Here is a 72,089-nt window from a genome sequence, read left to right as displayed (position 1 = left end):
CTATTGATCTGTCACTTTCTACCACAAGCAGTTTCTGTTCACACAAACTAGATCTCTCTCAAACTGCATCTCATAACATGCCTAGTATATTCACTTGTGCTTCACAAAGTAGTTAGATTCCTCACTTGTACTGATCTGTGGATTCGTACAAATCTGGAACCAGCTTCTTATCTATGAGTGAATGTCTTCGCACGATGAGGTCAATGTCTTCTAAACTGATTTATCTTCAAAATCTTCTGAGAATGCATATGACCTCTTCCCTTTCCCTCGCACCTTAATGTTGTCACAGGTACATGTCCGTGGGAGAACCCTTTGGTTCTCATAGTCTGCATTCATTTGCAGAATTCTTACAGCATCACATAAATTCTCCTGAAGCCAGTTCCTGTTGGTCCAGCAAGAGAAAACCTTTGAAGCCTTTGAACGTCTTGAAGCCTTTCAAGTTAAAGTTTATGGCTTCAGAGAAAGAAGCAAGGAAGGGGGCAGACAATGTCGTGGCGGAACATCCAAAGATCTGCCTGATGAACTCGCAGAAATGTATAAGACAGATCCTGAAGAGAATTATGGTCAGTGCAAGACCCGAATCCAATGGATTCGACGCTATTGGGCAGAACAATGGTTCAAATACTGCTTCACAACCCAAGAGTATGCTGAGAAAAGTGCCATCAAAAGACCGTGGGGAGACATCTTATACAAGAATCTTGTACCCAGGTCCAGAGATGAAGCTATTGCCCAAAGCTTCTATCCATGCATGGTTCGTGGGCCACAGCCTGATGATGCACATCCGTCGTCACTACTTTGGTGTCGTGACGACAATCTGTTCAAGCGCAACTTCCAGTTTGCCCAAAACTCAGCGAAGCAGAACAAGAAGAAATTTGGCTTAGACTTCAACCCTGGTCCCTTAGCACCAAGGGCAGATGGCACACGAGAAGCAGAGCCCAATGTCATCGGTCCATATGCCAACCTTGAAGGCCTCATCACCTACATCTTGGTTCAAGGAACTGCAGTGAATGAGCCTGCAGCTGACACTGAGTCTGATGAAGCGCCTGCAGTGCCTGCAGTGCCGAAGCCAAAGCAGTTGAAGAAGCCAAAAGCTTCAAAGCCAGCCCCTTCACCAAAAATCTCAAAGGCGAAGTCATTGGCGACTGCACCTCCTGAAGACAGTGTGGAGTCTGAAGACTTATCATGCGTCTCAAGGCACAAGAAAGCCAAGATGCCTTTGTCTCACACTGGCAAAGAGCTCACAGCTACTGCCATCCTGCGCAGTGAAGCCATTGATATGTCCAGTGATGAGGATCTTGGAGATGACGCTCTTGAGCAACTCATTAAGAGCAAAGAAGAAGCAGAAATCTTCAACAATCTGCCTCTCTTTGATGTCGCCATCATCCACAACTTCATTGACGAGTGGTTTGCCACACCAAACATCAGCTTTGAAGATCTACAGCTGCCCGTTGGCCTCAGCATCGCCTTCCAAGGCGCTATTGCTTCAGAACTTGCTATTGCCCAGCGCATTGTTGAACTGAAGCAGAAAATTGATCATGAAAAGGCTCAGTTCAAGAAGCATATGGCCAAGCTCAGCATGCAAGAAGTGAAGAGCTTCAAGATCATGTTGCATGAGCTAAAGGAAAACTTTCTGAAGAAGCATGCAGAAGCTCAGGGTTCACGTGAGCGGATGAAGACTCTGGCTGACAGATGTGTGCAAGCCTACAATGAGGCTGAGAAGCGCAAGGCACTTGGGCGTCCTGGCATCGACCCCAAGATGGCCACAAAGAAAAAGAAGAAGACTGTTCCAGCTGAACCAGAGGCACCAAGGCAGGAAGCAGTTCCGCTTGTCTTCCCAACTGCAACGACTGGCTCGAAGCCAAAGAACCGGTCAACAGCTTCACAGCTCAAGAAGACAAGAACTGCTGAGGCTGAAGCCAGGAAGAGGAAAAGCTCTGAAGCCTCTCCTACTGCCCCCAGCAAGAAAAAGAGAAAGACCAAGAAAGCTCGGGCTACTCCCACAGAGCCCTTGATAGTTGAACCCATTTCTATGGTTCACCCTGACGCAGAACGTCAACTGACGGTTCATGAGCCTGCTTCCACAGAGGCTCCTGAAGCTGAAGACATTCCAGCAGCTGATCCCATCACTGCTGAAGACATTGGTCATCATGACAATGTAGAAGATGATACAGCCCTTCCTTAATTAGAACACAATGAACTCATTAGCATTGGTCGTCCACTGACGCCAATTGCACAGGATGCTTCATGGGCAGATCGCCCTCAAGAGGAAGAAGACTATGAGGCCCAGCCCACTCCAACCCCACAGGTGTCGTCTGCGTTCCGCAGGCTTCGCAAAGGTCCAAGGCCTCAAGTCTCTGCTGAAGACATTCCGGCTGCATCAGCCGCAGAAGAAGTACCACAAGATCCCACTCCCCTGCTCCACCAAGAAGCAGTTCTCCAGGAGAACGTGCTTGTGACAGACCCTCCTGCTAGTCAAGCGGAGGATGAAAATCTTGAGGCTGCCACAACCAACAACGAAGCTAATGTGGAGCCCTCCCCAGCAAAAGCTTCTGAAGACAGCGAAGCCACTGAACCCACCACTTCTGTTCCTGAGTCTACTGCCGGTCCCCAATTCAACTATCATGTTGAGCATAGGCCTCAGGTCCAGAAGCCAATCCCCAGACTGCCAAGGTTTCCAGGTCCTACATCAGCACCTGGCTCCTTCAACATCAATGGCTTCAGGGCAGATAATACTTTCTTCAATAGCTCCAAGAACCCCTATTCAAGGGAAAGGATTTCATCAGATAGGTTCTGGAGCTATCCTCAGCGCAGCTACTACTCTTGCATACTGTACAACCAAGGTCGCATTTTCCCGCACAAGCGCCTTGATGTTGAAGCTATTGCTCGTCTGCCCTGTCTAGAGGAAGCATTGGATTGCTTCAAACAAGTGGGTCTGCTGCAGTTTGTCACTGATGAAGAGCATTGGAACGAAGAGCTTCTGCTACAATTCTATGCCACACTCCACATCAAAGGATACAACAGAGATCCGAAGACTTGGGTCCTGGAGTGGATGACCGGCAACGTTCATCACGAAGCCAATGCATTTGATATCATTGAGCTCACTGGCCTGCCCACTCCAGGCGAATTCTTCGAGCAAGGCTGTCGACTACACACTGAAGCTATTGAGAGCATATTTCAGAGGCCTGAATCGAATATGAGTCAGATGCTCTCCATGATGAAGCCATTGCCCCACTATGCTCCTTATCCCACAGAGTTCTTCGTTGAAGACCTTGAGTACCTGCCCAGGACCATCTATCACATCATCCGGCGGACTCTCTGGCCCATTAAAGGACACTCTCCAAATGCCAAGATCGAGGGTGCAATGAAGACTCTGATATTCTGTATCCTTCATGGCAAATGCTTCAACGCACAGGATTTCTTCATACGCCAACTAGCTGCATCAGGCTCAGATTTGTTTGGTTTAAAGTTCTATGCTCCTTGGGTAATGAGGCTGATCAAACTTCACTCTGCCATCTCGTATCAGCCCTCAGCCCGCAACCATCGGATCTTCTTGCCTGATGTGGATACCTCTGCTGAAGCCATCTATCATGAACCTGCCAAGCAACCTCTGAGTCTTCAGAATGCAGAACACCAGAGCTTCACTCAAAACGTTGACGGTGTTGAAGCCATCTCCAGGGTGTATCCTTTGGCTGGCACTACACGTGCACCACATCCTGCTTCAACTGAAGCCACTGACAGTGCCACTGCTTCAAGACCCAAGAAGCACACTCGTGTTCTCAACGACCGAGAGCTTCTTGTGGCCCTTCATCAAAAGCAGGATAGGCATCATGACTGGTTGAAGAGACAGATGAAAAGCCTCTTGGTTCTCTTCCTCTGCTGCCACAGTCACTGCCAGAATCATTGAGGAAGAAGACAATGCTACTTCACCACCATCTGCTTCAGCACCTCCAAGCTCTTCTGCTCCGCCAAACAACATCAATAACCCTGCTACTTCACCTACTCCTCATGGGAACGAGTAGAGGCTCTATGTCTTCGAACCTTTTTGGTCATTACTGACAAAAGGGGGAGAAGCATATGAGATTGATAGTCTTCAAGCGGGTTCATATGGGCGGATGCCTTATATTTTGCTTCGTGCTTACAACTCTCATTTTTGCTACATTCGATTCTTATGAGTTGTAACACTTAAACCAGATGGTCGTCTCCTACTTGTTTGCCACCCTGTTTTGCGAAGATAAATTCCGCATGTGCGACGATAAATTCCGCACTTATCTCATTCTGCAGACGTCCATTTTCCATTATGCATGTCATTATCTTCATATACTTTCACATGCATAGTGGATTGTCATCATAAGCTGAAGAGGATATCCACAAGTACAACCTGCCATGTGCATTTGCATTCCAAAAGCAAATTAACTTATATGCACATCTTCAGGGGGAGCCCTTGCAACTTATGAAGACAATTCCTTATCCTTTACAATTTCACAGATTATATTCCCCGTTGAAAACTTCAACTAGTTTGTCATCAATCACCAAAAAGGGGGAGATTGTAAGTGCATCTAGTGCCACCCCTAGTTGGTTTTGGAGCATTGACGACAAACCTAGTTGAGGGACTAATGTGTTTGTGAGAATTGCAGGATAACACAGGAAGAAGTCCCTCATTGATTCGGTTTTACTATCAGAGATGACCCCTAAAAATGTATGAAGACATTGAAGTCAAAGGTGGTATATGAAGATATTCACATTGAAGACTATGACAAGACAAGACACGATATGAAGCCTATGGAGCTCGAAGACTTAGATCTTTCGGAGTTCTTTTTTTCTTTTGTGTTGAGTCATAGGAACCACCATACTGTTAAGTGGGGTCTAGGAGAACCAGTCAGAATGACTGAAGTGATGCCTAAACCAAACCAAAAACCTATGTCTTCGAGTGAAGACAATGAGAGCGAATCTTGTCCAGAGCCGGACAAGTCAGCTTTGCTTGTAGCCCAAGTAAAGTTGCCATGTGAGTTTGAAATCTGACCGTTAGGACACGTGTCAGTTCCTTAGTGACCCAGGGTCATTTCGGACAAATCAGGTCGGGTTGCCAAGTGGCTATAAATAGCCCACCCCCTACAACCATAAACGGTTGGCTGCTCAGATTGAGAGTACAGCTTTTGTCGTTTGAGAGCAACCCACCTCGAAGCCTTTGAGAGAGAATTCCTTGCGAGGATAAAGCCCTAACCACCAGAGCCAGAGAGAATTGGGCATCACTTAAGTCTTCTTGTCTGTGTGATCTGAAGACTTATTACACTTGAGGACTGTGCATCCTCCAGACGGTTAGGCGTCGCGTTCAGAGCATCCAAGAGACATTGTGGATTGCCAGTGAACAAAGTCTGTGAAGGTTTGGGAGTCTACCTTGAAGACTTACCAGAGTGATTGGGCGAGGACTATGTGATCTCAGCTCAAGGAGAATACGGTGAGGACTTGGTGTCCTGAGCTGCGTGTTCAGGACTGGGTGTCCGGGACTGTGTGTCCTAAAGTTTAAATACCTAGCCGCTCCAACCAGACGTACAGTTGTCACAGCAACTGGAACTGGTCCAACACATCATTGTCTTCAACGAGTCACTGGTTTCATCTTCACTTCTTTTTCTTACTGATTACTCATTGTGAAGTCATTGCATGTCTGTTCTATCTTTTGTCTTCACAACGTGAGTGTATGATCTGTTTGGCTTCATAACATCTTCCTACCTGATCCTTATTACACTGCAGCTATTTGTCACTGTGCTTTCACTCTGTTGATACTTGACCATGGCTTGCCTAGTGTAGTCTACCTTCCGCTGCATAGTAATATGCATATCTCTACTGTTTGTCTTCATAACTTCCACGTTTTGAAGACTTTCATAAAAATCGCCTATTCACCCCCCCTCTAGTCGATATAACGCACTTTCACAAGGTATGCAAGCTCCAACGCTCGATCTATGGGCTGGTGCAAGCATCTCGAAGTTGGAACATTTGTTTTGATGAGATGATCAAAGCCTTTGGGTTTACACAGATTTATGGAGAAGCCCGTGTTTACAAGAAAGTGAGTGGGAGCTCTGTAGCATTTCATGTATTATATGTGGATGACATACTATTGATGGGAAATGATATAGAACTCTTGGAAAGCATAAAGGCCTACTTGAATAAGTGTTTTTCAATGAAGGACCTTGGAGAAGCTGCTTACATATTAGGCATCAAGATCTATAGAGATAGATCGAGACGCCTCATTGGTCTTTCACAAAGCACGTACCTTGACAAGATATTGAAGAAGTTCAATATGGATCACTCCAAGAAGGGGTTCTTGCCTGTATTGCAAGGTGTGAGATTGAGCACGGCTCAATGCCCGACCACGGCAGAAGATAGAGAAAAGATGAGTGTCGTCCCCTATGCCTCGGCCATAGGGTCTATTATGTATGCCATGTTGTGTACTAGACCTGATGTAAACCTTGCCGTAAGTTTGGTAGGAAGGTACCAAAGTAATCCCGACATGGAACACTAGACAGCAGTCAAGAATATCCTGAAGTACATGAAAAGGACTAAGGATATGTTTCTCGTTTATGGAGGTGACGAAGAGCTCGTCGTAAAGGGTTACATCGATGCTAGTTTCGACACAGATCTAGATGACTCCAAGTCACAAATCGGATATGTGTATATTTTGAATGGTGGGGCAGTCAGCTGGTGTAGTTGCAAGCAAAGCGTCGTGGCGGGATCTACATGTGAAGCGGAGTACATGGCAGCCTCGGAGGCAGCACATGAAGCAATCTGGATGAAGGAGTTCATTACCGACCTAGGAGTTATTCCCAATGTGTCGGGCCCGATGACTCTCTTCCGTGACAACACTGGAGCTATTGCCCTTGCCAAGGAGCCCAAGTTTCACAAGAAGACCAAGCATATCAAGCGTCGCTTCAACTCCATTCATGAAAATGCTCAAGATGGAGACATAGAGATTTGTAAAGTGCATACGGACCTGAATGTCGCAGATCCGTTGACTAAACCTCTTCCACGTGCAAAACATGATCAACACCAGAACTCTATGGGTGTTCGATTCATCACAATGTAACTAGGTTATTGACTCTAGTGCAAGTGGGAGATTGTTGGAAATATGCCCTAGAGGCAATAATAAAATGGTTATTATTATATTTCCTTGTTCATGATAATTGTCTATTGTTCATGCTATAATTGTGTTATCCGGAAATCGTAATACATGTGTGAATACATAGACCACAACATGTCCCTAGTGAGCCTCTAGTTGACTAGCTCATTGATCAATAGATGGTTACGGTTTCCTAACCATGGACATTGGATGTCATTGATAACGGGATCACATTATTAGGAGAGTGATGTGATGGACAAGACCCAATCATAAGCATAGCACAAGATCGTGTAGTTCGTCTGCTAAAGCTTTTCTAATGGCAAGTATCTTTTTCCTTAGACCATGAGATTGTGCAACTCCCAAATACCGTAGGAGTACTTTGGGTGTGCCAAACGTCACAACGTAACTGGGTGACTATAAAGGTACACCGCGGGTATCCCTGAAAGTATCTGTTGGGTTGGCACGAATCGAGACTGAGATTTGTCACTCCGTATGACGGAGAGGTATCTCTGGGCCCACTCGGTAGGACATCATCATAATGAGCTCAGTGTGATCAAGGAGTTGATCACAGGATGATGTGTTACTAAACGAGTAAAGAGACTTGCCGTAACGAGATTGAACAAGGTATCGGTATACCGACGATCGAATCTCGGGCAAGTGCTATACCGGTAGATAAAGGGAATCGTATACGGGATTGATTGAATCCTTGAGATCGTGGTTCATCTGATGAGATCATCGTGGAGCATGTGGGAGCCAACATGGGTATCCAGATCCCGCTATTGGCTATTGGCCGGAGAGATATCTCAGTCATGTCTGCATGCCTCCCGAACCCGTAGGGTCTGCACACTTAAGGTTCGATGACGCTAGGGTTATAGGGAATATATGTACGTGGTTACCGAATGTTGTTCGGAGTCCCAGATGAGATCCCGGACGTCACGAGGAGTTCCAGAATGGTCCGGAGGTAAAGATTTATATGTGGGAAGTCCAGTTTCAGTCACCGGAAAGGTTTCGGGGTTTATCGGTATTGTACCGGGACCACGGAAGGGGTTCCAGGGGTCCACCGGGAGGGTCCACCTGCCCCAAAGGACCTAATGGGTTGTAGTTGGGTAGGAACCAGCCCCTTAGTGGGCTGGTGCGCCCCCTAAGGGCCCAAAGGCGCCTAGGGTTGGAAAACCCTAGGGGGCCGCTGCCCCCCCCCCCCGGGCGGGCGCCCCCCTAGTTGGAAACCCTAAGGGGGCCGCTGCCCCCTGAGGGGCCGCCGCAGCAGGGGCCACCGCCCCCTCTAGATGGATCTAGGGGGTCGGCCCCCTCTCCCCTTCCCCCTATAAATAGTGGGGGTGGGAGGGCAACCGCACCCCTTCTCCTGGCGCAGCCCTACCCCTCTCCCTCCTCATCTCTCGCAGTGCTTGGTGAAGCCTTGCTGGAGTGCCACGCTCCTCCACCACCACCACGCCGTCGTGTTGCCGCTGGACGGAGTCTTCCCCAACCTCTCCCTCTCTCCTTGCTGGATCAAGGCGCGGGAGACGTCACCGGGCTGAACGTGTGTTGAACGCGGAGGCACCGTTGTTCGGTGCTTAGATCAGAATCGGCCGCGATCTGAATCGCTTCGTGTACGACTCCACCGACCGCGTTCTTGCAACGCTTCCGCATCGCGATCTTCAAAGGTATGAAGATGCACTCCCCTCTCGTTGCTAGTAAACTCCATAGATTGATCTTGGTGATGCGTAGAATTTTTTTAATTTCTGCAACGATCCCCAACACCAAATACTTGGGGCAGTTCTGCTTCCAGTGACTAGTCGCTTTGCAGTAGAAGCACTTAGTCTCAGGCTTAGGTCTAGACTTGGGCTTCTTCACTTGAGCAGCAACTTGCTTGCCGTTCTTCTTGAAGTTCCCCTTCTTCCCTTTGTCCTTTTCTTGAAACTAGTGGTGTTGTCAACCATCAACACTTGATGCTTTTCTCAATTTCTACCTTCGTCGATTTCAGCATCACGAAGAGCTTGGGAATCATTTCTGTTATCCCTTGCATATTATAGTTCATCACGAAGTTCCAGTAACTTGGTGATAGTGACTAGAGAACTCTGTCAATCACTATCTTATCTGGAAGATTAACTCCCACTTGATTCAAGTGATTGTAGTACTCGGACATTCTGAGCATATGCTCACTAGCTGAGCTATTCTCCTCCATCTTGTAGGCAAAGTGCTGTCAGAGGTATCCTACCTCTCGACACGGGCATGAGTATGAAATACCAATTTCAACTCTTGGAACATCTCATATGCTCCGTGGCGTTCAAAACGTCTTTGAAGCCCCGATTCTAAGCCGTAAAGCATGGTGCACTAAACTATCAAGTAGTCATCATATCGAGCTCGCCAAACGTTCACAACGTCTGCATCCGCTCCTGCAATCGGTCTGTCACCTAGCGGTGCATCAAGGACATAATTATTCTATGCAGCAATGAGGATAATCCTCAGATCATGGATCCAATCTGCATCATTGCTACTAACATCTTTCAACTTAGTTTTTCTCTATGAACATATCAAAAATAAACGGGGAGCTACATCGCGAGCAATTGATCTACAACATAGATATGCAAATACTATCAGGACTAAGTTCATGATAAATTAAAGTTTAATTAATCATATTACTTCAGAACTCCCACTTAGATAGACATCCCTCTAGTCATCTAAATGATCACGTGATCCAAATCAACTAAACCATGTCCGATCATCACGTGAGATGGAGTAGTTTTCAATGGTGAACATCACTATGTTGATCATATCTACTATATGATTCATGCTCGACCTTTCAGTATCAGTGTTCCGAGGCCATATATGTATATGCTAGGCTCGTCAGGTTTAACCCGAGTATTCTGCGTGTGCAAAATTGGCTTGCACCCGTTGTACAAGAACATTGAGCTTATCACACCCGATCATCACGTGGTGTCTCGGCATGACGAACTTTGGCAACGGTGCATACTCAGGGAGAACATTTGTACCTTGATTTTTTTAGTGAGAGATCATCTTATAATGCTACCGCCGAACTAAGCAAAATAAGATGTATAAAAGATAATAATCACATGCAATCAAAAATATGTGACATGATATGGCCATCATCATCTTGTGCCTCTGATCTCCATCTCCAAAGTAATGTCATGATCTCCATTGTTACTGGCATGACACCATGATCTCCATCATCTTGATCTTTTATCAACGTGTCGTCACATGGTCGTCTCACCAGCTATTGCTTTTGCAACTATTGCTATCGCATAGCAATAAAGTAAAGCAATTACATGGCACTTGCATCTTATGCAATAAAGAGACAACCATAAGGCTCCTGCCAGTTGCCGATAACTTTAACGAAACATGATCATCTCATACAATAAAATATAGCATCATGCCTTGACCATATCACATCACAACATGCCCTGCAAAAACAAGTTAGACGTCCTCTACTTTGTTGTTGCAAGTTTTACGTGGCTGCTACGGGCTGAGCAAGAACCGTTCTTACCTACACATCAAAACCACAATGATAGTTCGTCAAGTTAGTGATGTTTTAACCTTCAACAATGACCGGACGTAGTCACACTCGGTTCAACTAAAGTTGGAGAAACTGACACCCGCCAGCCACCTGTGTGCAAAGCACGTCGGTAGAACCAGTCTCGCGTAAGCGTACGTGTAATGTCGGTCCGGGCTGCTTCATCCAACAATACCGCCGAACCAAAGTATGACATGCTGGTAAGCAGTATGACTTATATCGCCCACAACTCACTTGTGTTCTACTAGTGCATATAACATCAACGCATAAACCTGGCTCGGATGCCACTGTTTGTAAACGCAGTAATTTCAAAAATTTCCTACGCACACGCAAGATCATGGTGATGCATAGCAACGAGAGGGGAGAGTGTCGTCTACATACCCTCGTAGACCATAAGCGGAAGCGTTATAACAACGCGGTTGATGTAGTCGTACGTCTTCACGATCAACCGATCCTCGGTACTGAACGTACGGCACCTCCGCGTTCAGCACACGTTCAGCTAGGTGACGTCCCGAGAACTCACTATCCAGTAGAGCTTCGGGAAGAGCTTCATCAGCACGACCGCGTGGTGATAGTGTTGATGAAGCTATCACGCAAGGCTTCGCCTAAGCACCGCTACGATATGACCAAGGTGGATTATGGTGGAGGGAGGCACCGCACACGGCTAAAAGATCAATGATCAATTGTTGTGTGTCTATGGGGTGCCCCTGGCCACGTATATAAAGGAGGGAGGAGGAGGCCGGTCCTAGAGGGGGGCGCCAAGTGTGGGGAGTCCTACTAGGACTCCCAAGTCCTAGTAGGATTCCCCTTTTCCTTTCCGGAAAGAGAGAGGGAGTAGGAAAGGGCAAAGGGGGGCGCCGCCCCCTTTCCCCTAGTCCAATTCAGACCCATGGGGGTGCGCACCTCCTTCCCTTTGGCCTGCCTCCTCTATTCCCGTATGGCCCAATACTTCTCCCGGCGAATTCTCGTAACTCTTCGGTACTCCGAAAAATACCCAAATCACTCGGAACCTTTCCGATGTCCAAATATAACCTTCCAATATATCGATCTTTACATCTCGACCATTTTGAGACTCCTCGTTATGTCCCCGATCTTATCCAGGACTCCGAACAAACTTCGGTCATCAAATCACATAACTCATAATACAAATCGTCACAGAATGTTAAGCGTGCAGACCCTATGGGTTCGAGAACTATGTAGACATGACCGAGACTCATCTCCAGTCAATAACCAATAGCGGAACCTGTATGCTCATATTAGTTCCTACATATTCTACGAAGATCTTTATCGGTCAAACCGCATAATGGTATACGTTGATCCCTTCGTCATCGGTATGTTACTTGCCCGAGATCCGATCGTCGGTATCTCAATACCTAGTTCAATCTCGTTACCAGCAAGTCTCTTTACTCGTTCCGTAATGCATCATCCCGCAACTAACTCATTAGTCACATTGCTTGCAAGGCTTATAGTGATGTGCATTACCGAGAGGGCCCAGAGATACCTCTCCGACAATCGGAGTGACAAATCCTAATCTTGATCTATGTCAACTCAACAAGTACCATCAGAGACACATGTAGAGCACCTTTATAATCACCCAGTTACATTGTGACGTTTGGTAGCACACAAAGTGTTCCTCCGATATTCGGGAGTTGCATAATCTCATAGTCAGAGGAACATGTATAAGTCATGAAGAAAGCAGTAGCAACAAACTAAACGATCATCGTGCTAAGCTAACAGAATGGGTCAAGTCGATCACATCATTCTCTAATGATGTGATCCCGTTAATCAAATGACAACTCATGTCTATGGCTAGGAAACTTAACCATCTTTGATTCAGCGAGCTAGTCAAGTAGAGGTATACTAGTGACACTCTGTTTGTCTATGTATTCACACATGTACTAAGTTTTCGGTTAATACAATTCTAGCATGAATAATAAACATTTATCATGATATAAGGAAATAAATAATAACTTTATTATTGCCTCTAGGGCATATTTCCTTCATAAAGCATACACGATTGATAATATAATAGCATGAAATAATTAAAAATTATAGATATGTTCGAGACATATCAACACGTCGTCACGAGCGTATGGTCCCACATGTAAGAAGCCACATCACTCACATATGGACCCGCTTGCCAGCATCCACGTCAACACTACATTGGGCCCACATGTCAGAGTTATTGACCGGTCAAACGACAACATCATAACTGTTGGCGACGTTCACCGTCATAGAAAAAATGATGGTCGATCCCACATGTAAGCAACCCCGTTAGCATATTATGGACCCATATGTCAATAGTGTTGACTTGTCAACCAACACCCAACTTATTACTAGCAGGCACCGTCAGTGATAAAACCTATGTCGGACCCACTTGGAAGCTGCCCCATCAGTAACTGTTGGCCCCATTTGTCAGAATCTTTGACCAGTCAAACCCACGGAACGATTACTCATGACAAATTATCGTCACCGAAACCGATCTTAGGTGACAGATTGGCCTGTCGTAGGTGACAATATTGGCGTCACCAAAAATGGTCGTCAGTGACAAAATGCAATCTTGCATGAAGGAAAAATTGGTATGGTCAAGAATTTATTTTCTGTGGCGGCACTTCAGTGACGGTGGGGGTGATGAACGGAAAATGTCACCAATCCATATTTGGTGACGAAAAAAGATTTTACTTGACACAAGTGAAACGTCGTAGAATAGCGCTCGTTTTGTAGTGTGAGAAAATTTCAGCGACTCGACTTCCTGTTTCCTATTTAGGTAATCATAAGTAAGTCCCTCGTGCTCAATTGAGAGGATCTCATGACGCTTGAACACTTCACCCATTTGCGATTCAAGAGCAGCATACTCTTCAGACTCCATCTCCTCGACCAATAACTCTTCGAACTTCCTGAGGGTTTTCTCAAAAATTTCAAGGCAGTATTGTTGCTCTTTGGCAATTTTCTCAAGATTGTTGGACTCACTGAAGATGTGCATACTTTAGAAGGAAGAACTTGAAGCATGGATGAACAAGTTACTAAAATTTTTGAGAGTCAAATAATGATCCTAACAAAGTTCACTGGAAGCCGAAACCTAATCCAGTTGAAAGTGTCAAGTTGATGATAAGTAGCGAAGAAGCTCCAAAGGATCACGATAGGAGGCATATACCTGAGCAATCTTACCCTGTTGACCATTGCAGATTTCCATGAAGATGTTGACGATTGAAGCATCCACTACACGAGGTATCAAATGATGAGGCGTATAAATGTTTCGTTGATCGAGATGCACTTAAGGTACGTGAATTAGATGCCAAATAAAATAAGTTGTATGGTAAGCTATTGGCTAGGCAAAAAGGATATATTTGAACCCTTTTATTGAAACAGAGATTGGATTGAATAAGTTCAATGCTTTATGAGATCTAGGTGCTAGTGTTTCTACTATCACTAGGACTGTTTATGGCAATCTCAATCTTGGTCATTTTGTTAATAGCGAAATTAAATTGAACATGACCAGCTCTACCTTTACACAAACAGTAGAGATTAAAGATGGTGTAGTCATTCAAATTGATGATCGCCATGTTATAATTGATCTTGTTATCATTGATATGCCAGAAGATCCCATTGCACCTATTATATTAGGCGGACCATTTCTAATAACTATAAAAGCTACCATCAATGTATTTGAAAAAAAATGTGAGATTTGACCTTTCGATGAAGGACCTTTTGTTAGAAACTTTCCCAAGAAAAAAATAGATGGAGATGTATGCAGGAGATGGTATCATCATAAAGGCTAGAATCTACGGGCTTGGCATTATCATGTCGAAGGAGAAGTAATCATCACTAAGGTCAAGCTTATCGACCGAAAATGAAGCGCTTATGGGAGGCAACCCATATAAATAAGGTAGATGAAGAGTAAGTTTGTTTTGTTTTAGCTATTTCAATAAATAGTGTTGAAGTTTTTGTTTGAAGGAAAAGAACAGAAAAAGAGTCGCTACCGAGCACCGATCGACAAACTCTAAAAACATGTATAATTTATATCTGAGCGCATACAATGCAAAAAAAGGACCAACGACTACCCTTCACATTTGTCCGCTCACTTCTCATTTAAAACACCACCACTGCGACATTTTACTCACTGTCATGTCTTTCGGTAGGGGAGATCGTAGCCATCCTACAACCATTGCTCCAACCTAACATCTACTCCCCCTGACCCTTGCCTTCTACTTACTGCCATCGCCATTGCCTATCAACGCCAGGGGTGTCACATGGAGCAAGAAAACTACATTTAAGGCTTAGACATTCGATCAACATGGAAACCAAACCAATTATGAGCATTATCTTCAAAGACATCTATACCAGCGATGGCAAACTAAACTAAACTAGCGGGATGGCCACCACTAGCTACTGTTGGGGAACGTAGCAGAAATTCAAAAAATTTCCCTACGAATCACCAAGATCTATCTATGGAGAGACCAGCAACGAGTAGAAAGAGAGTGCATCTACATACCCTTGTAGATCGCTAAGCGGAAGCGTTCAAGTGAACGGGGTTGATGGAGTCGTACTCGTCGTGATTCAAATCACCGATGATCTAGTGCCGAACGGACAGCACCTCCGTGTTCAACACACGTACAGCCCGGTGACGTCTCCCACACCTTGATCCAGCAAGGAGAGAGGGAGAGGTTGAGGAAGACTCCATCCAACAGCAGCACAACGGCGTGGTGGTGGTGGAGGAGCGTGGCAATCCCGCAGGGCTTCGCCAAGCACCTACGGGAGAGGAGGAGGTGTCACGGGAGGGAGGGAGGCGCCAAGGGCTCAGGTGTGGATGCCCTCCCTCCCCTCCACTATATATAGGGGCAGGGGAGAGGGGGGAGGCGCAGCCTTGCCCCCTCCTCCAAGGAAGGGGTGCGGCTAAGGAGGGGGGAGGAGTCCATCCTCCCCAAGGCACCTCGGAGGTGCCTTCCCCCTTTAGGACTCTCCCCTTTTTCCTTTATCTTGGCGCATGGGCCTCTAGGGGCTGGTGCCCTTGGCCCATGTAGGCCAAGGCGCACCCCCTACAGCCCATGTGGCCCCCCGGGGCAGGTGGCCCCACCCGGTGGGCCCCCGGGACCCTTCCGGTGGTCCCGGTACAATACCGATGACCCCGAAACTTGTCCCGATGGCCGAAACAGGACTTCCTATATATAAATCTTTACCTCTGGACCATTCCGGAACTCCTCGTGACGTCCGGGATCTCATCCGGGACTCTGAACAACATTCGGTAACCACATACAAGCTTCCTTTATAACCCTAGCGTCATCGAACATTAAGTGTGTAGACCCTACGGGTTCGGGAGACATGTAGTCATGACCGAGATGTTCTCCGGTCAATAACCAACAGCGGGATCTGGATACCCATGTTGGCTCCCACATGTTCCACGATGATCTCATCGGATGAACCACGATGTCAAGGACTCAATCGATCCCGTATACAATTCCCTTTGTCTAACGGTATGGTACTTGCCCGAGATTCGATCGTCGGTATACCGATACCTTGTTCAATCTCGTTACCGGCAAGTCTCTTTACTCGTTCCGTAACACATCATCCCGTGATCAACCCCTTGGTCACATTGTGCACATTATGATGATGTCCTACCGAGTGGGCCCAGAGATACCTCTCCGTTTACACGGAGTGACAAAATCCCAATCTCGATTCGTGCCAACCCAATAGACACTTTCAGAGATAACCGTAGTGTACCTTTATAGCCACCCAGTTACGTTGTGACGTTTGGCACACCCAAAGCATTCCTACGGTATCCGGGAGTTGCACAATCTCATGGTCTAAGGAAATGATACTTGACATTAGAAAAGCTTTAGCATACGAACTACATGATCTTGTGCTAGGCTTAGGATTGGGTCTTGTCCATCACATCATTCTCCTAATGATGTGATCCCGTTATCAACGACATCCAATGTCCATGGTCAGGAAACCGTAACCATCTATTGATTAACGAGCTAGTCAACTAGAGGCTTACTAGGGACATGGTGTTGTCTATGTATCCACACATGTATCTGAGTTTCCTATCAATACAATTCTAGCATGGATAATAAACGATTATCATGAACAAGGAAATATAATAATAATCAATTTATTATTGCCTCTAGGGCATATTTCCAACAGTCTCCCACTTGCACTAGAGTCAATAATCTAGTTCACATCGATATGTGATTAACACTCAAGGTCACATCCCCATGTGACTAACACCCAAAGAGTTTACTAGAGTCAATAATCCAGTTCACATTTACCATGTGATTAACACTCGATGAGTTCTGGGTTTGATCATGTTATGCTTGTGAGAGAGGTTATAGTCAACGGGTCTGAACCTTTCAGATCCGTGTGTGCTTTACAAATCTCTATGTCATCTCCTAGATGCAGCTACCACGTTCTATTTGGAGCTATTCCAAATAACTGTTCTACTTGGAGCTATTCTAAATTGTTGCTCCATTATACGTATCCGGTATCTCTACTCAGAGCTATCCGGATAGGTGTTAAGCTTGCATCGACGTAACCCTTTACGACGAACTCTTTTACCACCTCCATAATTGAGAAAATTCCTTAGTCCACTAGTTACTAAGGATAACTTTGACCGCTGTCCTGTGATCCATTCTTGGATCATTCTTGTACCCCTTGACTGACTCATGGTAAAGCACACTTCAGGTGCGGTACACAGCATAGCATACTGTAGAGCCTATGTCTTAAGCATAGGGGACGACCTTCGTTCCTTTCTCTCTATTCTGCCATGGTCGAGCTTTAAGTCTTAACTTCATACCTTACAACTCAGGCAAGAACTCCTTCTTTGACTGATCCATCTTGAACACCTTCAAGATCACGTCAAGGCATGTGCTCATTTGAAAGTACTATTAAGCGTTTTGATCTATCCTTATAGATCTTGATGCTCAATGTTCAAGTAGCTTAATCCAGGTTTTCCATTGAAAACACTTTCCAAATAACCCTATATGCTTTCCAGAAATTCTACATCATTTCTGATCATTAATATGTCAACAACATATACTCATCAGAAATTCTATAGTGCTCCCACTCACTTCTTTGGAAATACAAGTTTCTCATAAACTTTGTATACACCCAAAATCTTTGATCATCATCAAAGCATACATTCCAACTCCGAGATGTTCACTCCAGTCCTCAGAAGGATTGCTGGAGCTTAGCATATTTCAGGATGGACAAAACCTTCCGGTTGTATCACATACAACCTTTCCTCAAAAATCGTCGAGGAAACAATGTTTTGACATCCTATCTGCAAGATTTCATAAATAATGCAGTAATTGCTAATATAATTTCAACAGACTCTTAGCATCGCTACGAGTGAGAAAGTCTCATCGTAGTCAACTCCTTGAACTTGTCGAAAACATCTTAACGACAAGTCGAGCTTTCTCAATGGTGACACTTACCATCATTGTCTGTCTTCCTTTCAAAATCCATATGTACCTAACAGCCTTACGACCATCAAGTAGTTCTTCCAAAGTCTACACTTTGTTTTCATACATGGATCCTCTCTCGGGTTTTATGGCCTTGAGCCATTTATCGGAATCCGGGCCCACCATCGCTTCTCCATAGCTCGTAGGTTCATTGTTGTCTAGCAACATGACTTCCAAGACAGGATTACGTACCACTCTGAAGTAGTACACATCCTTGTCATCCCACGAGGTTTGGTAGTGACTTGATCCGAAACTTCATGATCACTATCATAAGCTTCCACTTCAATTGGTGTAGGTGCCACAGGAACAACTTCCTGTGCCCTGCTACACACTTGTTGAAGTGACGGTTCAATAACCTCATCAAGTCTCCACCATCCTCCCACTCAACTTTTCGAGAGAAACCTTTCCTCGAAAAAGGACCCGATTCAAGAAACAATCCCTATTGCTTTCGGATCTGAAACAGGAGGTATACCCAACTGTTTTGGGTGTCCTATGAAGATGCATTTTATCCGCTTTGGGTTTGAGCTTATCAGCCTGAAACCTTTCCATATAAGCATCGCAGCCCCAAACTTCTAAGAAATGACAGCTTAGGTTTCTCTAAACCATAGTTCATACGGTGTCGTCTCATCGGAATTACGTGGTGCCCTATTTAAAGTGAATGTGGTTGTCTCTAATGCCTAACCCATGAACGATAGTGGTAATTCGATAAGAGACATCATGGTATGCACCATATCCAATAGGGTGCAACTATGACGTTTGGACACACCATCACACTATGGTGTTCCAGGCTGTATCAGTTGTGAAACAATTTCCACAATGTCTTAATTCTGTGCCAAACTCGTGATTCAGATATTCATCTCTATGATCATATCATAGATCTTTTATCCTCTTGTCACAATGATCTTCTACTTCACTCTGAAATTACTTGAACCATTCAATAATTCAGACTTGTGTTTCATCAAGTAAATATTCTCAACATCTACTCGAATCATCTGTGAAGTAAGATCATAACGATATTCACTGCATGCCTCAGCACTCATTGGATAGGACACATCAAAAATGTGTTACTTCCAACAAGTTGCTATCTTGTTCCATCTTACTGAAACCGAGGCTTTTCAGTCATCTTGCCCATGTGGTATGATTTGCATGTCCCAAGTGATTCAAAATCAAGTGAGTCAAAACGGTCCATTTGCATGGAGTTTCTTCATGCATATACACCAATAGACATGGTTCGCATGTCTCAAACTTTTCAAAAACGAGTGAGTCCAAAGATCCATCAACATGGAGCTTCTTCATGCGTTTTATACCATTATGACTTACATGGCAGTGCCACAAGTAGGTGGTACTATCATTACTATCTTTTGGCATGAACATGTGTATCACTACGATCGAGATTTAATGAACCATTCATTTTAGGTGTAAGACCATTGAAGGTATTATTCAAATAAACAGAGTAACCATTATTCTCCTTAAATGAATAATCGTATTGCGATAGACGTAATCCAATCATGTCTATGCTCAACGCAAACACCAATCTCTTTGGTAGAGGGAGCGTGCGATGCTTGATCATATCAAGCTTGGAAAAACTTCCAACACATATCGTCAGCTCACCTTTAGCTAGTCTCCGTTTATTCCGTAGCCTTTTGTTTCGAGTTACTAACACTTAGCAACCGAACCGGTATCTAATACCCTGGTGCTACTAGGAGTACTAGCAAAGTACACATTAACACAATGTATATCCAATATACTTCTATCGACCTTGCCAGCCTTCTTATCTACCGAGTATCTAGGGTAATTCTGCTCTAGTGGTTGTTCCCCTTATTACAGAAGCACTTAGTCTCGGGTTTGGGTTTTACCTTGGGTTTCTTCACTAGAGCAGCAGCTGATTTGCCGTTTCATGAAGTATCCCTTCTTGCCCTTGCCCTTCTTGAAACTAGTGGTTTCACCAACCATCAACAATTGATGCTCCTTCTTGATTTCTACTTTCGCGGTGTCAAACATCGCGAATACCTCAAGGATCATCATATCTATCCCTGATATGTTATAGTTCATCACGAAGCTCTAACAGCTTGGTGGCAATGACTTTGGAGAACCATCACTGTCTTATCTGGAAGATCAACTCCCAGTCGATTCAAATGATTGTTGTACTCAGACAATCTGAGCACAAGCTCAACAATTGAGCTTTTCTCCTTAGTTTGCAGGTTAAGAAAGTCATCGGAGGTCTTATACCTCTTGACATGGGCACGAGCCTGAAATCCCAATTTCAGCCCTCAAAACATCTCATATGTTTTGCGATGTTTCAAAAACGTCTTTGGTGCCTCAATTCTAAACCATTTAACTGAACTATCACGTAGTTATCAAAACGTGTATGTCAGATGTTCGCAACAACCACAGACAACGTTCGAGGTTCAGCACACTGAGCGGTGCATTAAGGACATAAGCCTTCTACTGTCCGCATAATCGCTACTATCAACTTTCAACTAATTTTTCTCTAGGAACATATCTAAACAGTAGAACTATAGCGTGAGCTACGACATAATTTGCAAAATCCTTTTGACTATGTTCAGGATAATTAAGTTCATCTTATGAACTCCCACTCAGATAGACATCCCTCTAGTCATCTAAGTGATTACATGATCCGAGTCAAACTAGGCCGTGTCCGATCATCACGTGAGACGGACTAGTCATCATCGGTGAACATCTTCATGTTGATCGTATCTTCTATACGACTCATGCTCGACCTTTCGGTCTCCGTGTTCCGAGGCCATGTCTGTACATGCTAGGCTCGTCAAGTTAACCCTAAGTGTTTCGCGTGTGTTCCGAGGCCATGTCTGTACATGCTAGGCTCGTCAACACCCGTTGTATTTGAACGTCTGAATAAAACACCCGATCATCACGTGATGTTTTGAAACAGCGAACTGTCGCAACGGTGCACAGTTAGGGGAGAACACTTCTTGAAATTGTTGTAAGGGATCATCTTATTTACTACCATCGTTCTAAGCAAATAAGATGTATAAACATGATAAACATCACATGCAATCAAATAGTGACATGATATGGCCATCATCACTTTGCTCCTTTTGATCTCCATCTTCGGGGCTCCATGATCATCATCGTCACCGGCATGACACCATGATCTCCATCATCATGATCTCCATCATCGTGTCTTCATGAAGTTGCCTCGCCAACTATTACTTCTACTACTATGGCTAACGGTTAGCAATAAAGTAAAGTAATTACATGACGTTTAAGTTGACACGCATGTCACAAATAAATAAAGACAACTCCTATGGCTCCTGCCGGTTGTCATACTCATCGACATGCAAGTCGTGATTCCTATTACAAGAACATGATCAATCTCATACATCACATATATCATTCATCACATCCTTTTTTGGCCATATCACATCACATAGCATACCCTGCAAAAACAAGTTAGACGTCCTCTAATTGTTGTTTGCATGTTTTACGTGGCTGCTATGGGTTTCTAGCAAGAACGTTTCTTACCTACGCATGAACCACAACGTGATATGCCAATTGCTATTTACCCTTCATAAGGACCCTTTTCATCGAATCCGATCCGACTAAAGTGGGAGAGACAGACACCCGCCAGCCACCTTATGCAACTAGTGCATGTTTGTCGGTGGAACCGGTCTCACGTAAGCGTACGTGTAAGGTTGGTCCGGGCCGCTTCATCCCACGATGCCGCCAAATCAAGATAAGACTAGTAACGGCAAGCATATTGAACAATATCGACGCCCACAACTACTTTGTGTTCTACTCGTGCAAAGAATCTACGCAATAGACCTAGCTCATGATGCCACTGTTGGGGAACGTAGCAGAAATTCAAAAAATTTCCTACATAACACCAAGATCTATCTATGGAGAGACCAGCAACGAGTAGAAAGGAGAGTGCATCTACATACCCTTGTAGATCGCTAAGCGGAAGCGTTCAAGTGAACGGGGTTGATGGAGTCGTACTCGCCGTGATTCAAATCACCGATGATCTAGTGCCGAACGGACGGCACCTCCGCGTTCAACACACGTACAGCTCGACGATGTCTCCCACGCCTTGATCCAGCAAGGAGAGAGGGAGAGGTTGAGGAAGACTCCATCCAGCAGCAGCACAACGGCGTGGTGGTGATGGAGGAGCGTGGCAATCCTGCAGGGCTTCGCCGAGCACCTACGGGAGAGGAGATGTGTCACGGGAGGGAGAGGGAGGCAACCAAAGGCCTTAGGTATGATTGCTCCTCCTTTTTCCCCACTATATATAGGGGCAGGGGAGAGGGGGGAGGCGCAGCCTTGCCCCCTCCTCCAAGGAAGGGGTGCGGCTAAGGATGGGGAGGAGTCCATCCTCCCCAAGGCACCTCGGAGGTGCCTTCCCCCTTTAGGACTCTCCCCTTTTTCCTTTATCTTGGCGCATGGGCCTCTAGGGGCTGGTGCCCTTGGCCCATGTAGGCCAAGGCGCACCCCCTACAGCCCATGTGCCCCCCCGGGCAGGTGGCCCCACCCGGTGGGCCCCCGGGACCCTTCCGGTGGTCCCGGTACAATACCGATGACCCCGAAACTTGTCCCGATGGCCGAAACAGGACTTCCTATATATAAATCTTTACCTCCGGACCATTCCGGAACTCATCGTGATGTCTGGGATCTCATCCGGGACTCCGAACAACATTCGGTAACCACATACAAGCTTCCTTTATAACCCTAGCGTCATCGAACCTTAAGTGTGTAGACCCTACGGGTTCGGGAGACATGCAGACATGACCGAGACGTTCTCCGGTCAATAACCAACAGCGGGATCTAGATACCCATGTTGGCTCCCACATGTTCCACGATGATCTCATCGGATGAACCACGATGTCAAGGACTCAATCAATCCCGTATACAATTCCCTTTGTCTAGCGGTATGGCACTTGCCCGAGATTCGATCGTCGGTATACCGATACCTTGTTCAATCTCGTTACCGGCAAGTCTCTTTACTCGTTCCGTAACACATCATCCCGTGATCAACCCCTTGGTCACATTGTGCACATTATGATGATGTCCTACCGAGTGGGCCCAGAGATACCTCTCCGTTTACACGGAGTGACAAAATCCCAATCTCGATTCGTGCCAACCCAACAGACACTTTCAGAGATACCCGTAGTGTACCTTTATAGCCACCCAGTTACGTTGTGACGTTTGGCACACCCAAAGCACTCCTACGGTATCCGGGAGTTGCACAATCTCATGGTCTAAGGAAATGATACTTGACATTAGAAAAGCTTTAGCATACGAACTACATGATCTTGTGCTAGGCTTAGGATTGTGTCTTGTCCATCACATCATTCTCCTAATGATGTGATCCCGTTATCAACGACATCCAATGTCCATGGTCAGGAAACCGTAACCATCTATTGATTAACGAGCTAGTCAACTAGAGGCTTACTAGGGACATGGTGTTGTCTATGTATCCACACATGTATCTGAGTTTCCTATCAATACAATTCTAGCATGGATAATAAACGATTATCATGAACAAGGAAATATAATAATAATCAATTTATTATTGCCTCTAGGGCATATTTCCAACAGTCTCCCACTTGCACTAGAGTCAATAATCTAGTTCACATCACCATGTGATTAACACTGACAGGTCACATCACCATGTGACCAACATCCAAAGAGTTCTGGGTTTGATCATGTTGCTTGTGAGAGAGGTTTTAGTCAACGGGTCTGAACCTTTCAGATCCATGTGTGCTTCACAAATCTCTATGTCATCTCCTAGATGCAGCTACCACGTTCTATTTGGAGCTATTCCAAATAACTGTTCTACTTGGAGCTATTCTAAATTGTTGCTCCATTATACGTATCCGGTATCTCTACTCAGAGCTATCCGGATAGGTGTTAAGCTTGCATCGACGTAACCCTTTACGACGAACTCTTTTACCACCTCCATAATTGAGAAAATTCCTTAGTCCACTAGTTACTAAGGATAACTTTGACCGCTGTCCTGTGATCCATTCTTGGATCACTCTTGTACCCCTTGACTGACTCATGGTAAAGCACACTTCAGGTGCGGTACACAGCATAGCATACTGTAGAGCCTATGTCTTAAGCATAGGGGACGACCTTCGTTCCTTTCTCTCTATTCTGCCATGGTCGAGCTTTAAGTCTTAACTTCATACCTTACAACTCAGGCAAGAACTCCTTCTTTGACTGATCCATCTTGAACACCTTCAAGATCACGTCAAGGCATGTGCTCACGTCAAGATCACGTCGGTATACCGATACCTTGTTCAATCTCGTTACCGGCAAGTCTCTTTACTCGTTCCGTAACACATCATCCCGTGATCAACCCCTTGGTCACATTGTGCACATTATGATGATGTCCTACCGAGTGGGCCCAGAGATACCTCTCCGTTTACACGGAGTGACAAAATCCCAATCTCGATTCGTGCCAACCCAACAGACACTTTCAGAGATACCCGTAGTGTACCTTTATAGCCACCCAGTTACGTTGTGACGTTTGGCACACCCAAAGCACTCCTACGGTATCCGGGAGTTGCACAATCTCATGGTCTAAGGAAATGATACTTGACATTAGAAAAGCTTTAGCATACGAACTACATGATCTTGTGCTAGGCTTAGGATTGGGTCTTGTCCATCACATCATTCTCCTAATGATGTGATCCCGTTATCAACGACATCCAATGTCCATGGTCAGGAAACCGTAACCATCTATTGATTAACGAGCTAGTCAACTAGAGGCTTACTAGGGACATGGTGTTGTCTATGTATCCACACATGTATCTGAGTTTCCTATCAATACAATTGTAGCATGGATAATAAACGATTATCATGAACAAGGAAATATAATAATAATCAATTTATTATTGCCTCTAGGGCATATTTCCAACAGCTACCCCGTTGGGCACGACATGGCTTGCCACGAGGGCCACCAACCCATAAACCCTAACCTAATGTTGGTATACTTCAAGTTTAAGTGTATACAACAGCAGACACCGCTTCACCAATTTGTATAAAGAGGGTGTGTACATCCCCTATTCCTCCCGCATCCGCCGGCTCGCTTCTCTGACGAGCCGATATTCTCGCGAAGCCTCGACCACTACATCATCTCTCGGTAGGTAGTTCACCGCCAATGCCGCATCGTTTGTCCATGAATCGCCACATAGTGTAACCTAACTTCTACCCAACCTTTGACTTCCCACCCACCGCCGCCCATCATACCTCTGTCGGCATAGGGGGTAGGGAGGGGGGTGTTCACGAAGAGCAAGAAAACCCAATATGACAAACATGTGTGCGTAAAACACCATCCATTTGAAAGTTTGTACTCATCAAAGACAAAACAAACCAAACTTTTTCCTACACAATAAATGCACACAAAATACACACACAAAGCCAAAGAATGCTCTCGAACCTATCTATCCACCCATATCTGCAGACGGGCACAAAATCGGTTGTGCAGCAGCGACCGGCAGAGCCGTCGATCCCCCGACGGACGGCCAGGAAAAGATAAATCGACGCAAACCCGGCGTGACACACGCCGGTCGGCTTCGATCGATCGATCGGGTGCGATCCCGGCTATAAACAACACGAGGGCCATCCGCCCCTCCGCCATCTGCGCCTCGCCCTCGGAGACCCAACAGCGAAGGCCATCAGCCGACCCCCAGCCCCCGCCCGAGCCCCGCTCTCGCCCCCGCCCGCCGCGGCGCTGCCCGCCGGCGAGATGGTCCCACTGAACCACCCCGGCGTCGCCGCCGAGGTGCGGCTGGTGCTGCAGGGCGCCACCGACGCCGGCCGCGAGTCCGTCCGCCGCGAGCTCTGCCAGGTATATAAAACCCTAGACCCGCTCCCCCGCTGCCCGCCGACCGGTTCGGCGCGTCCGATTCGCCCCTCGCCCGCCCGGATCTGTTACGCTGTGGTTCGTATCAGCTAATCTCACTCGTCACTGTGGGGGTGCGTCCGTAGGTGATCGTTGCTACATTATCGGGTTGGGTGACCTAGATTCCGAATCGGTGGTGTGCACAGCGTCCCGTGGACCATGAATTGGTCGGCTGCCCTCTGTATGCAGGTGTAGGGCCTGCCTGCAAGCCAGAGCACTTGTGCTAGGGCATGTTTGCCCGAGCTTACAATTCCTGGCAATCGGTCAGCACTTAAGCCCAGGAGTCCGCCTTGTACGCGGTGTGCTGCTGATTCCGAGAGGCCGTTTCGCGGAATTCTGATATTATCACTACCGTTTGCGCGCCGCAAGACGACAAGATACGTTTATACTGTAATTAGTAAGCAGAATAGAATGGGAATTCATTTCCCACACTTGGATGTTCCTAATTGAGCTAGTTCTAATTGAACTCGTCATGTCAATGCTCGCCATACAAATTGCGGTCGGCCCATCTGTCCATTTGACGTATGTAGAAGGATTTGGGGATAGGGAATGAGATGTGCCGATGCAGCACCTGGGCTGAGAGTGCAGCACGTGGCGCTGCTGGCATGTGGGATTCCGTCTCCGCATCAGTTGCTTTAATTGCAGACAAGGCGTGGTCTTGTTGGCGGGCAGTATAGGCATGCCCACAAGCAACTCGCAGCCTTTGTGAACAACCCGGCAGTTTACGAGAGAAATTTATTGCTTTAACCATTTCCGCGTACAAGCAAAGTACAAAATTAACTAGTTCGGTGCAGGTTTTCTGATATATTTATCTTTCCACCTTTGCAGTTAGTTGACTATGGTCACGATGGATGTCTTTTGCTGCTCCAAGTCTGTTTGGATGAAGTGCTGCTGAATGACAGGGAGGCCAAAAACTTGCAGTTGAAGCATGATCTTCTATCCGCCACTTTCAGATATTGTCTGGATAAAACGTTTTTTAGCACTTGTTTCTGTGAGGCACTGATGCAGATAAAAACTGGTACCGATGGCCTCCTTGAGACTCTGTCGAGTGCACTGGAACTCTCAGTGGCCGAGAAAGTCGGTATTGGTCTTGCGCTGTCAGATTCTGATAATTCAGGCATGAAGCTGAAAGGTAAACAGTAGGTGGTGAAGTTGAACTCTGTGTTGAGTGTATCAGGGTTGCTTCTTCTGTTTTCAGTTGTTTGTTGACATCTACTTTATTTTCATCGTTCCAGGGCAACAATTTGCAATTGCTCAAATTGAGAAGTTGTGTTTGAATCCTAATCAATCGGTACCAAATGATCAAATTCATGAAATCGTCGTCTTCCTTCACCAGACCGATGGCCTGACAAAGCATATGGATACTTTTAGTAACATTGCTTCTCTTCTAGAAGTTGGACAGAGTCCTTTTTTTGCTCCCATCCCCAAAGATCAGCATGATGTTCAGTCAATAAATCATTCAAGGTGTTTAGTCTTTAACTAGCCAAAACCTATACGTTTCGGTTCACCTCATGTCCATTTGATTACTTACATATTACCCCCCTTATTTTCTGTGTCTTGCAGACATTTGGAGATGTACTTGGATAGCACAAATGATGACTTTGAGTCACTTCTTTCTGAAATTGGGAAAGAAATAAGTATGGCGGACATAGTAACTGAGTTGGGTTATGGATGCACTGTTGACAGCACACAGTGTAAGGAAATACTTTCCACTTTTCAGCCTCTTGATGATGTGGCAATATCTAAGTTGCTCGGGGCAGTTATTGGCACTCAAAATAGTCTTGCAGAGGCCCATAACACTTATGCAACCTTCGTATCTGCTATTCGAAATACCCACTTGAGTGAGTCGCCTCAATTGACTACATGGAACACAGATGTTCTTGTGGATTCAATCAACGAATTGGTGAGGCCTTGCTCATCGTCATGCTGTATTCTTTTCCTTTGCCTCATGCTTTTGCATTTTAACTTGGTTGTTCTTTCCCATGTAGGCCCCAAGTACTAATTGGGTGCATGTTATGGAAAGCCTTGATCATGAGGGTTTCAGTATTCCTGATGAAGCAGCTTTCTGTTTACTGATGAATATATATGGCCGCGCTTGCAAGGTAAACATATATGTGCTCATTTTCAGGCATTTCAACAGACACACATGCTTGGCTGACAAATTTCTTGAATAATACAGGATCCCTTTCCGCTTCATGCTGTTTGTGGGTCAATGTGGACAAATACAGAAGGCCAGATATCATTTTTAAAGCATGCAATTTCTGCCCCTGCTACTATTTTTACATTTGCACATAGTTCGAGGCTGCTGGTACTATTTTCATAACATGTGGCTTTACTCATGACAAGATCGTGTACAATTCATACATCTAACAGTTGTAATTTCTTATAGGCACTTCCGGACTTTGCAAGTCTTGGTCCAGGTAATCATGCTTGGTTTTGCCTTGACCTTCTAGAGGTTTTGTGCCAGCTTGCTGAAGTTGGACACACTGTGTCGGTGCGGTCCATGCTCGATTATCCTTTGGGACATTGCCCTGAACTCCTACTTGTTGGTCTTGGACACATCAACGTATGACATTCTTCTAGTCCTACTTAACAAGCTACATTCAGTTCAATCATTTTACTACTGTTAATTCCCATGCTCTGCTATGCAGACTGCATATAATCTCCTCCAATTTGAAGTGCTGTCCTGTGCATTTCCTGCTATTCTGAAGGACACCACAAAGAGAAATGTGGTGAAATATCTCTGGCATATTAACCCATGCCTCACCCTTCGAGGATTTGTTGATGCTCATTCTGATCCAAGTTGTCTCCTGAGAATTGTGGATGTGTGTCACGACCTGAAGGTTTGTATAGACACAGTAACATTGACAGTTGTCAAAGTTATTGTTGCAACTTCTTCAGTGTTAATTTTATTTCTGGAAGTTAGGGGTAATATTGGGCTCTTTACAACTACAACAAATAGTAAGCTTTTCCTGAAGAAAGAAACCATTAATGTTGCTGGTGTACCTTGCACGATGATCATTCCATACACTTCTGATATAGAATATTTGGTTATTGCCACCATTTGAAACTATAATGTTGTAATGTTATCTCTATTTTGTCATCTTGTGTGTCATTCATCCAAATTTTATTTCCATTTGAAACAGATCCTATCTGCTGTCCTCGAGTCCACTCCATTCACATTTAGCATTAGATTGGTGGCTGCTGCTTGTAGGAAAGATCATAGCCATCTTGAGAAATGGCTCACTGAGAAGTTAACTGTATACAAGGACGGTTTTGTCGAGGTAATATGCATGATTATATGCCTAAATTACTATCTCTTGATGGTGCATGCTTAGCCATTTTCCATACTCGTTCAGGAGTTTTAAATCTGCTATTGTATTCTTCAATACTTGCCCCCATTTTTATTAGATCTCGTTCTAGTATGCGTGCAGTCAATGTTTTTTTTTCACTTTGATGGCTAATTTCTTTATTTTTCATTTGCAAATGCTATTGTTAGGCTTCTCATAAAAATCTCTTTTGAATCAGTACAGTATTCATGCTTTCCAAACTGTGATTCAAAGAGTTGTGTTCAGATGTGTATAGCTAATGTTTATACTTTATATGTATTTGTTAAAAGTGTGATTCAAAGAGTTGTGGTCAAATATGTATATTGAGACTGTTTTCTTTAAACTTGAGTATATTGAGACTGTTGATGTCCAAAGCGACAAGTAAAAAAGAATGAATTTAGTCTTTTCATTGCCATCTAAAGTTTTAGTTTCCCCTATTTACACTCTGAGCTCTGACTCCCAGGACTGCGTTAATTTCCTGAAAGAAGCTATGAATGCCGCATCTTATGCAGTAGAGGGTACCGCGGAACAACCTCAATTTAGTGTTGTGGACACGTATTGGGAAGCTTGTCCTCCCTTTATAAAGGTTTGACCGATTCTTGGTTATTGTGCTTCTGCAATTTGTTAGTAGCTCTATCTTTCTGCGACTCGTAAATATTGTCACACGCATTTGCAGGTTCTCCAGTCTCACTTGGGACAGCTCTTATCCAACCAACTCTCGGATGAACTAAGGGAGTTGTGTGCTCTGTATGAATCGAGAAATCAGGGTCCTGTAGCAAGGGACATACCTACCTCGGAGGGAGGTTCAGATGATGTTGAAGTAGAAGCAAATGCGTATTTTCACCAGATGTTTTCTGGACAGATAAACATTGATGTGATGATACAAATGCTCACTCGCTTCAAAGAATCTCCAGATAAGAGGTGCATTTCTGAGATCAATTTGAAAATGACTTGTTATTGCCTGTTTAACTCAACTTGTGGTTTACGTAGTCACATAGAAACACTGCAAAAAACTGTATGCACAAGGAACTTACAAGCAACTGATGGTAATAAGCTGAAGTGTTGGATATTCAAGATTATAGCTAACCCAAGCACGGAAATACAATATTATTGGTCTCTTTTACAGTGTAGGACATGATTTAATTACACCATCCTGTCTTTTAGTTATCTGGCTTTCTAGAAATTATTGTTATTTTAACTTGTTTAGTTCAGTTTTGGATAGACAGCCCGCGCAACATTGATTGTTTTGAGAAGTTTTCTGATTGAATCACTGACTGCATTTATTTCCTCCAAAGTTTGTTTTGCCAACGTTGTATGAGATGATAAACACACGCCACTAACTAGTATGCTCTGTTTGTTCTCCAACCTCGTCTAGCAAAGTTTTTCCTGCACTGATAGTTGTTGACAAATGGATTACATGAATGTTATGGATTTCCAGGGAGCAATCAATTTTTAATTGTATGATCTCAAATCTGTTTGAGGAATACAAGTTCTTTACGAAGTATCCGGATAAGCAGCTTAAACTAGCTGCTGTGCTATTTGGTAAGTATATCTTCACTTTGCTACACCTTCATAAGCCACTTATTATATTGAATCGTGACCTGAGGTTACCTTTCTCATTAAAGCACTGTTTTCTGGTTCTCTATCTTGTTGCTTAAACTGCTCGTGACTTAGCTGGACTTGATATAACATGATCTTTTTCCACATAAGTACAGATCTACTACCCAGTCTTGAAAATTACAGCTTGAAAGGGTTGCTGTGTTTTAGGCTTTAACCGTGTTAGATTTGGTTAGAACAATTCACATGTTCTTCCATCAAGACCTTATATTACTTTGCTATTTGATGCTATCCAAACAATACAAGCTTAGGTTGCATTGTATTTTTATGGGGGTTATGATAACTCTCTGACTGCAAAATGCCCACATGTTCTACGTTATTTCATTATGGATCCATGTTTAGTTGCCTGTAATGTACAATAGTGTTCCACACTCTGTTTGTTTCTGCCACATCAAGATTTGAATTAAGGTTATAGTAGTCCATTAGTAGTCTATATGCCTGGAACATGCTCAGCTGAGGCGCAAAAGTCATCATCTGCTCCACTCAATTGTGCTGTTGTCTAATCCAATTCCATCTCTTGAAACAGGATCCCTTATCAAACATGAACTTGTGGCCCACCTCGGACTTGGGATTGCTCTACGCGCTGTTCTTGATGCCTTACGCAAGTCTGTTGATTCAAAGGTAGCTCAAATCTGTTTTATTTTGGTATCCACATATGTTCACTGATCTGTGCAATCTGTAGTCCTGATCGTGTTATTTGGATGCAGATGTTTATGTTTGGTACGACAGCATTGGAACAATTCATGGATCGTGTAATAGAGTGGCCACAGTACTGCAATCACATATTGCAGATTTCACATCTTCGAGCTACTCATGCTGAAATGGTCTCTGCAATTGAGCGAGCACTTGCCCGAATTTCATCAAGTCAAAATGAGCCCAACGCTGGCAACTTGCTTTCTACGGAGCAGCTTGTTTCTGGATCGTCATCTATTGAAGCCATGGAGGTAAATCATCACAAAAACTTAAATGAGGGTAAATAATCTTGGCAACTGTTGAATCGGAACTGAAGGTGGATTGGCCACCAGGAATGTATTGTTCGGCAATTTTCAGGATAATAAGATCCTGCCACTTTCCTACTGTTTTGATATGTTCTGCTGTGACCTAATCCCTTTTCATCATTGACATGGTTGGATTTCTTTAGGCATCTGAACCATCATGGCAGTTAATGGGTACATCTCCAACTCAGCTAGGAAGGACACCTTACCCGTTGCAGCAAAGGCAACCAAGTGTCCTTGGAGACAGGTCCAAGATCTCCATCGGCACCTCTCAGAATAAGAGCATTTTACCTAGTCAGCCTTCGGTTCCTTCAGCATCTGCTGATTCAGCCTTTAATTTAAAGGTACTTTTCTAAGGCATCTGGGGGTATTAAAGATTTTCTACTCCCTACGTTCCTAAATATTTGTCTTTCTAGAGATTTCAACAAGTGACTACATACAGAGCAAAATGAGTGAATCTACACTCTAAAATATGTCTATATACATCCGTATGTGATAGTCCATTTGAAATCTCTAAAAAGACAAATATTTAGGAATGGAGGGAGTAGATGCTTTCCTGTTACCTTGCCTGTTCATATTTCCAAAAGTGAGATGCTTGGATGCAGTGCTGGTGTCTGATCTTTTATTTCTTTCTTTTATGTTATTTGTGTAACTTAGCCACCAGTAACTGTCTCTCTTTGACCTACTGTGAAAATATTCAATTGCAGACTACTGTTCCACCTTCATTAGCTCACTCTACGAGCATGTCAAATAGTGCTCATTCCACTAGTTTTCTGCGCCCCCGGAATACCTCGACAGGTGACTTGATTACTTGTTATTTTCACAAGAAGAGTGGTGATTACATTTTATTTGTTCTATAATCTCTATGCTACTGCTCCATGAATTATTTTCTGGTCCCTTTTTATAGTTTTGCCCTGGCAACATTCCTACACTACGGGATTTGGAAATGCTTTAAATATTGAGACACTTGTAGCAGCAGCGGAGCAAAGAGATAATCCAATTGAGGTTGGTATTGGCGTATCGCTATTGTTTTCCATGGTGTGCTCTCATGGGAGAATACACAATGTGGTTGGGCTAATTGATTTTCCTCTCCATCTAGACTCCCCCATCTGAAGTTCAGGACAAGATCTTGTTTATGATTAACAATATATCCACCTCTAATATGGAAGCCAAGGCGAAAGAATTTAATGAAGTGCTTCAGGAACAATATTATCCTTGGTTTGCACAGTACATGGTCATGAAAAGGTACAATACCCATTCATTTCCTCTCTTTTTTGCACCAGTTTTTCTAATGTTGAAGCACTAATTCCATGTCCATCTTTGCAGGGCAAGCATCGAGCCAAATTTTCATGATTTATACCTGAAATTCTTTGACAAACTTAACTCAAGATCCTTGAGTAAGGAGATGCTGAAAGCTACATATGAGAACTGCAAGGTTGTGGTCACTCTAACTTGTCTACCTTTTCTGCCTTGACCATAAAACAAGCTTGTTGAACCTTAAGATTTTCCTGTGCAGGTTTTGTTAAGATCAGATCTTATCAAATCTAGTTCCGAGGAACGTTCCTTGCTAAAAAATTTGGGCAGTTGGTTGGGAAAATTTACCATTGGAAGAAACCAGACATTAAGAGCCAAGGAAATTGACCCGAAATCTCTTATTGTGGAGGTACTTGTTTTGTACCAGATTCTGCATTTTAGATCTTTTTTGACTGCATACTCTGCCAAATATTCTTTGCTGAGTTCAGTTTCTGAGTTCTCCCTCCCTTCTACAGACCGTTCGGCCATGCCTGACTTGTTTTGGGTCTTATTTATTTCTAAAACTTGCATTTTACCTATATTTGCGTGCATGTATCGGTGGCGTGATTCTGCCAAGTGGTATTAAGCAATTATGCTTGACAACCTTTTGAAATTATCATTTCAGGCTTATGAGAGAGGACTTATGATTGCTGTAATTCCATTCACTTCAAAGGTGTGTATTTGCAGCATTCTCATTTGTATAAAACATGCTGCCTGGTATCTGACCAGTGCTTGCTCTGCAGATTCTCGAACCTTGCCATTCAAGTATAGCATATCGTCCTCCAAATCCGTGGACAATGGGAATTCTTAGTCTACTTTCTGAGATCTATAATCTACCAAACCTGAAGATGAATCTAAAATTTGACATTGAGGTTGTCAACTTTTTTGGTTAGACTGTCTTGTTGACTATCTTTTGTTCTATTGTTACACTCTATAACGCTTATTATGTGGGATTTTAGGTCCTGTTTAAGAACCTCAGTGTGGACATGAAAGATGTGAAACCGACTTCCCTTCTTAAAGATCGAGGACGTGAAGTTGAGGGAAACCCAGATTTTTCAAACAAAGATGTTGCTTCGTCCCAAACCCCAGTGGCTGCAGAAGTCTCTTCAGGTGTCAACCCCCCAATAAAACATGTAGACCTGCAGCCTGAGGTCAATAGCACTTCCCGTACCCTGAGCCTTCCAACTTTGGTGAGTCAAGATGGCTTGGGCATGCGTTATCAATTCAATCATGTTAGGGGGTGCAGTCTTGTTCTATTATATTTACACATTTTTTATGCATGCAGTATACTGCTCCTGTTCGTCTCCCTCCTAACAGTATGGTGGAGGATGATAAAATTGCTCTAATGATGCCTGAGCAAGTTCCCTCTCACACCTTGACCCAGGTCTCATCTTCACAAACACCATTAGTATCACTATCGCCATCGCCACTCTCTCTAACTCAGGTGTGCCATGCTACCATTTTCACCCATCTTTTGCTGGGTTACTAGATTTTATATGTTATTGTGCAATTTCTCATCTGTTGTTTGCAGCTTTTGTCGCTGATTCCACATGATGAGATACGCTTCAAAATAAGCTCAAAACTTTTGCCTTTTGGCTCACAGTTGCAGTTCAGCAAGTATGTTTGATGCTTCTAAACATAAATATCTGACACAATTTGAATTTGACTAGCTGATAAACTCCTGTTATTCCATAGAATCATGGGTGTGGCTTTGGATAAGGCTATCAAAGAGATAATACTCCCAGTCATTGAAAGAAGTGTCTCAATAGCAAGCAAAACTACAAAAGAAATTATTCTAAAGGTTTCCTTGTGTTCTTTCTCAAAGTTTTTTGTCATAGTGAAATTGTTGTTATGTTACTGATATTTTAATTCCTGAAGGATTATGCAACGGAATCTGATTACAGTGCCGCAAATCGCTCGGCTCGTTTGATGGTCGGAACATTAGCTGGAAGTCTAGCCCATGTTACTTGCAAGGTACCTCTTGCTTGTTTTTAAGCCCTATAAGCAGTGACGTTCTTCTGTTTTGTCTTGTGGTTGTTTTTATTGTTTTTAATCTTTTGTGCAACCTATTATATTATTTCCTTTTCCCTCTCGTGTAGGAACCGCTTCGTGTTGCGCTACTGTCTCATCTCCGAAGCCTTACTCAAAACCTTGCTAGCAACAGCGAAACTCTTGAGCAAGTAGTACAGGTTCTGATCAACGACAATTTGGATCTTGGCTGTGCAAGTATCGAGTCTGTAGCGGCGCGCAAGGTAGCTCTTTGACATGCTATCGTGTCCCTTGTCCTACTCAACAAGACAGTAACATATACTTTATTTGCTGTTTCTTAAAAGTCTAGACACATTTTCTTGAGTTTCCATGCATTATGTGATCTTCTATAGTCTAGTTCAGCAATTTGAGTGCCAATATCTACCAGTGATTTACTTTCATACTGTGGAACTTGCCTCCTCTCCTTTTCTAATCACCCTGAGCATGTCCCCATTAGCATTTTGCCAACAATGAGCTACAATCGCGAAGTTGGTCAAGTTCACTGCCTCATGACATGTACGCCATTTTGCAGGCTGTTGATTCGATTGAGGGTGAAATAACTCAATCCTTTTCACAACAAAGGAAGAAAAGAGAGGCAGCTGGTCCTACATATTATGACTCTTTTACTTATGCTCAAGGTCCATTTGCCCCTGTACCTGAAGTATTCCATACCAAGGCAGAGTCTCCTGCCCAACAACGAGTATATGAGGTGTAGCACCAGGACTTCAAATTGTCAATTGGAATTAACACACGATGTTTCTGTACTGTACATGTGACTAGCTGCATCTTGTGTTGTTGATTTCAGGAGTTTGGTCATGTATGGCAGAGTCATGGCCAAAGTGTTGGTGCTGCAGGTTCTGGTACAGCTGCTGTATCGAGCAATTTTGGTGTACCTCGAGCTTACAGCCCAAGTTTAGCACAAGCTTCCAGTGCTTTCTTGTCTGCTCAAACAGCTCCACTTACATTAACTCAGCCTACAGAGCTGGTGTATGAGGAATTGATTCCTGGCGCTGCACAACTTTCTAGGTACACATACTTTGGTACCTTTTGGTTTTGAAATGTGGTTTGCTCGAACTGCTATCCCTAGATTGATGAACACCTTGTGCCTCGTAGTGATTCTCCTGCTCAAGTTGGGATCAGCGACTCTTCTGGCTGGCTTGGTGGAACCATTGGTGATGCATCCACATCTCCACCCTTGATGTCTAATGACTTACCTGCGGGTGGAATAATGGTCACGACCAACATAACATTTCTTCTTCACTTCATGTGTACATGATATATGACAGACTTCTGAAACCTGTTTCAATCATGTACCAGGATTTAAATGTTATGACGCCACCTCCAGCTACATTTTCTGACAATCTAGGATCTGGTTTACCTGATACTTTGAGCACTGGTGATGCTATGGAGAGATACGAACAGGTTTCACAAAAGGTAAATTTGGAGATATATATATGTGAACTGATAATCAGCAACACATGAACTATCATTCAATTTTGTCATGATTTGATGGCTGCTTTCTATCAGAATGAATACCTAAATTTATATTCTATGATCCAAAGGCCAACATATAACAGACAGGTCTGGGTAATAACAGAAAACACCTTATATTTTAAAATGTATTAGCCATGTGAGTCAGTAACTCTATTGTCTTTTATTTAGGACTTGTTATCATATGTTCTATTAATTTTATTATTATCATGTGGAGTTTTTGTTGAATGCATCTGATAATTTATCTTAGTTTCTAACCAAAGCAGCCCTGTTCTTCGCTTCGGATACGAGTATATAAACTGGCTCACTAGTCTGGTTCTGCCTAGGCATGTATATGCCTCCACTTTGTGCTTCGTCTACAGACTGCCCACACCACACGTGCTTCTTTGTCACCTGTGCCATGCTTCATTTTTGTTGGACTCTTTAGTAGTTGGTTTGTTGGAGACTCTTTATTTATTTAACAGTAGATAGAAATATTTAGGTTAGTTTCATTTTGAAGATGCCATCACGTACATGTGGGGTTGTCAAGTGGGCCCACATGTCAGTGGCACATTGTTGATATGTCTTTGTGATGGTGCAGAGCGATCTGCATTCATTTTGTTTCTTATGTTTATATATCTCATAGTGTAGATAATTTGAACTTTACTATAAATTCCGACCTTCTGTACTTTCTGATTTAAAATCTCAATTCCATGTACATATCTCTGTTTTGCTTAACTGATTTGTTGTTACCCTCCAGCTGGAAGTCTTGATTGCGAAGGATGGTAAAGATGTGGAAATCCAGGTTAACCCTCATTACTTCCCTCATTACTTCTACTCTGTAGGAATTCAGTGCTTCCACTTTAGGCAACGTGTGGCCTCTGCCACTGCTCCTGTAGTCCTGTGTTGTGAACCAAAACAATAGGTGTGAATACTGTGGCAAGAGAAACAATATGTCATCATCCCGTGTAGCAACTAAGAAGTGTAGGAACTATCGAGTGTGGTGCACCACTGTGTTTTTAGGCAATATTTGCTGTGAACCAAACAGCTCATCGATCTGTCGCTGTAACATTTTGTGAAGTTAATCACACCGTGCATGGTTTCATTGTTTAGTATATTAAAGACTCATATACCTTATCTAATTGTTACTAACATGTCTTCTTCATTGTGTTCTCTTGTTCAGTCTGTTGTAGCGGAAGTTCCTGATATCTTACTCAAATGTGTTAACCGGGATGAGGCTGCATTAGCTGTTGCACAAAAGGTAAATCATGGTCATTTTGTTATTCACAATACTCTGTCAATTGTTCTTCTAACATATTTTTCTTGGTGTCTTTGGTCTCAGGTTTTCAAAAGTTTGTATGACAACACATCAAATAGCGGTTTTGTCATGTGGTCTCTAGCAACCTTAGTTGCGATAAGAGATGTATGCAAGCTTGTTGTCAAGGAGCTAACAAATTCCGTATGTTTCTTTATGGCATATACCCTTTGTTTTAGTTGCCTTTTTTCGCTTTCCTGATTTTCCATAATTCATTTTGTTGTGCTACGTCAATGTAGTTTGTTGTTATTGATCCAAAGGTCTATGTCACTCGTATATCCATCAATGAGCCTTAATTTCATCTGAATGCCGTGTTTAAATTTGTTATGCTTCTATTTATTAGTTGCATTTGTGTGCAATATGTCTGGTATGTTAGACTACCTTTGATGAGTGTGAATCGACCTTTTTGTGTCTTGTGAGATAATTTAGTGTAATGCAGTTGTGCATAAGAGCGAGCGGGCTGCCAAACAATATTCAGTTAATAAACAACGTACTAACGATACAAATTACAACCGTTAGTTCCGTTTTGGAATTAGCACTTGGCACAGAGGTTTATGCAGCATATTTGAACCCTTGTGCGACAGAGATCACCTATTGATATTTAATTCTCAGGAACGGAGTTTATCAATTGGGCTCTTGGTTTGCTGTGATTTGTTCCACAGTTCTCAGGTTGGGGACTTCACAGACAAGTTTTTTAATTGTCTTGTCAACTTTTTGTGCGCAGGTAATCTATTTGGACGATGAGAAGAAGTTTAATAGTGAAATCATTTTTGCCCTTATTCGTTCTGATTTGCTGGATGTCAAAGAGTACAATGTTCATTTAGCAAAGCTAATTGACGGTGGAAGAAACAGTATGTTGAATTGTTTTGTTTTGTAGTATATAGTACTTCCTGTGTTCATAGTCCTCACAAATACCGGACCTGTGCCTCTTGTATAATTTTCGTCTATTAATTGGGTTGCCAAATGTTTCTTCTCTCCTCAGAGATTGCAACAGAATTTGCCATGTCACTTGTCCAGACATTGATTACTCAGGACTCTGCTAGTATCTCAGAACTCCAGGATGTTGTTGATGTGCTATCAAAGGTGCACTGATTTTCTGAGCTGCTCTATATATTCAGTTGTTGCCCCGTTGGTCTTGCCTCCAGGAGCATGCTCTGGCAACCAAGGACAATTTTTTGTATTTTCTGATTGAATATTTCTATCCAAAAAATATTTCTTTTTGCCAAACAAATTACAAATTTTGGACAACAGCTAGATATTGAAGGTAGTTACTCGAAATGGAGATCAGATTCAGTACATTTCAAAATCTGGCTCACTCTTATACATTTGGGTTTCAGATTTCAAGGAGGCCAGGTTCACCTGAGTTGATGCAACAGGTGAATGAGATTGCAAGGAATAATGCTAACAATGCTCCTGGTTTTGCTTTTGGGAAGGATAAAAAGGTTAGGCCACATTTAAAAATGATCTCAACTATCAAGTGTTGTTTGTTCACATTTAAAAATGATCTCAACTATCAAGTGTCTTTTGTTCACATTTAAAAATGATCTCAACTATCAGGTGTCTTTTGTTCACAATGTGTCTCGTAGGTAAACGCAGTTGGTGACTCGATTGTATCTAAACATGTCTTGCAAATTTGTAGGTTCTACCTAACCGTGCAAACAAAGAGGAAAACAGTGTTAACGACGCCACTGTAGCTGATTCTGTTGCTTTTCAAGACCAGGTATCTTTTGTGGAACTTGTTCAGTAGCATAAACTATGAATTCTGCAATATTTACTAGAACTTTGTTTTGATTCATGTGAATCTTGAGGATATAACAGTAAGATTTTTCTTTGCTATATGTAGGCTTTAGATGCTTATTTGTGTTTCTGATACCCCCTTATTTCTACATTTGATAATTTGGACATGCAAGTTAACCTAAGTAGTGCCTAACCACAGTACAGGTTTTGGTTTAAATCGGTCATCTGGTTTTGTTAACATAATTTTATTCTTACAAAAGGGCAACCTGGTGCATGTAGCTCCCGCTTGCGCAGGGTCCAGGGAAGGGTCCGACCACTTTGGGTCTATAGTACGCAGCCTTTCCCTACATTTCTGTAAGAGGCTGTTTCCAGGACTTGAACCCATGACCTCATGGTCACAAGGCAGCAGCTTTACCACTGCGCCAAGGCTCCCCTTCAATTTTATTCTTACAGTGTAGAAAAATATCAGTGTAACATATTATTTTAAAGGTCCATTTTTACACATCAGAATGAATTGTATATGCTAGGAAGTTTGATGCATTATATTGGTTGATTCACAGGTTGCACACCTATTTTCTGAGTGGTGCCAAATATGTGATCATCCAAATGCTAGTGATGCGGCCTATAGTCGTTATGTTATGCAGTTGCAACATATTGGCCTGCTGAAGGGAGATGAATTCACTGAGCGTTTCTTCCGAATTCTCACGGTGATTATTCTACTCGTAGATTATACTCTGTCTGTGTGTGTTACTTTTTTTGTTACTTTCATGCCAATTTTTGAATCAATCAGGAACTTGCTGTTGCACACTCTCTAGTCTCTGAGCAAATTAATGCTCCTGGTGGATTGTCTCAGCAGTCATCACATATATCATATTTCCCCATTGATTCATATTCGAAGCTTGTGTCTGTGGTGATAAAGGTATCTATAAAATTATTTTGTACACATGCTTCCGTATTACTTTGGAGTCTGCCGTGTATGGTTTAGGATTGTTGTAGGATGAATATGGAATTTTTAAAGGTTCATTCTTTTTGTAGCTGTCAACTTGTTATGTTTGTGAGCAAGAACTGGCACGTGAATAATGTCCCTGCTAATGAAACAGAAAATAAACAGGCTTTTTATAGGAGCAGAATGCAGTGATCGATTTATTTGCCTATCATGTATTCTTCCCTCGTTTATTTTTTTCCAGTGACATGTTGTATAACTTGATGCATATACGTACCTCAAGAAATGGACTCGAGTTCATAATGATTTATTTTATGTATGTATTCTGTGAGTTATGTAGCATTCTGTTTCTTTAGTACAGCTGAATTGTTGTTTGCCCTGGATACTGTCGGATGTTGTTTTTCAGTATGGATTATTTGGTCAAATCACTCACAGGGCTTTACTATCACTGTTTCTTATAGCAAATTTATCCACACTCCCTTTTATGTTAAAAAGTTCGCTTATAGCTAGCCACAGGGGATAACTTCAAACGTGGAAAGTTATGTTTGTCAAAAAGATAGTTGAAGTCACAATTTTTTGACGGCATGCACAGAAGATTATGCTCTCTAATCTCTATTATCCTGGATACTAATTCCTCTTATTATTTGTCTTCAGAATTGTTCAGTGGAAATAGGACCAAATAAAGGCAGCCTTCTTCCCAAGGTCAGTATCTAGAAACCAGTGATAACCTTTTGCCCTATACTAGTTAAAGAATGTAGAATCAAATTCTGGATTCAGAAGTTGGACTTCAAAAATCTTTCATTCAAATTACTTGGAAGTACTGAAGTTAAATTGTTTTCAATGTGTCCAGATATTGTCAGTGACAATTAGGGTCATTCAGAAAGATGCTGAAGAGAAGAAAGCTTCATTTAACCCCCGACCATACTTTCGGCTGTTTATCAATTGGCTGAATGACCTTAGTACTTCTGAACTCCATCATGATGGAGCTAATTTCCAGGTACACGTGTTTTTAACTATGTATAGTTTATTCTTTTTGTACCAGGAACTATTTTAGTTTATTATTTATTGTACCAGGAGGAATATAACTCTCTTTTTTGGTATATATCAGGTTTTGGCTGCATTTGCAAATGCATTCCATGTACTGCAACCCTCGAGAATTCCTAGCATGAGGTTTGTCCATCACTTTTGGCTCACTTATTAATCTACCCATCCTATGTCAATATCTACATGCTATGTCATCTGATGTTTCTGAATCATTGTAGTTTAGGCACCATACAAGATTGTTAGTTCAATTTGCTTTATATCCTAGTCCCCGCCCCCCCGCGTATCTTTGAAGATTTTCCTTCTCTAAGTGCTTCGTTAAAATTTTCTTTTGTACAGCACTGATTATGTAATAATGTTAACTCACAGTCCCACATCAAAAGGTCAACTCAATTGTCCTTGTACTCTACTTGCTGTGCGGCTGTTATGCACAAGGTTGGTTAGCTATCAGGATTGGTTAGGGTGCTCACTTTCAAGTACTCCCTCCGTTCCAAATTACTCGTCGCAGAAATGGATGTATCTAGAACTAAAATACATCTAGATACATTCATACTTGCGACAAGTAATTTGGAACGGAGGGAGTAGCAGCCAGCAAAACAGCATGGCTCTTATTTGGATACAAGACCTTGCGTCAAGATGACCAGCCCAATGCCTTTTAATAAAGCAGGCGTCACCTAGTAGTGTTTGTCTTATCTAACTAATCAAATAATAAGATGACTTGACAAAAATAAAGAAAATTACACTAGGGTAACTATATAGATGATACTGCTGCTGCCCCTTGGTGCAGCCTCCAGCCTCTCTGGATTATGTGCACATGCCTGCTTCTCCTTGTTGTCGTCAGACCAAAATCCTGTAATAGTGGTTGATAGTTTCTGGTTTTTTACTGCAGCTAAACCTCAAATGTTCACTTATAGATTTGTACTTTGTTTGAAATCTGTATTGGTAATATTTTGGTAATCTGATTAACACTGTTCTGTTGCAGCTTTGCTTGGCTTGAGTTGGTGAGTCATAGAACCTTCATGGCAAGACTGCTGACGGGCAATTCACAAAAAGGGTGGCCTTTTTTCCAACGGCTACTTATTGATCTGTTCAAATTCATGGAACCGTATTTGAGAACTGCCGACCTTTTAGAACCAGTTAATCCCCCCTTTCCAATCACTTTTCGCATTTGTCTTGTTCAAGTAATTATGAGCCACCTCTTATATCTGTTGTGTTTGTTTTACTTAGGTGCACCTTATGTACAAAGGAACTATGAGAGTGCTGCTTGTACTACTCCATGACTTTCCTGAATTTCTGTGTGATTATCACTTCAGTTTTTGTGACGTGATCCCTTCCAGTTGCATTCAAATGCGCAATGTCATTCTTAGTGCTTTTCCGCGCAACATGAGACTTCCAGACCCATCTACTCCTAACCTGAAGGTCTATCTAAAGAGACATAAAAGTTCCTTCCATTCTCCTAATTTCAGACAATATCTGACTCTTGTTTCTGTGGCAGATTGATCTGCTAGCTGAAATTTCATTACCTCCACGAATCATGTCAGATGTCGATGGTGCCCTCAAGTCAAAGCATATGAAGGCTGATGTCGATGAGTATCTTAAGGTGATGGCATTTATATATGCTTAATGAATTGCTTGCGTTGTCTGGGACCCTCATTTTACAGCATTGTTGAATCTTCACTTGTATTGTGCAGAGACCAGAAGGCTCATCCTTTTTGAATGATCTGAAGCAAAAATTGGTGCTGCCTCAGAATGAAGCTAATGTTGCTGGGACACGCTACAATGTGCCTCTGATGAATTCGCTTGTTCTCTACATTGGCATCCAAGTGAGTATATTTTTTATCTCATGCGGTGGAATTACCAGTAGGGACTTGCTACTTCTGAGTACTTGTTCATAGACCAATTCTTCTTTCCTAAGAAAAAACCACCGCAAATTTCTTCCGCACACTTGAGGTTGTCCTCTTCCTCTTGTCTTACATGTTCTCTTATTTTTCTCTAATATAGGATAACAGTAATCTTCTGTCTCGTTTTTGTTTAATTAGTTTGTTGTGAGTTTGCCATTCTGCTTCTTTTATTTGTTATATGTCATATTCTAAGCTGCTATTTGGAAATAAAATTTCAGGCGGTGCAACAATTGCAAGCGAACAAGGCAAATGCATCTGCGTCAGCACAGCAGATTAACCATAATACAATGGATATTTTTCAGATCGAAACAGCGACTGAATTTTTCAGATATCTTGTAACGAACTTGGATACAGAGGGGCGCTACCTATTTTTGAATGCGATTGCTAACCAACTGCGCTACCCGAATAGCCACACACACTACTTCTCCTTCATCATTCTGTATCTATTTGCTGAAGCTGCCCAGGTATTTTTCAGTTGATGCAAAGCGAGTATGAATCTAGTTTGTTTCCTTTCTCCTAACTAACAAAGGAGCTGGAACTGGAATTTGCAGGAACATATCCAGGAGCAGGTAACCAGGGTTCTCTTAGAACGGCTGATAGTGAACCGTCCTCACCCCTGGGGATTACTCATCACCTTCATCGAGCTGATAAAGGTATTTTGTAAAAAAATTGCATTTTTATTCATGTTTGGTGAAATCCATCACCACAATGGTGACTAATGAATGCGGCATTGTTGCTCTCTGTTAGAACCCACGCTACAACTTTTGGAACCGAGCCTTCACACACTGCGCACCTGAGATTAAGCAGCTGTTTGAGTCGGTCGCAAAGTCATGCGGTGGAGGCGCTGGAAAGGCAGTGGATGATGGCTCTGATGGCGGCCACTAATGTAGTTAGTTTCTTGTAAATGGTATATGGCTGCTTGTCATGGTCTGATGGGTTGATGTGCGCTTGCTGACAGATATTTGTTTTGTATCATACTGGATATTGTGCTGTGAAGATTGTGGTGAACCCTTTAACCATCAGCAAGTATTAGCCCTTAGAGGTACTTACTCATATTATATTTGTAAAAATCAGGTGTTTGTCGTATCATACTTTGTTGTTTGTTGAAAAGTGTCTTTCAAACCCTGAGCAATAAACATATCATGCAACAATTGTAAAGCAGTTTATTTTTGACGGAAAACAATAATATTCGTATGCTGTAGTGTCTGACGACTATTTGTACGTTTCGCACATGGCACCACGTTTCCCTTCACGCAAGCTGCAGATCTATGAATAGGAAACATCGTCACCAGTGAAGTTTGGACCCTAATATCTGGTGATCGTTTTTGTTGGGGAGGTTAACCAGCAAATGAAAAGCTCACCCTCGAGTGCACAAATATTTTCTTATACTCCCTCTGTAAAGAAATATAAAAACATTTAGATTACTACTTCAGTGATCTAAATGCTTACAAGAAAGACATGGAAAATGAAATTGCCATGTTTGAAAGACAAAAAAAATATATTGTGCATCTGCTGTGTACACAAAACAAATTGAGCAGTTTTAACATGCTCCCTCTTACCCCTCTTTTTACATGAAAGGTAAGACTATATAATACTCCCTCCGTTTCTAAATACAAGTCTTTCTAGAGATTTTAATATGGACCGCATACAGAGCAAAATGAGTGAATCTACACTCTAAACTACGTTTATATACATTCGTATGTAGCCATGGTGAAAATTTCTAGAAAGACTTGTATTTAGAAACGGAGGGAGTGGATCTACAGTTGATCTCATTAGTTAGTGGTCTAGTTAAACCTTCTTACCTCACATGTAAAAAGAGAGGGAAGAGGGAGCATGTTAAAATTTGCCTTACATGTGAACCTAAAAAAAGATTAAATTTGCCATGATAAAAAGAAAAGGAAAGAGGAAGTGAGAATTGATCCAATGCAGTAGGAGGGTTATGTTTGAATATGATGCATTTTGCACGGCTTTTGTGTCCTAGCTAACGAGTTTCAAAAGTTAACACATTAAGATCTGTGCGGCACATCCAATGGCAGCCGATGCGTCCACTGGGAGAAGCCAATTTTTTTTGTTTCTAACTTGAAAGGCAAGTGCAGAAGTATAAGTATGAAATGTTGTCATCAATAAAGTTATTAGGTTTATAGTAGTGATTGGATTTGATAGATTTTTTGTAGGGGGAGATGCCGCAAGGGTCGGTGTTGTTGGTGCAGACAACCGTCAGGGTTCACAGGCCGTCGCCAGGGTGCTGCGAGGAGGGGGTGAAATGCATGGGGGTGTTATAGGTGACAGGGGCTATTGCATGCCATCACCAAGGTTCTCCGATGAGCATCGTATGTTGCAACCGACATGTCGCCTAGTACAAGGAGGCCCTGTTGCGAACTAGTCGTCGACGGCCTCCTTCATGTCGGTGCAACATTTTCAATGCTGCGACCACTATGGGAGTGTCACCAATGCTTCAGGGGAACATCAGCGATGCTGCAAGAGCACGAGCTGCGGCTAGTTAGGGGGCAGGCTAGCAATGTTGGTGGTCTACAAGGCTACGATGTTGCAAAGCAGTGCTGGTGTCGTTCACAGTTTTTGGTTGGAAGGGGGGTGCGCAAGGCAAAGGCGACTATCTAACGGCATGGGAGGCGACCGATTTCGTCCATGCGACAACCTTTTTTTTTGTTGCCGTTATCATGTACTATAGCACTGTTTTGGATTGCTGACACTGAGATGCCCCCCTCAACTTGTGACGCTCATCTGAAAGAACTTAGGATATGGAGTAGCATTGCCTGAGAACAAAAACATACCTTCTGAGTTGCACTCCATTTCTCAATTAAGTTATAATGTGGTCATGTGGCCATGATTAACCCAGTCATGGATTCATAATTTGCACAAGTTGCTAGCACTTACTATTACAACACAAATGAAACACACCAAACTTAAAGGAAGAAGATTATACTCTATTATGCCCAACGCAAACAACCCATGACTAGAGATCATACACATTACATATAACCAGCAAAGTGAGAAAAGATTATGTATGCTAACAGATTCCACGCCGAGCAATTCTGTTGAGTCTCTCTCACATCGCCTTGTGTGCTTACGAGAACTGTAAGTAACAGTCTCGGAAAAAATTAGTTCACACGGTAACGGTAAGTCTGATAAAAAAAAAGCTTTTCCCATAACCAGTTTTTAAAGAATAGGCATTGTATTTAAGAGACTTTTTAGCAAACAAACACGTCAATAATGGAAAATAAAGTACTTTCCAGAAATATGCCTTCTATTAAAGTGAAACAGCAGATACCTGTCATGTTAATTGGTTTTCCTATTGCTTGGGGCCTTCTGAACATGCAGCCAGAAGGCCGCGCTCAATGCACTGTCAAAAAAGATATAAGGTTAAGAAATGGTGTTTTAAACGATCGAAAGTAGCTGGGTCTTTCTGATGACAGGACTCTGTGTTAGCAAAATTGAGTACGTTACACTACATAGCACTTCTTTGGACATGACAATATTTATGAAGTGCATTATTTTAGAAATTGCAAAAGATTGAATGCAATCTTTAAGAAAATAAATCTGCTAATTTTTCTCAGGTACCTGAAGAAGATAGCCATGAAGCCAATCTAACGTTTGAGGAAACGAGTTTGCTGAGATGTCAACAACAGTCAATCCCTGATCAGATTTAGACAGTAGGTTAGAGAAAACAAACAATGAAACACTAAACTAGAAAAGATGGTGATTCAATACAAGAAACAACATGATCCTTGACTCCTTGGGTAAATAGCTCTTGTAAAAAAATGACATCTTGAAGTAAAACATGACTAGCTGATTTCACGTTTTTCATGGGCAAATACCCTGTTGGGGGGGCTTTATAGCAGTTTAAACGTGACAAATTTGACAAATGGGTCATCGCCAAGGAACAAATTTCACACTTTTGACCGATGAAGGAAAAATTACCTGTGCCTCAAAAGAGCAAAGATAATCCTGAATAAGTTTGAGGTTGTTTATAAGCTTTCGATGATCCTGAACAACATCAACTAAAAGTCAGATGCTAACCTGCAGTTTTTTTTTCTAAGAGAAAGAAGAAAAAAGGAAACATGATACTCGGTACTGGGTAATGTCACTTCAAAATTCAAACATTGACGTTAAGCATAAAAAATATGGTAAAAGATAAAATGGGGAATGTCAAGGAGTTACAATTATCTCATGCTCATATTTCATTAAACAAGGCTACTTAAAGTCGCATAGGGAAAGTATGCTGCACCACTTTGCATATAGCGCCTCCGTCCAAAATAAGTGTCGTGGCTTTACTTCAAATTTGTTCAAACTTGAACTAAAGCCACGTCGCTTATTTTGGGACGGAGGGAGTATATTCTGATATCAGGACTATAACAGAGTTAGATGGTTGTTACTAGTAACTGCATCAAAGAGCTAGATGGTTGTTAGTAATAATTGCATCACAGAGCTAGATGGTTATTGGTATTAATTGTATCAATGATACGGATAATTCTTATCACCTAATACCAATTCATGGTTTCTGTAAAAGATATAGACCAATAATAGATTGACATTTAATAACGACTCAGCATGCTTGCCGGTATAGCCTTAAAACGAGGATAATAAAAACAAAGCACAGTTGCTAGTCAGATGGTAGACATCATGGAGCTTTCCTTCCAAGTTTTCATGAGACTAATCATTTAATGTCACTTATGATGACCATGCTTACATGAAAAAAAGAAGAAACTATGCTTATACCATACGATTTTACAGGATAGTACCAAGACAAAACAATAATTTACTTGTGTACTCAAGCTTTTCAGGAATACCTGAGGAAGGCAATTATCTCTGATAGCTCTAGTGGCTATCCATTCCTCTAACAATGCCTGAACAAACAAACAAAGCAAATCTGAACGAGAATGAAATGAGCTAACAAACCAAATAATATGAGTGTGTAAAATACAGAAAATATCAAATATGAAAGCCAGATACGTGTTCTGGATATACTTTAGAATTTCTAGTTGGGACGATGCGCCTATTTCCGGCAAGCACAACTTCAGAGAAGGAATCAGTTTGAAACAGAAGAAAGGTAGGCCTTCAACTTGGTTATTTGGAGAGGTCAGAAACGCAAAACAGAAAATATTAAATATGGAAGCCAGATATGTGTTCTGGATATATTTTAGAAATTATAGCTGGGACGCTGCACCTATTCCAGGCAAGAGCAATTTCAGAGAAAGAACCAGTTCGAAAGAGAAGAAAGGTAGGCCTTCAACTTGGTTATTTGGAGAGGTCAGAAACGCAAAACAAACTTTTGATGGAAGTAGGTTTGTTCGTTTGATGTATGAACCCAGAAATTAAATATATGGAAACACATTTAAATTTATAAACCAGGTAGACAACACACCTTGTGATCAAAATCAGACATCCTCAACACAATTGGAACAACTATCGGTTCAGCAGCAGGCTTGTCTTTCTTGGCACTGTTGCTCTTCTGTTGGTCCAAATCCTTTTGTCCATTGCCTACAAAGTATAAACACAGTGACATGCCACCAACTAGAACATGGCACAGTACAGTATTCTGTAAGAACCATACATGATCTGATCCTTTACTTCCCCAGATACTATATTTTTCCACCAACTAGAACAAGAAATAGAGATTTACTTTGGCATACACCAGCCATGTTGTCATACTGACCACACAACAGTAACATGGGTCACATTTATCAGAGTAATTTGACTTACCTTCAGCTTTGAGAATTTTCTCTTCAGAATCAGAAGAGGTAATCTCATGGCTGTCAGCACCAGACAGACCTTCACTGGTCCTACTCTCAGGCAGGCAGTCCTGGCTTTGTATGATATCTTCCTTTAGAACACTTACAATGTTCTCAGGTAGACCATTTTCTGATTGCTGTTCTGTTTTCTTTTCTGCAGAGATGGATGAATTTCCAGATTCAACCTTTTTCTCAATTCTGGAATTGTCATCTGCATTCTCCTCGTCCATCAGGTAAATGCTTGGATCCAAATGAATTCCCTGAAGTCAAAATATCAGCCAAAATTAGGCATAATTTACACATGTGGGGCACACTAACTAAATACAGATGCTACAGATCTTTTGGCTAGCTCCCACCCACCATCCCAAACAAAATCCATCTTCTGCTTTGTATTACTGGTCACCCCACCATCCCCAACAAAATCCATCTTCTGCTTTGTACTACTGGTCAGACATCACTAGCTAATCTCAAATGCAACAAGTGCTAGAAAGTAAATGTGGTAGTGTAGAGCTATGCAGGATCTATTTTTTAAAGGTTCTAACCATGTTGAGCAACAGCAGAAATGTGTGGACTGTCAGATTATTCACATCCAAAAGAAAATAATTTTAATTGCCAGTGAAGTTCTGCCATGCCGCAAAAGCAGGAGTGGACTATGCTGTCAACGAGCAATTTCTGTACACATGTTATGTAATGTTCACACATATAAATATATATGTGCACTCCACTTTGATCCATGAAGATCTGTGACGGATGAAGCAAACATAGACAGCTTAAACCAATGCAGCACAGATCTGCCTCCGAGTCTTTACAGGTTTGGAAAGAAGGGTAATTTGGGCTTTTCCGCTTTTAAACATTTTTCTGTTCTTGTTTCCTCCATTAAAAAGTTGCGACTTTCCAACCGTTTTCAGTTCCATAGGTTTTTATGGATGACATTGACATATGACAGTTTGCCTGTCTCCAGACTAGTTAGCTGGTATTTCCATATCATTTTTTTCCAAAAAGGATGCGGGTGCCCAATGGCCCTGTCAGATTGGGCCCCACTATCAGCCAAATATTTTTTCTGTCTCACACAGAAGGGGGAGAAAGAAAAGTGATCCATGAATCCCCCACGCCATTCATGCTCTCACCCGCCGATGGTACTCGTATGCATGCCATGAATTTGAACAAATACTCTCAAGACAAAACGACGGAAGAGTGAATAGCTAACATACACACGAACACAATTATATTACCTCCGTCCCAAAATTCTTGTCTTAGATTTGTCTAGATACAAATGTATCTAACACTATAACGTGACTGGATAAATCCGTATCTAGACAAATCTAAGAAAAGAAATTTGGGACGGAGGGAGTAGAAAGTAATGATCTGCTTTGAGCCTCTGATTCATTCGAAAGCTAGCGACGGCAACATGGTTGACAGAGAGCGAGACATTGAGGGTGATGGATGGTGCGGTTGGGCACGAAAGCCACAGGAGAGAGGATACCACATGTATGTGAACAAAAATTTCCATTTTAACATAACGATGTTGCTGTGTTGGCATGTTTGGGAAAATATCATATCAGCTACTGACGCCTCCCTTCATTGTTGCATCCTCTGCTCATGTTTGGACAATATACCCACGGAACACTAACAAGGACAAATGTACATCCTTCTAGAAGGAAATCCAAAAGGCCAGTTAGTGTTGTGACTGAAGTTGGATGATGGGAATGCAAGCAAAATGGCTGGTAGAAGTTTTTGATAACCATCCCAAATTATGTCTCGTTTTGCAATAGAAGGTAATGATCAATGTAAAATGACCCTGTAACATCATATGACATGTCTACACATACTAATTGGCACTGTACAATTAAGAAACAATAGAACTGAAGACTTTAGTGTCAGTTAGTATTCAATGTGCAGAAGAAGTCCTCTATAGTATCCAACCCTACTGCTAGGCCCTCCGCTCAATAATATCCAATCGAACAGGCATTTGAACACCATGCTGTAGGAATTAAAATGAAAAAACAATATAGAGCTGAGGTATTTTCACAAAATTAATTTCACAGTGCAACCCATAAATATGGTTTTTTGTTTTCAGGAGAAACATGTAAGGCATAACAACATACCTCTATTATAATTGGCTTCCCATCTTTCATTGCTTTCTTCAAATCACCAGCCAAACCTAGTAAATGTGAACAGCAAGCAAAAAAAATGAGTGCCTGCAACTAATTATATCCAAAGTAAGCAGCTTTTATGTGTGCAATACAAAACCCTTCTTTCCACACAAAAAATAAATACCTTTGCGAACAACTCTGCATTCTCTGCAAAATTCGGTGATAAGTTCTTCAGGTGAATTAAAATCCCGAGCCCACACAGGTACTGAAGTTAGCGGGGCACTGCATGTGTTGTTGAGATCAGTAATCTATACACAGACTACAGGTTTTGGAAATGGGGAACCATGGGCACATCAAACAACTCATATGGCAGAGAATAACCAAGACCAGGAAAAGAAACTCACTCTGTTGATGTCCGCAACAACTCATATACCATGTCTGTCTACATGTTATAATCAAGAAATGAAGTCAAGGTGACAATGGTAGCAAACAGGACTCTTATATATGGCACATACAACGGGAAGAGAAAATAAACCTGTAAAACATTTGGTAGGTTGAGCCTTTGAGCTAGCTGTGTAGCAATTGTTGATTTTCCAGTGCAAGCAGTTCCACACACCAAAATTACTAGTGGTACTCTTTGATGATGGAATCTGCAGTTAAGGATAAATAGAGCATAAACATGTTATCAAAATGACACTGAAGTAAAGCTTCTGCAAAGTAGACTTGACATGAAGACAACAATAATATAAGGTTACCACCTTAAACTATGGAATTCATTATCATTAATAAGGTACAATTGAAAAGAAGTCCGAGGGAGCCTACTCTAGTAAGGTCCCAAACATTATATTATTCAAAATAGAGCAGCCTTTCCTCCAAAAACACACCTTGTCATCATCTTATATCGATTAATGTAGTCCTCTCCATATCCCCTTTTCTCCATTAGCTGTAAATAAACTAGTATTTTTAAGTTAACAAAATAACAAACATGTCTATTTAAATGAAGTTAAAGGTAGTCACCTTGAAAAGGTTGGCCTCTAAGTCACTCTGTGAACTGCCCAAAACATTTGCTAGCATATATAAGTCTAAAAATCAGGAATTGATGAATGATGATACACAAATTAGTTAAGTGCAAACCTTATCAGTAAGGTTTTCATTTTGCTATCATGACAACAATAATGATTGGACAATATTATGTATACGACACTTTCATCATTTGAAAACAAAAGAAAAACATGTGGGAAACTGTTGAAGTGTATATGTGAATTGTCTAGCCCTTTCCATCAGTTCGGACTTTTGGTTGCGTTGGCTAGTGCATGAAGCTTAACATAAACAACATAGGATCGCTTGAAGCAAGTATAATAACAAAGTGTTTTTACTTACTTAAATAAATGTTTCAGTGATTCACATATCACAATTCACGCGACTTGATTGACACTTTCTGGCTAGTGACAAAATTTCATGCTACAAGCAACAGGCGCTCTGCACCTAGGGATATACTAAAATTTGAACAGTGGGCTATTCTAAAATAATAGGTGAAAATGAGACGGCGACATATATGCAGAAGAACACAATTAGTATAGCTTGATGAGCCTAAGGCAAATTTTGCTGTATATACACGATATGATTAACAAGAGAATCAACAGAAAGAAGTAGCAGATTGTTCGAATTCATGCATGACTAAGTACGTACACCACAAAAAAGAACCGAAGGAAAGAGCATGGTGAACAGTGTAAGCAATATAGAACACAGGGGGGGGGGGGGGGGGGGATAGAGTGAAGGCGAACAAACATACACATCAAGAAGGCTGTTGTCGACGAGCAACTTCTTGAGCTCAAGGGCAATCTTAATGGCGACGTGGTTCGGAATCTGAAGAAGGAGGCGGGAAAGATGACCAAAGTTGTTAGCTTACACTTTGTAGTTTGTACAGTCCTTCGTTGGTACTACTTGATATCGAAACTAGAAGTGTAAGTTGTTGGAAGCGTAGCATATTTTTCACTATTCGTTTGTAGTATTCGATTATGGCAAGGGAAATCTAAACGGTTTTATATTAGTTTACAGAGGGAGTAATAGGCAACCTTGAGTCGACACAGCGGATTAAACAGAGGGGGAAAAATTGAGTAAAAGCAGAGACCTTGGTGACGGTGAGCATCCTGCTGAGGAGGAACCTGGAGAGGACGTAGTAGTGGTCGGCGTTCTCCCCGAGCCAGACCTTGACCTGACGGCGCAACCACGGCAGAGAAGTGATAAACGTGATGAGCCGAATGGTGGGGAGCGAGGGATGGGGGAGAAGGGGAGGGCGACGGGGAGGACTGACCTTGACGAAGTCGTACTTGGAGGAGGCGTTGCGGGAGGGGAGCCTGGCGGCGGCCGCGGCGGAGGAGGAGCCGCCCTCGCCGCCGGCGTGCTCCGGCGGAGGGTCCGGATCCCCGGAGCCGGAGGCGGCCCCGGCCTGGTCCTGCATCGGGGGGAGCAGAGCGCGCCGGCGGCCTGATCGATCTGGACGGGGAAGTGCGTGCGGGGGGTGGATGCTTCTCCTTGGTTCGACCGACGGTGCGGTGGTCGGCGGGTGGTGTCGCGTGGCGTCGTGCGCACGCACGCGCGTCCGTTTCTTCTTTTCTTCTTCTTTGCTTTGCAGAATCGGACACGGTCTTGGTATTGGTAATACTTTTTTCCTTCGATAAAAAAAGGCCAAAAGGTCATGTAATGTATTAAAGTCGATCAACCCTTTAAGTTCAGAATACAAGGTCGAAGGTGGGTAAATCGATTTCTGCTTTCATCTGTGACGCGTCGGGAGCGAAGCTTGATGCCACCCCCTCATAAAGAAGAAGAAGAAGAACTAGAAGAAGCAGCTCGATGCCGCCCTCTCATAAAAAAGAAGAAGCTCAATGCTGCCCCTTATGAAAAAGAAGAAGAAGCTCGATGCCGCCTCTAGAACTCTCAATGGAGCAGGGAAATGTTGCTAACGCAAGCGGCAAGGAAGTTGTCGGTCAAAGACAGAAGATGAGGGTCACAACGATCTGAAAACATATCACTGTCTCGGAGAAGAAGGTGATGAAGAGGGTTGGACGAACACCCTAGATCTAGACAAATATACCCGGGGAGACGTAACTTCACAAGCCCCTCCAACAACACATTCTGAATGTTGTCGGTCGGAGAAGAAGCCATAGGACCAAGACATGAAGTGGAACTATCCACACCGTCGGGAGACACCTTCCAAGACCACCGAGATAACACGATCCACCATTTAGAAAGAGCAGCGACCAGATGACCCCCCCCTCCCATCCTCTACATCACCGATGAGGCTGCCGCTAACCAGGTGGACCAGGATTCGGGGAATCCTTATGCTTGATCCTCACAACCCCGTCATCGCCACAACAACACCGTTGCCGGGGAACAAGATTCTGATTCTAAGAGACCTAACTGCAGCGCCACATGCAAAATTGGGGTCCCCACCCCTCCAGTCGGCTGGGGTCCCCACCACATGCAAAATTCTAAGAGATCTAAAGGAATTACATGGCGTTTGCACTTCATACAATAAATAGACAACCCGAAGGCTTCTGCCGGTTGTCAATATTATAAAACATGATCATCTCATACATCAACATATATCACATCATATCTTGACCATATCACATCACAACATGCCCTACAAAAATAAGTTAGACGTCCTCTACTTTGTTGTTGCAAGTTTTACATGGCTGCTACATGCATCTAGCAAGAACCGTTCTTACCTACGCAAACAACCACAACGGTGTTTCATCAAGTTTGTTGTTTTAACCTTCTTCAAGGACCAGTCGTAGTCAAATTCGATTCAACTAAAGTAGGAGAGACAGACACCCGCCAGCCACTTTTATGCAAAACTAGTTGCATGTCTGTCGGTGGAACCGGTATCATGTGCGTGGACATGTAAGGTTGGTCTGGGTCGCTTCATCCCACAATACCGCCGAATCAAAATAAGACGTTGGTGGTAAGCAGTATGACTATCACCGCACACAACTCTTTTGTGTCCTACTCGTGCATATCATCTACGCATAGATCTGACTCGGATGCCACTGTTGGGAAACGTGCATGGAAAACAAAAAAAAATTCTACGCACACGCAAGATCTATCCATGAAGATGCATAGCAACGAAGGGGGAGAGTGTGTCTACGTACCCTCGTAGACCGCAAGCGGAAGCGTTTCAGAACGCGGTTGATGTAGTCGAACTTTCTTTGCGAAGACACAACCATATCCACCATTCCGAAAGAGCAGTGACCAGATGACCCCCCCACCATCCTCTACATCATCGATGATGCTGTCGCTAACCAGGTGGACCAGGATTTGGGGAATCCTTATGCTTGATCCGCACAACGCTGTCATCGCCACAACAATGCTGTTGCCGGGGAACAAGATTCTGATTCTAAGAGACCTAACTGCAGTGCCACATGCAAAATTGGGGTCCCCACCCCTCCAGTCGGTTGGGGTCCCCACCACATGCAAAATTCTAAGAGACCTAAAGCAATTACATGGCGTTTGCACTTCATACAATAAAGAGACAACACTAAGGCTCCTGCCGGTTGTCGATATTACAAAACATGACCATCTCATACATCGACATATATCACATCATATCTTACCATATCACATCATAACATGCCCTGCAAAAATAAGTTAGACGTCCTCTACTTTGTTGTTGCAAGTTTTACGTGGCTGCTACGGGCATCTAGCAAAAACCGTTCTTACCTACGCAAACAACCACAATGGTGTTTCATCAAGTTTGCTGTTTTAACCTTCTTCAAGGACCGGCCGTAGTCAAATTCGATTCAACTAAAGTAGGAGAAACAGACACCCACCAGTCACCTTTATGCAAAACTAGTTGCATGTTTGTCGGTGGAACCGGTCTCATGTGCGTGGACATGTAAGGTTGGTCCGGGCCGCTTCATCCCACAGTACCGCCGAATCAAAATAAGACGTTGGTGGTAAGCAGTATGACTATCATCGCCCACAACTCTTTGTGTTCTACTCGTGCATATCATCTATGCATAGATCTGGCTCGGATGCCACTGTTGGGAAACGTTACATGGAAAACAAAAAAAATTCTACGCACACGCAAGATCTATCCATGGAGATGCATAGCAACGAAGGGGGAGAGTGTGTCTACGTACCCTCGTAGACCGCAACCGAAAGTGTTTTAGAACGCGGTTGATGTAGTCGAACTTTCTTCACGCTCCAACCGATCTAGTACCAAATGCACGTCACCTTCGTGTTTTGCACACGTTCAGCTCGGTGACGTCCTTCGCCTTCTTGATCCAGCAAGACGGTGAGGTAGTAGATGAGTTCCGGCAGCACGACGGCGTGGTGACGATGATGGTGATGTGATCTCCGTAGGGCTTTGCCTAAGCACTAGAAATATGGCCGAGGGAGTAAACAGTGGACGGGGGCGCCACACCTGGCTAAGACAATGTTGTGTTCTTGTGTGGCACCCCCTTCCCATGTATATATAGGTGGGAGGGGAGAGGGAGGTTGCTAGGGCAGCCATGGCGCCCCCCTAGGGGCTGGCCGCCGGCCCTAGGGCTCCTGCCCTCCTGCGCTCCTTTCCTTGTATGGACAAGGGGGGAAGGAAAGAGGGGGGAAGAGGGAAGGAAGTGGGAGTCCAACTCCACACTTTCCGTTCCTTCCCCATAGGGACGGCCCCATAGAGGGTGCACCAGCCCCTTGTGGGCTGGTGTGTTCCCTCAGTTGGCTCATAAGGCCCATATCTTTGCCGAGGATGCCCGAAACTCCTTCCGGTGACCCGATAAGTACCCGGTACCCTCTGAAACACTTCCGGTGTCCGAATACCATCGTCCTATATATCAATCTTTACCTATCGAGCATTTCGAGACTCCTCGTCATGTCAGTGATCTCATCCGAGACTCCAAACAACATTTGGTCATTGATACGTCTCCAACGTATCTATAATTTTTGATTGTTCCATGCTATTATATTATCTGTTTTGGATGTTTAATGGGATTTAATATGCTATTTTATATTATTTTTGGGACTAACCTATTAACCGGAGGCCTAGTGCCAGTTTCTGTTTTTTTGCCTATTTTAGAGTTTTGCAGAAAAAGAATACCAAACGGAGTCCAAACGGAATGAAACCTTCGCGAGGATCTTTCTTAGACCGAAAGCAATCCAGAAGACTTGGAGTCGAAGTCCGGAACTCCACGAGGAGGCCACGAGGCAGGAGGGCGCGCCCAGGGGGTAGGCGCGCCCCCACCCTTGTGGGCCCCTCATAGCTCCACCGACGTACTTCTTTCGCCTATATATACTCTTATACCCTAGAAACATCAGGGGGAGGCACAAAACCATTTTTCCACCGCCGCAACCTTCTGTACCTGTGAGATCCCATCTTGGGGCCTTATCCGGCGATCTGCCGGAGGGGGAATCGATCACGGAGGGCTTCTACATCAACACCATTACCTCTCCGATGAAGCGTGTGTAGTTTACCACAGACCTTCGGGTCCATAGTTATTAGCTAGATGGCTTCTTCTCTCTCTTTGATTCTCAATACAAAGTTCTCCTCAATGTTCTTGGAGATCTATTCGATGTAATACTCTTTTGCGGTGCGTTTGCCGAGATCCGATGAATTGTGGATTTATGAAAAGATTATCTATGAATATTATTTGGTTCTTTTCTAAATTCTTATATGCATGACTTGATATCTTTGCAAGTCTCTTTGAATTATTGGTTTAGTTTGGCCTACTAGATTGATCTTTCTTGCAATGGGAGAAGTGCTTAGCTTTGGGTTCAATCTTCCGGTGTCCTTTCCCAGTGACAGTAGGGGAAGCAAGGCATGTATTGTATTGTTTCCATTGAGGATAAAAAGATGGGGTTTATATCATATTGCTTGAGTTTATCCCTCTACATCATGTCATCTTGCTTATTGCGTTACTCCGTTCTTATGAACTTAATACTCTAGATGCATGCTGGATAGCGGTTGATGTGTGGAGTAATAGTAGTATATACAGAATCGTTTCAGTCTACTTGACACGGACGTGATGCCTATGTTCATGATCATTGCCTTAGATATCTTCATAACCATGCGCTTTTCTATCAATTGCTCGGCAGTAATTTGTTCACCCACCATAATACATGCTATCTTGAGAGAAGCCACTAGTGAAACCTATGGCCCCCGTGTCTCTTTCCTATTATATTGCATCTCTTTTATTTACATCGCATCTCGTTTACTATTTTGCAATCTTTACTTTCCAATCTATACAACAAAAATACCAAAAATATTTACTTTACTATCTCTATTAGATCTCACTTTTGAGAGTGACCGTGAAGGGATTGATGATACGTCTCCAACGTATCTATAATTTTTGAGTGCTCCATGCTATATTATCTCCTGTTTTGGACATTATTGGGCTTTATTATTCACTTTTATATTATTTTTGGAACTAACCTATTAACCGGAGGCCCAGCCCAAAATTACTGTTTTTTTTGCCTATTTCAGGGTTTCGCAAGAAAAGAATATCAAACGGAGTCCAAACGGAATGAAACCTTCGGGAACGTGATTTTCTCACCGAACATGATCCAGGAGACTTGGACCCTACGTCAAGCAACCAACAGGGAGGCCACGAGGTAGGGGGGCGTGCCTACCCCCCCAGGCGCGCCCTCCACCCTCGTGGGCCCCCTGTTGCTCCACCGACGTACTCCTTCCTCCTATATATACCTACGTACCCCCAAACGATCAAAGACGGAGCCAAAACCCTAATTCCACCGCCATAACTTTTTGTATCCACGAGATCCCATCTTGGGTCCTGTTCCGGAGCTCCGCCGGAGGGAGCATCGATCACGAAGGGCTTCTACATCAACACCATAGCCCTTCCGATGAAGTGTGAATAGTTTACCTCAGACCTTCGGGTCCATAGTTATTAGCTAGATGGCTTCTTCTCTCTTTTTGGATCTCAATACAAAGTTCCCCCCTCTCTTGTGGAGATCTATTCAATGTAATCTTCTTTTGTGGTGTGTTTGTTGAGACCGATGAATTGTGGGTTTATGATCAAGTTTATCTATGAACAATATTTGAATCTTCTCTGAATTCTTTTATGTATGATTGGTTATCTTTGCAAGTCTCTTCGAATTATCAGTTTGGTTTGGCCTACTAGATTGATCTTTCTTGCAATGGGAGAAGTGCTTAGCTTTGGGTTCAATCTTGTGGTGTCCTTTCCCACAGTAGGGGCAGCAAGGCACGTATTGTATTATTGCATCGAGGATAACAAGATGGGGTTTATATCATATTGCATGAGTTTATCCCTCTACATCATGTCATCTTGCTTAAAGCGTTACTCTGTTCTCTTGAACTTAATACTCTAAATGCATGCTGGATAGCGGTCGATGTGTGGAGTAATAGTAGTAGATGCAGGCAGGAGTCGGTCTACTTGTTTCGGACATGATGCCTATATACATGATCATACCTAGATATTCTCATAACTATGCTCAGTTATGTCAATTGCTCAACAGTAATTTGTTTACCCACTGTGAATACTTATGCTCTTGAGAGAAGCCACTAGTGAAACCTATGGCCTCCGGGTCTATCTTCCATCATATTAATCTTCCAATACTTAGTTATTTTCATTGCCTTTTATTTTACTTTGCATCTTTATCATAAAAATACCAAAAATATTATCTTATCATATCTATCAGATCTCACTCTCGTAAGTGACCGTGTAGGGATTGACAACCCCTTATCGCGTTGGTTGCGAGGATTTATTTGTTTTGTGTAGGTGTGAGGGACTCGCGCGTAGCCTCCTACTGGATTGATACCTTGGTTCTCAAAAACTGAGGGAAATTCTTACGCTACTCTGCTGCATCACCCTTTCCTCTTCAAGGGAAAACCAACGCAAGTGCTCAATAGGTAGCAAGAAGGATTTCTGGCGCCGTTGCCGGGGAGGTCTACGCAAAAGTCAACATACCAAGTACCCATCACAATCCCTTATCTCCCGCATTACATTATTTGCCATTTGCCTCTCGTTTTCCTCTCCCCCACTTCACCCTTGCCGTTTTATTCGCTCTCTCTCTATCCTCCTTCTCTTTTCGGCTCACCTTTCTTCCGCCATGTCGGAATCAAAAAGGGTGGGGGGTTCTCTCCCGAGTTTTAGTACTTTGGACAATCCGTCTATTCTCGCTAAACTCATAAATAAGGATACTATGGAAAAACCTACCGGAGTTATCGATGAGAATCTTAATAATTTTGATGAAGATGATTCCAGAATTTTTCGTTATTTACTTGATGAATCTTTGAAAGATGCTTGGTATAGACTATTAAGGATCATGGCTAGCTATGTGCCTCAATACCAAATTGAAATTTACTTAAAAAGCTTTTATATTGCCCTTCCTTCTTCTTTTAAGCATGTCTTAGATTCTATATTTGAAGAAGGTTTTCTTGAAGGGGATGCCGTAGACACTTATGAGAAAATGAAAACCATATTTGGGCACCCCATGAATGAGAAAGTTGAATCTACATCTCTTTTGCTCTCTTACCAAAACAAATCTATCAAAGAGATGAAGGCTAGCCTAGATACAAATTTCACGTACAGCAATTTATTTTAGAATTTTTGGGGTTCCAGATCTTGCGCTAGCTACAGATTACTACAAACTGTTCTGTTTTTGATAGATTCTGTTTTTCGTGTGTTGTTTGCTTATTTTGATGAATCTATGGCTAGTAAAGTAGTTTATAAACCATATATAAGTTGGAATACAGTAAGTTTAAAACCAATATAAATAAATAATGAGTTCATTACAGTACCTTGAAGTGGTCTTTTGTTTTCTTTCGCTAACGGAGCTCACGAGAAGTTTTCAAGTTTTGGGTAAATATTTGATGGATTATGGAACAAGGAGTGGCAAGATCCTAAGCTTGGGGATGCCCATGGCACCCCCAAGATAATCTAAGGACACCTAAAAGCCAAAGCTTGGGGATGCCCCAGAAGGCATCCCCTCTTTCGTCTACTTCCATCGGTAACTTTACTTGGAGCTATATTTTTATTTACCACATGATATGTGTTTTGCTTGGAGCGTCTTGTATTATTTGAGTATTTAGTTTTTATTTTACCACAATCATCTTTGCTGTACACACCTTTTGAGAGAGACACACATGATTCGGAAATTATTAGAATATTCTATGTGCTTCACTTATATCTTTTGAGTTATATTGTTTTTTCTCTAGTGCTTCACTTATATCTTTTAGAGCACGGTGGTGGATTTGTTTTATAGAAACTATTGATCTCTCATGCTTCACTTAGATTATTTTGAGAGTCTTAAATAGCATGGTAATTTGCTTAAATAATCCTAATATGCTAGGCATACAAGATTAGATAAATAAAATTTTCTTATGAGTGTGTTGAATACTATGAGAAGTTTGAAACTTGATAATTGTTTTGAGATATGGAGGTAGTGATATTAAAGTTGTGCTAGTTGAGTAGTTGTGAATTTGAGAAATGCTTGTGGTGAAGTTTGTGATTCCCGTAGCATGCACGTATGGTGAACCGTTATGTTAGGAAGTCGGAGCATGATGTATTCATTGATTGTCCTCCTTATGAGTGGCGGGCGGGGACGAGCGATGGTCTTTTCTTACCAATCTATCCCCCTAGGAGCATGCGCGTAGTACTTTGCTTCGATAACTAATAGATTTTTGCAATAAGTATGTGAGTTCTTTATGACTAATGTTGAGTCCATGGATTATACGCACTCTCACCCTTCCACCATTGCTAGCCTCTCTAATACCGCACACCTTTCACCGGTATCATACACCCACCTTATACCTTCCTCAAAACAGCCACCATACCTACCTATCATGGCATTTCCATAGCCATTCCGAGATATATTGCCATGCAACTTTCCACCATTCCGTTTATCATGACATGCTCCATCATTGTCATATTGCTTTGCATGATCATGTAGTTGACATTGTATTTGTGGCAAAGCCATTGTTCATAATTCTTTCATACATGTCACTCATGAATCATTGCATATCCCGGTACACCGCCGGAGGCATTCATATAGAGTCATATTTTGTTCTAAGTATCGAGTTGTAATTCTTTAGTTGTAAGTAAATAAAAGTGTGATGATCATCATTTTTAGAGCATTGTCCCAAGTGAGGAAAGGATGATGGAGACTATGATTCCCCCATAAGTCGGGATGAGATTCCAGACAAAAGATAAAAAAAGGAAAAGAAAAAAGAGGCCATAAAAAAGAGAAAAGTCCCAAAAATATGAGAGAAAAAGAGAGAAGGGGCAATGCTACTATCCTTTTACCACACTTGTGCTTCAAAGTAGCACCTTGATCTTCATGATAGGGAGTCTCCTATGTTGTCTGATACGTTTCCGTCGTATCTACTTTTCCAAACACTTTTGCCCTTGTTTTGGACTCTAACTTGTATGATTTGAATGGAACTAACCCGGACTAACGCTGTTTTCAGCAGAATTGCCATGGTGTTGTTTTATATGCAGAAAACAAATATTCTCGGAATGACCTGAAACTCCACGGAACATCTTATAAAAAACATTAAAAAATCCTCGCCAAAGATGAAGACCAGGGGGCCCACACCCTTCTCATAAGGGTGGGGGGCGCCCCCCTAGGACGCCCCCTACCTCGTGGGCCCCCTGGATGCCCTCCGACGCCAACTCCAACTCTATATATTTGCTTTCGGAGAGAAAAAAATCAGATAGAAGAAATCATCGCATTTTACGATATGGAGCCGCCGCCAAGCCCTAAAACCTCTCGGGAGGGCTGATCTGGAGTCCGTTCGGGGCTTCGGAGAGGGGGATTCGTCGCCGTCGTCATCATCAACCATCCTCCATCACCAATTTCATGATGCTCACCACCGTGCGTGAGTAATTCCATCGTAGTCTTGCTGGACGGTGATGGGTTGGATGAGATTTATCATGTAATCGAGTTAGTTTTGTTAGGGTTTGATCCCTAGTATCCATTATGTTTTGAGATTGATGTTGCTATGACTTTGCTATGCTTAATGCTTGTCACTAGGGCCCGAGTGCCATGATTTCAGATCTAAACCTATTATGTTCCATGAATATATGTGAGTTCTTGATCCTATCTTGCAAGTCTATAGTCACCTACTATGTGTTATGATCTGGCAACCCCGAAGTGACAATAATCGGGACCACTCCCGGTGATGACCATAGTTTGAGGAGTTCATGTATTCACTATGTGCTAATGCTTTGTTCCGGTTCTCTATTAATAGGAGGCCTTAATATCCCTTAGTTTCCAATAGGACCCCGCTGCCACGGGAGGGTAGGACAAAAGATGTGATGCAAGTTCTTTTCCATAAGCACGTATGACTATATACGGAATACATGCCTACATTACATTGATGAATTGGAGCTAGTTCTGTGTCACCCTATGTTATGACTGTTACATGATGAACCGCATCCGACATAATTATCCATCACTGATCCGGTGCCTACGAGTTTTCCATATACTAGTTTACGCTTATTTACTTTACCGCTGCTACTGTTACAATCACTACAAAATACCAAAAACATTACTTTTGCTGTTTTTACTTTTGTTGCCGCTACCACCACTATCATATTACTTTGCTACTAAACACTTTGCTGCAGATACTAAGTTTCCAGGTGTGGTTGAATTGACAACTCAGTTGCTAATACTTGAGAATATTCTTTGGCTCCCCTTGTGTCGAATCAATAAATTTGGGTTGAATACTCTACCCTCGAAAGTTGTTGCGATCCCCTATAGTTGTGGGCTATCAAGACAAATTTCTGGCGCCGTTGCCGGGGAGCATAGCTCTATTCTTTGAGTCACTTGGGATTTATATCTATTGGACACTATGAAGAACTTGAGAGATCCAAAAACCAAGATCTATCCCTCAACTACAAGGGGAGGTAAGGAACTGCCATCTAGCTCTGCACTTGATTCACCTTCTGTTATGAGTAAGTTTGTGACACCTACACCTGCTTCTTCTATTCATTCTGATATGTCACATGTTATTGATGATGCCACTTCTGCTATGCATGATACTTATGATGAAACTGCTTCCATGCCTGATACTACTGTGCCCCTTGGAGAATACTACTGTGCCCCTTGGAGAATTTCTTGATGAACAAATTGCTAGGGCTAGAGAAAAAGAAATTATTGAATCTGAATACGATGATGATAGTGATGATGAAAATATGCCTGTTATTCCTGAGGGTTATCTTTTTGATATGGAATCTTCTGCCGCTATTTTAGCTTGCAAAGATAGATATGAGCTTAAGAGATTATTAATTAAATGGAACAAAGAATCACTTAGAGATAAAATGAAACCCGACCCTGCTTTTGCTACTTCACCTATTTGTGTTCCTAATAAGGATTATGAATTCTCTGTTGATCCTGATATAATTACTTCGTTCGAATCTGATCCGTTTTACGGCTATGAATCTGAAACTGTTGTGGCACATCTTACTAAGTTAAATGATATAGCTGCCCTGTTCACTAATGATGAGAGATCGCGTTACTTTTATATACTCAAAATATTTCTGTTCTCATTAAAGGGTGATGCTAAGATATGGTTTAATTCTCTTGATCCTGGTTGTGTGCGTAGTCCCCAGGATATGATTTATTACTTCTCTGCTAAATATTTCCCTGCTCATAAGAAACAGGCCGCTTTGAGGGAAATATACAACTTCGTGCAAATTAAAGAAGAGAGTCTCCCACAAGCTTGGGGGAGGCTTCTCAAGTTACTTAATGCCTTGCTTGATCATCCTCTTAAGAAACCCGAAATACTTGATATCTTTTATAATGGACTAACCGATGCTTCTAGAGATTACCTGGATAGTTGTGCTGGCTCTCTTTTCAGGGAAAGAACACCGGATGGATCTGAAATTCTATTAAATAATATGTTGACAAATTAAAATAATTGGGCACCTCCTGAGCCAGCTCCTAAGCCAACTCCTGCTCCAATTACTAAGCCTATTCTTAAACCAACTCCGAAGAAGAGAGGTGTTTTATTTCTCAGTCCCGATGATATGCAAAAGGCAAAGAAATCTATGAAAGAAAAATGTATTAAAGCTGAAGACGTTAAGAATTTACCTCCTATTGAAGAAATACATGGTCTTAATTCACCGCCTGTTAAACAAACATATGATCTTAATTCTTTATTTACTGAAGAACCTCCTGATCCCGATAACCCGACACAGGTAGTAAAGGAAAATTCTCTCTATAGATATGATGAAGCTGAAGTCCCTCCTACTAAAATTGCTAGTCAGTGCTTGGATGAGTTTGATAACTTTATGTTTAAGCAAGACGACTTCAATGCTTATTTTGGTAGATAATTAAAAGAAAATGCTTATATGATTAGACGCTTGGGTGATTATATGGCTGATATTAAAGGTGAACTTAAACTTGTTAGCAAACATGCTTCTATGGTTACCACTCAAGTAGAACAAGTACTTAAGGCTCAAAAGAAGTGCTTGATGAAATGAATAGTAAGAAAAATGATTATGCTATTAGAGTGGCTACTAGAACTGGTAGAATGACTCAGGAACCTTTGTATCCTGAAGGCCACCCTAAGAGAACCGAGCAAGATTCTCAAAGAAATAATATTGATGTTCCTAGTTCTTCTAAAAAGAAGAAGAAGAAAAATGATAGAACTGTGCAAACTTCTAGTGAACCTATTGCTGAACCACCTGATAATCCAAATGATATTTCTATGTCTAATGCTGAAACACAATCTGGCAATGAACATGAACCTAATGAAAATATTAATGATGATGCTCAACCTAGTAATGATAATGATGTAGAAGTTGAACCTGCTATTGATCTTGATAACCCACAATCAAAGAATCAATGTTATGATAAAAGAGACTTTGTTGCTAGGAAACATGGTAAAGAAAGGGAACCTTGGGTTCAGAAACCCATGCCTTTTCCTCTGAAACCATCCAAGAAAAAGGATGATGAGGATTTTGAGTGCTTTGCTGAAATGATTAGGCCTATCTTTTTGCGTATGAGATTAACTGATGTGCTCAAAACAAATCCTTATGCTAAATATATGAAGGATATCATTACTAATAAAAGAAAGATACCTGAAGCTGAAATTTCCACCATGCTTGCTAATTATACTTTTAAGGGTGGAATACCAAAGAAACTTGGAGACCCTGGAGTACCTACTGTACCTTGCTCCATTGAAAGAAACTATATTAAAACTGCTTTATGTGATCTTGGAGCCGGTGTTAGTGTTATGCCTCTCTCTTTATATCGTAGACTTGACTTGAATAAGCTGACACCTAATGAAATATCTTTGCAAATGGCTGATAAATCAACTGCTATACCTGTCGGTATCTGTGAGGATGTGCCTGTTGTGGTTGCAAACGTTACTATTTTAACGGACTTTGTTATTCTTAATATTCCCGAGGATGATAGTATGTCTATTATTCTTGGAAGACCTTTTCTTAACACTGCAGGGGCTGTTATTGATTGCAACAAAGGCAATGTCACTTTTCATGTTAATGGTAATGAGCATACGGTACACTTTCCGAGGAAACAACCTCAAGTTCATAGTATCAACTCTATTGGAAAAATTCCATCGATTATTTGGAGGTTTTGAATTTCCTCTACCAACTGTCAAGAAGAAATATGATATTCTTATTATTGGGGATGTGCACATCCCCGTTGAGGTAACTTAGTGTTATTTGAAATTTCTCCGGTTTCATGATTATCGGAATGAGTTTGTTAACAAGACTTGATCAACCTTGTTAGTGGATTATTTTTGATGAGCATGAGATGGATGAAACTAGAAGCACAAACTTGTGTACCCCACTTTTACTTTCTGTCATTTATATTAAATAAAGTAAAAATAGTATTTTTCAGTCTGTTTCCTGGCTGATCCGTGCAATATAAAAATATACCAAAAATAAAAGTCCTCAGAATGCCATGCCAATTTAATATGATTTTTTGGGAATATTTGAGGATTTACTGTGCAAAAATTACCGCGGGAGGAGCTACCACCTGGCCACGAGGGTGTTGGGCGCCCCCCTATAGGTTACGCCCCCTGCCTCATGGGCCCACGGTGGCCCTCCTCCACTTATCCCAGCACCCATCTTCTTCCTCTGTCTCACACAAACCCGAAAAACCAACTCAAGCACGAGTTCTAGCCACTTTTGCTGTGATTTTCGATCTCTTTGCTCAAAGCACCTCTCGCAAAACTACTTGGGGAGATTGTTCCTTGGTATGTGACTCCTCCATTGGTCCAATTAGTTTTTGTTCTAGTGCTTTATTCTTTGCAAATTTGTGCTGCATAGGTGACCATGTTCTTGAGCTTGCATGTCAAATTTATATGGTTCTAAGTAGTTCTAATGCTTGATATAGGCTCTAGGCACTTGTAGGAGTAGTTGCTATCAGTTTTATTGAAGTTGGTTCACTTTTGTTTGAAGTTACTAAAAATTTCAGAATTTTTCAGATAAAAACAATATGCTTAGGAAGATGTTCCAAGGTGGTTCCTCTAAGAAGCAAGGACCCAGGATTGCTATGCGCGATGCTGACGAGGATCCACCAAGAGATGCTCCAGTACGGCCTTGCGAATGGCCGTCGGAAAATTTTATGGACCGTGCGGGAATTAAAGAAGAATTCAAAGCATATTTGTGCAATGCCGGTCTTGAGGATTTTGAGGCTAACAAATGCCCCCAGTATCATGATCTCACAAGTTCATTTGTGAGGAGGTTTGAGTACTCATCTTCGCGTAATTCTCCTTTAGTCATGTTTGATCTCTATGACAAATCTTATACCATGGACTTAGAGGATTTCACTTCTGCTTGCAAACTTCCATCATGGGGTAGTGTTAGGGATCCCCCTAAATCTGAATTTAGAAACTTTCTTGCTAGTATAACTGTGGGGGAATCTAGAGATATAACGTAGGCTACCATAGGGAGCATTCACTTTCCTGCTATACATTATTTTACTCTCTTCATCGGTAGATGCATAAATGCTAAGGATGAAGCATGTCACATGTGTGTCCCTGATCTTAGCATTCTTAGGAGTGCTGTGTTAGGAGACCAATCTTATCATATGGGAGCCATTGTAGCTCGTATGTTGCATCATAATAGACATAATGGAGATTTCTTTGGAGGAATTTATGCAACCCGCTTAGCTCATTTTCTTGAGATAGACATTCATGAGGGTGATATGGAGTTGCCTCCTGCATATTTAGATTATGACTCTATGGCTTCGCACCAGTTTGTCGAGAGGCCTGAATCACCTCTCTTATATTGTTTAATTTTTGATAAATGACGTGTTTTCCGTATTACTCTCCCTGCTCCTGCCTTCTTTGATTCATAAACAAAAGGAAGATATGTTATTACCAGAGAGGAGGCAGAAGAGTACGAGAGGAGAGCGGAGGCAGCTCGACTCCACGCTGCAACTCAGCAGGCGATAACCGTTGCACATTAGTATGATCCCAACTATTCCTCCTCGTCACAGTACGACCCCAACAACTATTATTATGGATATCCTCCAGGCCAGCCGTGGCCATAGACCAACTTAGGCCAAAAGCCTAAGCTTGGGGGAGTACGTATTTCTCACCGACATTACATTTATGCTCACACACACTCATTGCTAGATGTCGGTGCTCATACTTTTTCACTGTAATATCCATGTTAGTTTAGTTTCCTTTTCCTGCTTTCTTCTTGTGTGTTTGCTAAACCTTAAGAAAACCAAAAAAATTAGTAGTAGTTTATTTTTCTGCTGTAGTAGTAATAATTAAAAAGAAAACCCAAAAATATTTCCCGTTCTTCTTTTGCTTGTTGGGAGCTTTCTCGTGTAAATAGTTTTATTTCTTTTCTTTTCTTTGGGGGCCAGTAGGAGAAGACCATAATTAAATTGTTGAAGTGGCTCTTATATGCATTATTGTTGATTTAACTAAGAGCCCATATTGCCTTGTCTTCTCTTGTTTATTGAATGCTTGCAGATTCCAGCTTAGTCCAATGCACGTACACTCTTATTATTATTCACACCGTTCAGTCGTGCAAGTGAAAGGCAATTATGATGATATATGATGGACTGACTGAGATGAGAAAAGCTGGTATGAACTTGACCTATTTTGTTTTTGTAAATATGATGAGTCCCTCGTTCTTGATTCAGCTTATTATGAATAAACATGTTTGCAATGACAATTAGAGATCATAGTTGCTTGTGCCATGCTTGATTAGCTATGAGTTATAATGGTTTACCTTGTATGCCAACATGCTATTGAGATGATTATGATGTGGTATGATGGGGTGGTATCCTCCTTTAAATGATTTAAGTGACTTGACTTGGCACATGTTCATGCATGTAGTTGAAACAAAATCAACATAGCCTTCATGATATTTATGTTCATGGTGGATTATATCCTACTCATGCTTGCATCCAATGTTTATTAATTTTAATGCATGTACATGGCTGTTGTCGCTCTCTAGTTGGTCGCTTCCCAGTCTTTTGCTAGCCTTCACTTGTACTAAGCGGGAATACTGCTTGTGCATCCAATCCCTTAAACCCCAAAGTTATTCCAGATGAGTCCACCATACCTACCTATATGCGGTATCTACCTGCCGTTCCAAGTAAATTTGTATGTGTCAAACTCTAAACCTTCAAATAAACATTCTGTTTTGTATGCTCGAATAGCTCATGTATCAACCAAGGCTGTCTTTATCTTCCGTGTTAGGCGGGTTATTCTCAAGAGGAGTGGACTCCGCTCCTCACTCACGAGAAAATGGCTGGTCACCGGGATGCCCAGTCCCATGCTTTATGCAAACTAAATCAAAATTAATTGCAAACAAAACTCCCCCTGGGACCTGATGTATGTTGGAGGCACTCGTTGTTTTGAGCAAGCCATGGATTGATACTTGTTGGTGGAGGGGGAGTATAAACTTTACCATTCTGTTTGGGAACCGCCTATAATGTGTTTAGCATGGAAGATATCGCCATCTCTTAGTTGTTACGTTGACAATGAAAGTATACCGCTCAAAATACAATTTATCTCTATTTCAAAACCGAGCTCTGGCACCTCTACAAATCCCTGCTTCCCTCTGCGAAGGGCCTATCCATTTACTTTTATGTTGAGTCATCACCCTCTTATTAAAAAGCACTAGCTGGGGAGCACAACTGTCATTTGCATTCATCACTATTAATCTATGTTGGGTGTGACTATGATTGGATCTCTTTTACCATGAATTACAATGTCTAGTCAGTCCTTGATCTTTAAAGGTGCTCTTCATTTATGTTTTGCGGTCTCAGAAAGGGCTAGCGAGATACCATCTTGTTATATCATATTATGATTGTTTTGAGAAAGTGTTGTCATCCGAGGTTTATTATTATGACTTGCTAGTTGATTATGCTATTGATATGAGTAATCATGAGACCTGAGAATTATTGCAAATGTGGTTAGTTATGATCTATGCTGAAAACTTGAATCCTGGCTTGACATAGTTACAACAACAAGAGCAAACAGAGTTTGTAAAAGTTTTTCTTTCTTTCTTTCAGTTTGTCAACTGAATTGCTTGAGGTCAAGCAAGGGTTTAAGCTTGGGGGAGTTGATACGTCTCCATCGTATCTACTTTTCCAAACACTTTTGCCCTTGTTTTGGACTCTAACTTGTATGATTTGAATGGAACTAACCTGGACTGACGCTGTTTTCAGCAGAATTGCCATGGTGTTGTTTTATGTGCAGAAAACAAATATTCTCGGAATGACCTGAAACTCCACGGAACATCTTATAAAAAACAATAAAAAATCCTCGCCAAAGATGAAGACCAGGGGGCCCACACCCTTCTCACGAGGGTGGGGGGTGCCCCCCCTAGGGCGCGCCCCCTACCTCGTGGGCCCCCTGGATGCCCTCCGACGCCAACTCCAACTCTATATATTTGCTTTTAGAGAGAAATAATCAGAGAGAAGAAATCATCGCGTTTTACGATACGAAGCCGCCGCCAGCCAAGCCCTAAAACCTCTCGGGAGGGCTGATCTGGAGTCCGTTCGGGGCTCCGGAGAGGGGGATTCGTCGCCGTCGTCATCATCAACCATCCTCCATCACCAATTTCATGATGCTCACCACCGTGCGTGAGTAATTCCATCGTAGGCTTGCTGGACGGTGATGGGTTGGATGAGATTTATCATGTAATCGAGTTAGTTTTGTTAGGGTTTGGTCCCTAGTATCCATTATGTTCTGAGATTGATGTTGCTATGACTTTGCTATGCTTAATGCTTGTCACTAGGGCCCGAGTGCCATGATTTCAGATCTGAACCTATTATGTTTCCATGAATATATGTGAGTTCTTGATCCTATCTTGCAAGTCTATAGTCACCTACTATGTGTTATGATCCGGCAACCCCGAAGTGACAATAATCGGGACCACTCCCGGTGATGACCATAGTTTGAGGAGTTCATGTATTCACTATGTGCTAATGCTTTGTTCCAGTTCTCTATTAAAAGGAGGCCTTAATATCCCTTAGTTTCCAATAGGACCCCGCTGCCATGGGAGGGTAGGACAAAAGATGTCATGCAAGTTCTTTTCCATAAGCACGCATGACTATATACGGAATACATGCCTACATTACATTGATGAATTGGAGCTAGTTCTGTGT

At 42.4% G+C, this 72,089-nt stretch overlaps 2 protein-coding genes across 2 annotated transcripts; one reads left to right on the top strand and one right to left on the bottom strand.

Moving 5' to 3' along the window:
- Positions 1 to 25,713: 25,713 nt before the first annotated feature.
- On the top strand, positions 25,714 to 44,795 carry LOC123106092 (CCR4-NOT transcription complex subunit 1). Its single transcript, XM_044528299.1, has 51 exons — positions 25,714 to 25,934; positions 26,817 to 27,120; positions 27,224 to 27,452; positions 27,552 to 27,891; positions 27,977 to 28,090; positions 28,168 to 28,296; positions 28,378 to 28,554; positions 28,640 to 28,831; positions 29,135 to 29,272; positions 29,781 to 29,903; positions 29,994 to 30,238; positions 30,756 to 30,859; positions 31,461 to 31,555; positions 31,642 to 31,878; positions 32,076 to 32,273; positions 32,637 to 32,727; positions 32,837 to 32,934; positions 33,029 to 33,174; positions 33,256 to 33,364; positions 33,446 to 33,592; positions 33,848 to 33,895; positions 33,966 to 34,094; positions 34,182 to 34,412; positions 34,508 to 34,666; positions 34,754 to 34,839; positions 34,918 to 35,023; positions 35,101 to 35,196; positions 35,322 to 35,474; positions 35,783 to 35,959; positions 36,056 to 36,276; positions 36,364 to 36,481; positions 36,568 to 36,684; positions 37,481 to 37,525; positions 37,904 to 37,981; positions 38,063 to 38,179; positions 38,760 to 38,886; positions 39,018 to 39,118; positions 39,373 to 39,477; positions 39,675 to 39,755; positions 40,333 to 40,479; positions 40,563 to 40,691; positions 41,370 to 41,417; positions 41,566 to 41,712; positions 41,824 to 41,885; positions 42,739 to 42,892; positions 42,984 to 43,175; positions 43,252 to 43,356; positions 43,448 to 43,579; positions 43,876 to 44,121; positions 44,209 to 44,310; positions 44,405 to 44,795. Exons 1-51 carry the CDS (start codon positions 25,833 to 25,835, stop codon positions 44,540 to 44,542), a joined length of 7,215 nt encoding a protein of 2,404 aa, XP_044384234.1. The 5' UTR covers positions 25,714 to 25,832; the 3' UTR covers positions 44,543 to 44,795.
- A 1,637-nt stretch (positions 44,796 to 46,432) lies between these two features.
- On the bottom strand, positions 46,433 to 54,134 carry LOC123106091 (uncharacterized). The gene is made up of 16 exons (XM_044528298.1): positions 53,815 to 54,134; positions 53,632 to 53,715; positions 53,293 to 53,366; positions 52,518 to 52,551; positions 52,385 to 52,443; positions 52,036 to 52,150; positions 51,905 to 51,942; positions 51,685 to 51,782; positions 51,513 to 51,568; positions 49,379 to 49,667; positions 49,041 to 49,156; positions 48,466 to 48,522; positions 47,597 to 47,662; positions 47,237 to 47,311; positions 46,947 to 47,018; positions 46,433 to 46,751 (listed from the first exon to the last, which is right to left on the bottom strand). The coding sequence occupies exons 1-15, from the start codon at positions 53,959 to 53,961 to the stop codon at positions 46,968 to 46,970; spliced, it is 1,359 nt and encodes a 452-aa protein (XP_044384233.1). The 5' UTR covers positions 53,962 to 54,134; the 3' UTR covers positions 46,433 to 46,751; positions 46,947 to 46,967.
- Between the last annotated feature and the right edge of the window lie 17,955 nt (positions 54,135 to 72,089).

The sequence above is a fragment of the Triticum aestivum genome, chromosome 5A (genome assembly GCF_018294505.1).
Source record: "Triticum aestivum cultivar Chinese Spring chromosome 5A, IWGSC CS RefSeq v2.1, whole genome shotgun sequence".
Classification (NCBI taxonomy): Eukaryota; Viridiplantae; Streptophyta; class Magnoliopsida; order Poales; family Poaceae; genus Triticum; species Triticum aestivum.
The sequence above is the reverse complement of the archived record's forward strand: the minus strand, read 5'-3'. Positions and strand labels throughout refer to the sequence as shown.

Coding starts and splice junctions, on each gene's coding strand:
- LOC123106091 (XM_044528298.1), bottom strand. CDS start 53,961: ATGCAGGACCAGGCCGGGGCCGCCTCCGGCTCCGGGGATCCGGACCCT. Junction 53,716..53,814: donor CCAAGTACGACTTCGTCAAG/GTCAGTCCTCCC, acceptor TTGCGCCGTCAG/GTCAAGGTCTGGCTCGGGGA. Junction 52,151..52,384: donor CGATATAAGATGATGACAAG/GTGTGTTTTTGG, acceptor CCTTAACTGCAG/ATTCCATCATCAAAGAGTAC.
- LOC123106092 (XM_044528299.1), top strand. CDS start 25,833: ATGGTCCCACTGAACCACCCCGGCGTCGCCGCCGAGGTGCGGCTGGTG. Junction 36,685..37,480: donor ACGAACAGGTTTCACAAAAG/GTAAATTTGGAG, acceptor GTTACCCTCCAG/CTGGAAGTCTTGATTGCGAA. Junction 43,357..43,447: donor ATGTCGATGAGTATCTTAAG/GTGATGGCATTT, acceptor TGTATTGTGCAG/AGACCAGAAGGCTCATCCTT.